Genomic DNA, 72089 nt, shown 5'->3' with positions numbered 1-72089 from the left:
TTGTACAGAGTAATCACGAAGTAAAAGTCTATAATGGTGTGGACAAATATTACAAATTGTAATAAAATGATAAGAATTAACCTCTTGGACATTATTATAGCCTTGCACTAGTATTATTTCATGGTACCTTGCAAACTAAAATGAAATAATTATAGTCAGTAACTTAAGACAACTCCCTTTTTTTGTTAGTAATTATAGATGGATGATGATGAAGAAGAGGACCCGCACACAGTGCAGCAGCTGGTCTAGCTGCTGCACCAGTGCAGTGTGCAGCCCAAGCTGCACTGGCAGCTAGTCCAAGCTGCAACATGGATGATTATAATTCTATTTTTTGCATTCTATTTTTTGCATTCCCGGCTGGAATTCTATTTTTTGCATTTCTTATGGTTGGTTAACTTTATAGATGGGTAAAAAGACTACTTCCAACTCTGAGGTAAAAAAGGCTAGAGCAGACTGGGATATTAATCCAACGTGGACAACTACCTTTTGTAACATTTGTGTGGAACAAATTCAAGCCGGGAATAGAACAAAAGGTGCTGGCTTCGTGATTCCATTGCTAATTCTATTTGGGAGGATAATAATTAGTTGTTGTTTTTTTTTTTTTTTAATATCATTTAGTACAATTTAAACTTGGGTTATTGGTATGTATTTTATCATATTTTTTTACATTTTTATGTAGTACAATTTAATCTTGGATTATTGGTGTATATTTTATCTTTTTACATTTTCATTTTGTGCTTCATGATGATGAAAATTATTTAGATTTAATAATATTGATAAGAAGTCAATAATGGTAATAACAAATAATTATGACACTAAAAAAGAAAAATTACCTAAACATTATTAAAATAATACCAATTATATATATTATTATTATTTTTTTTTTAGTAAGTATATGAAATAGTTGATTTAAGTATGAAATAAACTCCTTATATATACATTGTCCTTTTTGGTAATTTATCCCTCAAACTGCAACTTTTATAGTGCTAGCCAAACACTCAGCTTTTTCAAAAAGCACTTTTTAACAGTTTTTACCAAACACTTAGCTTTTTGAAAAAGCACTTTTTCATTATGCACTTTTTGAAAACTCAACTTTTTCAAAAAGTCCAACTTTTGAAAGTCGAACCAAACTCACCCTTAGACACTCACTAACAAATATGCATTGAAGATTTGGCTTGGTCATCTGCACTGTTGAACTTTGGAAACTAGTGCTGCTGGTGGGACAGAGAGACCGCATCCATGAACTCCTCATCAGACTCAAAAGCGCTCATTGTATCTGGCAGAAGGCACACCTCCAAATCAATGCTTCCTCCTCCTTCGTAACCCGGGTATGATGACACTATCCCGTCAAACTTGTTTGCATACCCACTGCGAAGTGCCACTGCTTTCCCCATTCCAAATTCATTCCCATACATATGAACCTGCGTGAACTCCCCATCACTACATTGCATGGGTTAGAAAACTGAGCCGGTTTGAAAACAAAAGGAGACTGCAGCCAGGTATGAAGGAAGTCAAGCACAACTTTGTCAGTGTGGTTGATCACAGCCTCGTGCAACTTCCATGCTGCCCACCCAAGATTATGTTCAAGCAATTCACCAACTGTCGTTACTCCTTTGATTGTGTGAAGCGAGTTCCCAAAGTAATCGTTAGACATGGATGGCTCCATTCTTGACCTGTTATTGGTGGCTAATCTGCAATTTGTTGTCTGGTCATGTGGTAGACAACGTGCACGCGATATACACCTCCAAACAAGTGCAGATAAGGACTGAAAGGAAGAGATTTTGTTGGTGTTGGATTCTGCATTGGCTTTTGCTTTGAGTTTTGCTATGGATTCAGATGAGAAGTGGAACATTCTTGCTTTAAGTTTTGGTGCTTCAATTCTGGAAATGAATTCATCTTCATGTGTGAAAGGGAGATTGATGATTGGATCAACGCCATCAGGAAACCATCGCTTGTGGATAGGTGGGCGTATTATAGATATGTTATTTCCATGTGCCTGAAAGATCTCAGACCAAGTGTTCAAGAAATGCCAATAAGAGGTTCCGTCGCCAATGCAATGGTTCATGGAACAGCCTATAAAAATACCATCTTTTAGTTCTGTCACTTGAATGGAAAGTAGAGACATGGTATGACCATCATAATTGACTGCCGTGTTATGATCAAAGAAGGAGTGAACGATTGATGGTACATCAATAGGAGAAAGGATATCAGATACTGTCATGTTTAGAGATGCATGGATGAATTTAGCTCCAGGGCCATTACCGCAATCAACAAAAATCAAGCTTGAAGGTGGGTTTTCATTTTTTTGTGTCACAAGCCGGCCTGCAAGTGGGTAGAAATGGACAAGGGTGACAGAGAGGGAATGCTTAAGCCTGTCCAAGAGAGTATTGATGAAGTCTTCTTCGGCATTTGCTGCTGGAGGTTTGGTAAAAAGAAGGCCCCTCTGGATATAGTTTGAGGATAGAATGAGAAGATCCCATGGTGTCAGGTGTAAGGGCCTGTTTGAGTCTTCTGTGGCATACTGTGGCTTGATAAAGCTCTCTGAGATGTATCTAATTTTGGGAGGATTGGTAGACATCAGAAATTGGTCACAGAATTGTTTCAAGGAGGCTAAAAGGCTAATTGATACTCTTCAATCTCCTGACTTTTGAATAGATACCCTGGTTATATACTTTAAGAATTGGCATATATTTGACCAGCTGTCTCATTTGTTTTCTAGTTAATCATTATTAAATTCTGATATTCTTTAGAAATTGTTAATCCAACAATTCTCTACATATTTGTTTGTGGAATTTCCTCATTTCCTACCTCTCCATTTCCATACCATTGAGAGATCAATAGCCCAAACACTTACCACACCTTTGAGAGTGTCCAGTGAGGTTTTGGTGCTGCTGGGAAACATTGGAAGAAGCCAAGGATGGTAGATGCAACATGGAGCTTGTTGCGGGATCCAGAGAGCTAGACAAGATACGGTTCCGAGAAGTCTTGTTAGAGTAGAAGCTCGGAGGGCTTAGGTACAGAGGGTAGATTAGGCTTGGAGGGTCTCTTGCTTACCCATGTATCCCAATTGATTGTCTAGTGGATCGATTATCGCTTGGAGGGCGGCGGAGAGGTTTTTCGCCGAGTTCTTCGGTTTCCTCTTCGATAACACGTCTTGTTGTTATTTGTGTTTGCATCTCTCTTCCCTACTCTTGTTCATTTCATTTTACTGTTGTGTTGCTTTAAATATGGATTAGAGTAGCTCTTGTGCTTATATGCTTGTGTTTACACTATTCCGCACTTAGTAATAAATTAGTGTAAAATCAACCAAGCCGTAATTTGAATTGGGGGTCTAAATAAGTTCTTGTGTTTTCACACATTTTGAGCTTTCAATTGGTATCAAAGCAAGTACACTCGTTGTGGTTTAAATACCTGAGTGTGTTCCTTGACCCTGTATTGAGATGGACCGGTATCAATCTTTGAATGCTCCACCATTCTTTGATGGTAGTAATTACGCTTTTTGGAAAGTCTGAATAAGGGCATTTCTGTGTTCAATAGATGATACTGTTTGGGATGCCGTAGAAGTAGGTTGTACTATGCCCGAGGCTGGTAAATCCACTTAGGATAAAGCAGCACTTACGGCAGCTAATGCTAACAGTAAAGCATTGAATGCTATATTTTGTGGTGTTTCTCCAGATGAATTTCACAGGATTTCTCACATAACAGTAGCCAAGGAAGCTTGGGAGATATTGGAGACCACCTATGAAGGAACAAAGAAAGTTAAGGACACAAAGCTTTAGATGTTAACCACCAAATTCGAAGAGCTTAAGATGGGAGATGATGAGTCCTTTGATTCATTCTATGGAAAGCTCAACGAAATTGTGATTGCGAAGCTCAATCTTGGTGAGAAGATTGAGGATGCTAAGGTGGTGAGAAAAATTTTGAGGTCCCTGTCGGAAAGCTTCCGAGCGAAAGTCACAACAATAGAGAAGAGTAAAGATTTGGATGAAATCAAGATCCAAGAGCTCATTAGGTCTCTTCAAATGTATGAGCTTAGACTGCCTTCTCATAAGACAAGTAAATCTCTTGCTCTTAAAACCATCACCGAAAGAATGAATGATTCCTCCGAAGAAGATGGAGTGGAAAAGGATGTAGTATTTCTAGCAAAGAACTTCCGGAAATTTCTGAAGATGAAGAATAGTGGGAAACCGTTCAGCGGAGGGAAGTTCTCATCCTCCAAAGGTGATAGGAAGGAGTTTAAGAAGAAAGAAGGAAAGGATTCCCAATCTCCTTAAGGCATTGTGTGTTATGAATGCAATGGCCTTGGACATCTCAAGAAGGAGTGTCCCAACTATCTAAGAGGAAAGGGCAAGGCGTATGCCACAACACTTAGTGATTCGGATTCTTCAAATTCTGATTCTAAACAGAGTTGTGATGGAGAAGGGAACTACTCCACGTTTATGACTATTACCCATAATAAGTTTTCGAAGGAGTTGAACTTGCTGGTACAAGAGCTTGGGGATTATAGTGATAAAGAATCAATGGGAGTTGTCGAAGAATCTGATGCTGAAGAAGATGAAAACGCAGCCGGTCTTCAAGAGAACTACAACTCACTCCTTGAGAAGTCAGGAGAGTATACAAGGATAGCCAAAGCAGCCGTAAAGAAGATGAAAAAGGCAGAGGAGGACTATAAAAGTCTTCTAACACGGTATAAGGAGGCCAAGTGTGAGATAGAAACGATGAATGATGAGCTAACTGAAGCTTATTCAAAAATCATATTTCTTGAGCTAGAGGTAGAGGTAGTGCAAGCAAATGCCAAGATAGAGAGGGTATCCACGAAGAAGTTAGATGATGTTATTTCATCTCAAAAACATTTCTCAAACAAGTCCTGGTTGGGATATACCGGAGGGAGTAGCTCATCGGCCAATGTCACCAAAGAAGTGAAGTTTGTGAAGGCCAGAGAGCCGGTTGTAGTTGCCTCTACTCCTGAGAAAGTAAAGGATGAAACGAAGAAGAATGTGGCTGACCAACGGGTGCTGAACAACTCTCGTAACCAATCAGTGGTTAAAATTGAAGCCAAAGGAAGATTACCTCCAAAATCACAAAGAGGTCTGAGAATGAACCATGTATGTCATTATTGTGGACTTCAAGGGCACACCAGACCTAATTGTCATAAGTTGAGAGCATTGAACAATCCTAGGGATCAAAGGTCAAGAGGACCAAGAGATAACAGGAGGAATTGGACTATTGGGCAACCACGAAGTCAAAATGAAGATTTTGGTGTGATGGATGTAATGAAGATGATTGAGGCATTCACCACATGTTTGGCAAACTTCAACAGCAGGTTTGAAGGTCACAATTCACTTAACCAATCCTATAGGGATATCACCCCGAACACACGTGACGTGTGGGTGAAGAGGGGTACTCATGCATGATTATTTCCTATGTCCATGCATCAATACTTCCAATGCTTAGGATCATAGGTTCATGCATCATATCATGCATTGTTTTCTGTTTATAGCATGTCTTCTTTTACAAATTCTATTTGTGTTCTTTCAATTCTTGCTCTATTTTTTAGTGTGTTCAAAATTCAAAAACCCATAAAAAATTGAAAAATCTTTAAAAAAAAAGTTTGATCGCTTGTCTTTGTGTATATCATATGTGAGTTTGGCCTAGTACCTTCGTACTAATGGCGTAGTGCATTTACGAGCTTAGCTTGTTTCTATATGCACATATATCTGAGTGGAAGAAATCTTGAAAACTATGTGTGATTGTTGTAAATAGATCTTCAAACTTATCATGAATGATTGGTCAATTGTCTTAATGGTCTTGATACTTGCATAGACTTGTGCCTATATCTCTTCCCACGTTATTTTTTATGTTTTTTGAAATTGAGCTCTCCAAATGTAAATCTCAAAGTGAAAAAGAGATATTGAGCTGTAAAAGCCTGTCGCACATACTAGTATTTGACTAGGAAAAAGGGAAAGCGACTTGTGTATTGATATGTATGGTGCTCAAAAAGCCAAAGACTAATCCTCAATGTTGAAATATCAAAAATTTCAAGCATCAATCTCAAAAAGGAGATGTATTTATCCAAAAAGGATCAAATGTCATGATTAATGCAGAAGCCAAATGAAACGCTTCTAAGTTGTGTAATCAATTTGTGGGAGGTCATATATGTTCATTTCTATAATTAAGATTGATTACTTGACTTAGTACTAGTTGTGTATGACTTGATTGAATTGATCATTGAAACTTCACTATGGTCTAAGGACTATTTCACACTTGATACTCACCCACAACACACAAGACTTTGATTCAATGAATGCTTATCTCATTTGTGTGATTGTACATGTTCAAATGTGATGTGTATGCTCAAGTACTTGATGATCAAACCCAAAAAGATTTTTGAGTGTTTTATTTGTTTTTGAAAGTGATTTTATACTTTCATGCTTTTAGTTTTTGTTCAAAATGCATTTTTGTGTTTTTCATCAAAAACTGGTTGAGAGGCTGTTTCGCGAGAAGCTCGCGACTTAGAGCTTCCCGCGAAATGCGCTTGAGGGAAATCAAAAGTCATATTTTTCATACAGAAAGTCTTGCTACTGCCTTGCGAGTATTTCGCGACTAACCTCTTCTCGCAAAATGGTCTTTAGGCAAAAACTGAATTTTTCTCAAAATCACACAGAAACTTTCGCGACTGTCTCGCACCTAATTCGCGACTAACAGCTTCTCGCGAAAGCATTTGTGCTTCAGTGGCTCTTCTCACGACTTCCTCACGACTGTTTCGCTACTGTCTATCTCGCGAAAAAAGTGTGTTTTCAATTTTTATGTAGCAGATGTGACAGTTTTTCAAATTGTTTCACTTCCCTTGCACAAGTCTCTCGAACCCCTTTCAACCCAAATCACTATTTCACTCAAACCCCATCAATTCCAAGCTTGTTTTCTGTGATTTTAACTTTAAGGTATGTTTTTGAAAATATTTTTCCTTTTGTTTATCATAGATTATGCAGAAAATTAGTTAGGGTTCTCAAAATTGGGGATTTTTCGAAAATGGGTTGGGGTTCTTGATTTTTGTGAAAATTTCTTCAATTTCTTGATTGGGCTTAGTCCCATTTGGTGTTTGTGCATCTGTGTTGGCCCCTTGTGGCAATTCAAACATGTATTGAGGCATATTTTCACTATGTTCATGCATTTGCCATCATTGTTATGCACTGTTGCATTCAAGGTGCTTGACAGAATGTCTCAGTGACATTTCTATGTTTGTTTTGAACTCAAGTGAGTTCCTAAGGTGTAGTTCTTATCATGTTTACTCTTGTCTACCTTTTTGGTCTGTACTCGTGTGTGTTGCATACTTTGTTTACTTCGTGCATCAATGCCACGCATTGCACTCACTAGGCACTCTCTAGGCACCCCTCATGCATCTCAAGATGCACACACATGCACAAGCACATGCATAGCCTATGCACACACAGACACACTCAATCTATTCATGCATTCTGATTATACTTACATGCTCTAACAATTTTAGCATGTTGGTTATGTCTGTTTGCTCTATTTTGAGTGTGATATGCTCTGTTTTGAGATGTCTTCATTTTTGTTTGATCTAACATGAATTTAATCATCTTTTGATCTGTTTTGTGGTGTTGTACTTGGTTCTTTTCTGTGATTGTGTGACTTTGTACAGATGGCTCCTACTAAGCATGCAGCCACCAAGAAATCATTTAAATGTGCACGCACTGATTCCGACAACTTCAAGTTAACAGAAGCAGATATGAAATACAATGATTGCTATAAGGGCGCAACCATTATCATGGAAAGGGTAGTGCAATTGGAATCACTTGAGGGCACTTTCATTCCTAAGGCGTTCAACGAAAGAACTTGGACCAAATTGTTGAACCCGGTTGAGGTTGTGTATTTAGAGATTATCAAGGAGTTTTTCTCCAATGCTGTTGTTGACGGGGATCATATTGAATGCTGGGTGAGGCACAAAGAATTTGTGATTACAAGGGAAATCATCCAAGATTTTTTAGAGGTTTGTCCTCATTCACAGCCAATTACAGTGCAATATGAAGATAGATTGGGGTCTACTGATGAGTTGATACGGACACTTGGTGGCACACCGAAAAAGTCATCCATGAACACAATACCATTCTCACCAGAGATGAGGGCTTTGGCATATGTGATGATTCACAACTTGTATCCGGTCACCAACCTTACTACACTGTCAGCTCTAAGGACAAGATTTCTGTATGATCTCTTTACCCATAAAGAGATAAATATTTGTGGGCATATCATCCATGTCTTGAAAAAGAGCATTGAGAAGCAGAATTCAAGGACTGTAATGTCTTTTCCCTCATTGATTATGGGATTGATTGTTAAGGTAAAACTGAAACTCCCGAGTGGTCTAACAGTAGTCCAGAGGGACTATTCTATTGGTGCACACACAGTCAATAGGAGTACCGCTCACATCAAGGGCTCCAAAACTAGTGTACACACGATACCACAGAATCGTGTTGAGGACGAGGGTGGAGATACAGAGGAGGAGATTGACAAATTCACTTCCGCTCCAGAATCATCAGCACATCCATCTTCCTCAGCACCAACACGGGGACCAGATAGACTTGATCACATTCTGGCCAGAGTTGAGCAGATGTACACAATGCTAGATTCCCATGTACAGCATACAGCAAACCAGTTCACTTATGTTCAAGGACAGATCACAGCATTATCTACTCAGATAGAGGAGTTATCCGTCAATCATGGTTATGACTCAGAGTCTGAGGCATTCTAGCCCTTTGGCCATTCCAGTCAAAAAGGGGGAGAAAATTTTGAGGGGGAGCTGAGGGAGAGCCTGCATAGTGAAAGGGGGAGTTTGAAAAGCTAACACATAAACATAGTTGTTTTGGTTCAAACTGTTTTTAGTTTTTATAACTAATAGTTCTTGTTTATGTTTTTACTGATTTATGTAAAGCTTTAGTACTCTATGGTTTAATATTCAGCATTTGTTTTTTTGTTTGTGACTATCTCAATGCTTTTGTAGCATTTTTTTCTTATACTTCTAGATATGGCTAAAATGTCTTGAGTACTTCACACTTGTGCCCTTAGTAGGATTGTTCCTAGATGCATATACTTCATGTATGTTGCATTGGTTGTGTGATTGGACATGCAAATAATCTTAAGTGATTGCTTCGTTGTACATGCCCAGATGAACATTTACTTGTTATATGTTCATTGGAGTCATTCTTTAATGACTGCCCTTATTTGATCAAGTGTTGGTTTGCATGATATCTATTGTTTTCATATTTGATCGCTCTATGCTTGCTCTTGTTCATACCTTGTGTTCAACTTGTCATAAGCTTAATAAAAGTTTTGTTTATGTGTGAGTGTTTCAGGTTACAGGTATAAACTGCAAGTGCTCCACAATTTCTAGATTAGATGTGAGTGAATTTTGCCTTTGTTCCCAAACTCACGTCTAAGTTTAGAGTCTGTTGTTAGGGGCTTTGCCACAGAATAGCCAAAGGGGGAGATTGTAAAGTTGTGATTTACAAATTTGTATTATGTTGGCTTTTATTCCGTGCCAAATCTTATTGTAATTTTATTCAATCTTTTGTACCGTGTATTTGTTGTGGGAATTTATTGTAAGGGTTGTGTGATAGTGAGAGAGAGTGTGAAGACTCAAGCTATTGAAGACTGAAGAGTTTTCACGGGTATATCGCGACTAAGCATCCCGCGAAAGGAAGCATGTGTCTTGCACATGACTGGAATGCGAAGAGTCAGGCCAGATGGAGACAGCTGTATCTCGCGAGTATCTCGCGAGTAAGGCCTTCCCGCGAGACACCCGTAAGACATTCTATTCTGCCAGCCTGTCTAGTCTGATACACACTTTCTGTGCCTGCACTATTTATACCCACATTACCCACAAATGTAATAGAGAGCTTCTGAGATAAAATCCTAGCAAAAACACTTGAGAGTTAGAAATTGTTAATCCAACAATTCTCTACACATTTGTTTGTAGAATTTCCTCATCTCCTACCTCTCCATTTCCATACCATTGAGAGGTCAATAGCCCAAACACTTACCACACCTTTGAGAGTATCCAGTGAGATTTTGGTGCTGCTGGGAAACATTGGAAGAAGCTAAGGATGGCAGATGCAACATGGAGTTTGTTGCGGGATCCGAAGAGTTAGACAAGACACGGTTCTGAGAAGCCTTGTTGGAGTAGGAGCTTGGAGGGCTTAGGTACAGAGGGTAGATTAGGCTTGGAGGGTCTCTTGCTTACCCATGTATCCCAATTGATTGTCTAGTGAATCGATTACCGCTTGGAGGGCGGCGGAGAGGTTTTTCGCCGAGTTCTTTGGTTTCCTCTTTGATAACACGTCTCGGTGTTATTTACGTTTGCATCTCTCTTCCCTACTCTTGTTCATTCATTTTACTGTTATGTTGCTTTAAATATGAATTAGAGTAGCTTTTGTGCTTATATGCTTGTGTTTACACTATTCCGCACTTAGTAATAAGTTAGTGTAAAATCAACCAAGCCGTAATTTGAATTGGGGGTCTAAATAAGCTCTTGTGTTTTCACACATTTCGAGCTTTCAGAGTCCTAAATTATTTATTCTTAAAGAGTTTTATTTCTTAATTTTAGAATCAAATGTGGGACCACATCGTAAATATTCATTCATGTGAGTTATTAAGTATAAAAACCAAAGAGTTTAGAATAAATGAATCGTAAAAAAAAATAATAATAAATAAATAAATAATTGCTTCACAATAATTTTTTTTTTTTAAATTACATGGACAATTTACATTTCATACCTAATAGTATCCTTACAAATTTGTTTAAAGAGTTAACAAAATATAAAAATCACTATCAATAGTATTTAAATTATATATAAGAATTATATTATGCATCTTATTATATATCTTTAAACGTGTTCATGCATATGCATGGGGTTATAAGCTAGTATCATATAATAAAGACATAACAATTTGCTGCTAATTTGTTAAACAAAATATTTACAAATAGTGAAAGGAAACTGCACAAATACCATTTTTTTTCAATTGCATTAATTTTTCTTCATTGTATTGTCCAAACTATCCTGATGTTTTCCAAATTAACTAAAACCTGATAAAAACACAAAATATGGACATATTATTGTTAGGGTATTTTTTTTTTTTTTTACACCTAATTTTATTTGAGTACCACCTATTTATTTTCAAATACCACTAATAGGTTATTGGGTTTTCCCAAATATTTTTTGCTCTACTATTATGTTAATAACAAATGTTTTATATCTTATCGCTTAAATTGGGTTATGATATAAATTATCACAAAAAGCCCAAAAACTCATATGTTATCCAAATTTATTATCATTATTTAACTAAGCCCAAAATCGGCCTTATGAACCCAATACACACATCATATTCTATTTAAAACTCAAGAATACTTATGCTTCGCAATATTTGAAAGACCCATGATTCAAATCCATGACAAAACAATTTTATCAATGGAATTCAAACCCATAATCAAAGCCCATGGTTTAAACTCATGGCAATTTATTTATCCAAAACCCAATTTACATTAACAATATCAAAACCCAATTCTCATTGGCAATATCAAAACTTAGTTCTCGCTGACAATATTTAAAACTCAATTCTCATTGGCAATATTTAAAGCCCAATTCTTATTGGCAATATCAAAGCCTAGTTCTCGCTGGCAATATTTAAAACTCAATTCTCATTGGCAACATCAAAACCCAATTCTCATTGGCAATATCAAAACCCAATTCTCGCTAGCAATATTTAAAACTCAATTCTCATTAGTAATATCAAAGCTCAATTCTCATTGGCAAAATCAAAAGCCCAACTTTCGTTGGCACTATTAAAAGCCCAAGCTAACTACTTGGCACTATTTTATCAAAAGTCCAAGGTTATCAATACTTGGCAAAATACTATATCATAATTATTTCACTTAAAAGTCCAATAATGAACAATACTTTAAATTCTTAAACCCATTATTATAATATTACAAGCACATGAAATTTATGAATTATCTACTCTCAAAACCCATGGCGATTATCTTATAAAAGCCCATGGAAAGTTATGATTATTAGACCCATGACATTTATTTATTTCATATTATAAACTCATGTTCACTATCTATTTTACACCACAACATTCATAATATTTATTACCAAAATTCATGGTAATTATTCATCCTACATGTCCATTACGATTATCTATAGAGAAACTCATGAGAATATCACATTATTCCATTATAGTGCTTGTTACCATATTTAAAACTCATGGTAGATATTATTCTCAAGAAAAAATATTGGAGGTCATTATCATTTACAAAGTAATCCATAGCAAAAATTATGAGAAACTATACAAGTTGTTATTTAAAGCCCATGGAAATTAATACCCAAAATCTATCATAAATATTTATTAAAATCATGGATTCATTTTATTTCCACTAACAACTAAAGCCCATGAGGAGTAAAAAGCCCATGGCAAAGCATGTCTTTAATACCCATTTTGTAGGCCCAAGAATCTCATGGAGTAGGGAACAAGCCCAAGCAAAGAAAGGGCCATGTGGCCCAACTAAAAGTGCTAAAATGGAGCAAAGTTCCAACCCAAAAAGGTCCCCAACAAGAGGCTTGAAAGGAAGCAACCAGCCCTTATTCATTCCTAACCAAAGTACAACTAGAGACCCCTACAAGAGAACCAAGCCTTTGAGAATGAATTAGGGGTTATCCCATCAGTTTTCTGCCACCCTCTACCTGACATGAACAGTGCCAGAGGGCTGTCATATTAGCTGAAGTCTGAAGGATGATGGTACTCCATCATCTTCCTCAAGATTGTACCTTCAGTGGAAGGAGAGCTGAAACCAAGTTATCCAAACCTCAACAAATTGATACTATAAATGTTAAAAATGTTCAAGATATGATTCATGTGCCAAGCCCATGAATCCTAAAAGGGAAAATTTGGGAACATGTGGTTTGGAAGGCATAAAGGGATCTCCAGCGAAACCCTCTGAAGTGGACTTAAACTTTGACACCTGGCTTGGGGTGTTGAATCCTACTTCCTAAGGTCTAAATTTCAGTTGCAGCACTAGGGTTCTTCCTTAATACTTGCCTTAATCCCATTGGCTGAACACAATCTCAGCAATCTTAGCATTTAATGCAAGATTACACCAAATATTACCCATGTGTGACATTGCCCAAAGAAGCAAAACATCCCCAAAAGCAAATCTCTCATTTTTAGGCCAAATCTAAGTTATTAATTCAGCTGACCTTCTCCCCTGAATTATACCTTTGTTTTATTGGATTCTTGTTAATTAATGCTTCTCTAAACTCCATTATAAAAGTATAAGCACCTCAGCCCACAAGAGGGGACAGCCACTCCCTCTGAAACGCTTGGTTTGTTTACTACTTTGCTCGTGGTTTAGCTTTCCTCAAGCTCACCACTCATCATCTTTAGCCCATACTCATCTAATCTCAGATACTCTTTTCCCCTTTCACACAATCACAGCCCATAAATGTCTCTCAACTAGTCACAAACAGTTCACTACTCACAAAAAGCCTTAACCTCAGTGCTAATCTCATTCCACTCACTCAAAATAGCCCACATTACCTCATTCATGCATTATGCACACATACTCACCAAAATCTTAGTTTAATACTTACTGCACTGAGCTAGGATCTCTCTCTCCCTTCGTTCCATCCTATTTTTCTTCTTTTATTTGTAACTATGAAGCCTTTAATCCTTGTTTATTATTATTATGATGAAGGCCATAATGTTTTGGATACTATGGAAGTTTTCCCTTATGTTGACTTAATAATAATAAGGAAAACATATGATTTTTACCATATAAACACACTTATTAACCTAAAATTACTCTACCGCTGGAGATAATACCGTATCGCTAGAAGACTGATTTGGACTATGATGCTGTAAAATGACTAATAATATAACAAACTAACAACAGTAACGTATTTATTGTTCTTTATTGTTGTCTTCTTGTTATGGTGCAGCCTTTATCTCTTGCTTGGATGGACTTACACAACACCAAAAGCCTTTGGGCTTTATTTTAAGGGCCTATCATCGAGTTTCGGCTTGGCTACCCTATATTCTATTTGAAAACATCAAAATTTTCCCCTCAACAATTATAATATTAGTTTTCCCTAAATTTGGTCGACTACATTAAAACTATTTTATGTTGTAAATAAAACAATAAAAAAAAATACTTGCATCAGGTAACACATATAAATTAGTTAATAATAAGACAATGGGAGTATAAACCTCATATAAAATCCAATAAAAAATGAAAAAAAAAAATGAGAGAGAGGGCGAGAAATAACCTTTTCGTGTGGGAAAAATATACATTAAATGGGAGAAAGTGACAAATTTATAATAAGAAGATGAGAATAAGAAAAGCCAAAATAAAGGAAGATTAAGGGATAAAATTATATGTAAAGTTAAAACATCCTAAGATGAATATGTATAGACAATACTTAGTTATAACATCAAAATTAAAGTAGGTGAATATGTAAAGTTAAAATCGCCTCAGATGAATTTGTAAAGTCAATGTATTTTATATATTTAATATTGTCAAAAAAATTAAAGGTAAAAAACAAATATGAAAAACAAAAATGATGTGGCAATAGCGTGGAGGATGAGATGGCTAATAGGAACATAGTAATTGCTACGTTTCAGCTTTTAGAGATATATATATATATATATATATATAAATGACTATATATATTAGGTAATACAAACGTATGACTTTATTAGTATGTTCTCTATTGTTTTAATTACTTTAAATTACAATGAATTGTCTTCTCCTCCATTCTATTACAAGTATGAGAGTAATATTCAACTGGGCAAAAATTTACACGAAGATTTGCCTTCTTTTCATTTTTCTACTTTTTTATATTATTATTCTTAGTATGTCAATTTAAATTCATTGTTTTATGTAAGACCAAGTTTACTCTACACTATTTAATTATGAAGTTTCTAGGGTATGTCTAATTTAAATGATTTCTTAACAAAATTTTGTTTGAATAATTTAATAAGTATCTTTGGTTTTTTTTTTTTTTTTTTAATAATGGTAGTTTGTTAACTTATTTGGTAAGAATTTTCTTTTAGTGATTCACAAAATGATCTTTAATGAATTATTATTATAAATTTTTTACTTTAAAATAAGTTTAACCATAAAATGATCATTAATAATATTTCCAGTTTTCCATGCATTGCGTGGGTTGCGGCCAGTAAAATTAATGTGTGAGCAGTGACACCAAGTATTTAAATCCAGAATGTATGAAGTTAAGTTAGATTCTCAAAGAATCATGCTGTTTTCAGCCTTTTATGCTGAGCTACGGCTGAATGTCACAAAATCTTTTTATTTAGGTATCTTTATAATAACATCATATTCTTTGCAAATTACTCTTTGATATTACCAATAAAAGATCATTACAGCCATCCATTTCTAGCACTATTTGATGTCATTTGAATCACAGCACAGGTTAACTGCAACGCTTAGACACTTACAAATATGTATTGCTTTCTTTCCTCACAAATGACAGATTTGGCTTGGTTTTCTGCAGCGTAGAGCTTTGGAAACTAGTGCAGCTGGTGGGACAAAGAGACAGCATCCATGAACTCCTCATCAGACTCAAGAGCGCTCATTGAATCCGGCGGAAGGCACATCTCCAAATCAATGCTTCCTCCTTCTTTACTTGGGTATGATGAAACTTTCCCATCAAACTTGTTTGCATACCCACTGCGAAGTGCCACTGCTTTCCCCATTCCAAATTCATTCCCGTACTTGTTGAATCTGGGTGAACTTCCCATCATTACACTGCATGTATCAAACATCCGATCAAGTTGGTAAACAAAGGGAGACTTCAGCCAGTTATCAAGCCAGCCACGCACAACCTTGTCAGAGTGGTTAGCCACAAGCTCATGCAACTTCCACGCCGCCCATCCAAGACTATGTTCAAGCAATTCACCAGCTGTGGTTACTGCTGCCCCAGCGGAAATTGAGTTCCCAAAGTAATCATTAGGCAAGTGTGGCTCCATCCTTGCCCTGTTATTTATGGCCAACCTGCAATGAGTTATCTGATCATGTGGTAGATGGCGTGCACGCGTTATGCACCTCCAGACAAGTGCAGACAAGGACTGAAAGGAAGAGATTTTGTTGGTATTGGATTCTGAATTGGCTTTTGCTTTGAGTTTTGCTATGGATTCCGAAGAGAAGTGGAACATTCTCTCTCTGAGTTTTGGTGCTTCAAATCTGGAAATGAACTCATCTTGGTGTTTAAAAGGAAGCTTGAGGATTGGACCACCATCAGGAAACCATCGCTTATGGATAGGCGGGCGTGTTAGAGAGATGTTATTTCCCTGTGCCTGAAAAATCTCAGACCAAGCATTAAAGAATTGCCAATAAGAGCTTCCATCAACAATAGAATGGTTCATGGAACATCCTATAAAGATGCCGTCTTTAAGTTCTGTTACTTGAACTGTAAGCAAAGGCCTGGTATGACCGTCATGGTTGACCGCCCTGTCGTGATCAAAAAAGGATTGAACGATTGATGGTACATCAATGGGAGAAAGGACATCAGATATAGTCATGTCTAGAGCTGCATAGATGAATTTGGCTCCAGGGCTGTTACTGCAGTCAACAAAAACCAAGCTTGAAGGTGGGTTTTCATTTATTTGTGTCACAAGGCGGCCTGAAAGTGGGTAGAAATGGACAAGGGCCACAGAGAGGGACTGCTTAAGCTTGTCCAATAGAGACTTGATGAAGTCTTCTTGGGCATCTGCTGAAAGAGGTTTGTTGTAAAGAAGACCCTTCTGGATATAGTGTACAGAGAGCATGGTAAGATCCCATGGTGACAGGTAGAAGGGCCTCTTTGATTCTTCTAAGGCATACTGTGGTTTGATAAAGCACTCTGAGATGTATCGGATTTTAGGAGGAGTAGACATCAGAAATTGGTTACAAAATTCTTTAAAGGTGGCTAATGGGCTAAGTGGCACTCTTCAATCTCCTGAGTTTTGATTAGCTATTCTGGTTTATATAGTCGAGGATTTGCAGATGTTTGACTGGGCTCTCCAATTTGTTTTCCAATTAAGCATTATTTTATATATTCTGTTATTCTTTATATTTTATAGACACACCAAATGCAATAAGATTTAAAAAGCCAATTTATATGGTATACTTTTTTATGGACAGTCTAGCTCTAGCCATTTTTTTAGTAAACAAAATCCAATTTTTAATTAACGTACCTTTCTTTTGCATTTCTACTACTTATAGTTATGAGGGTATAGCCTCTAAAGAGTCTACTTATTTTTATAATCGACCTTCTCTTGACCTGAAATCTGATAGGTGAACTTGTTTTGTTCAATTCTTAGGAAGAAGAGATGGTAATCATAAATTAATTGCAACAGGTAAAAGTGGACTTTTAGTTCTCGCATGCTTTCTATTTTATTCCTTCACAACCTGCCATCTATAATTCATATTCTTTAACTTCCTCTCACCACAGCCGCTAGTTGAATTGTCCGTAAGGATTCATTCATCCAAAAAAAAAAAACGAAAATTCGTTAGGTAGGATTCTATTTTGTAGGGTTAAATTTTAATAGAAGAAAGAGATAAAGGGCAGGTGAAAAACAAGGAAATCCAATAAATCGTCTCTTTCATCGGCTACATGCCATCTATGTGCCTCACTGGCGGACAATTTGGGATAGGAACTAATATCTTTTTGCTTTATCAAGGGCCAAGTCAAGCCTCTCAAATTCATTGGGGGTAGGTATGAATATTGAATATCTTTTTTGACCTAGTTCCCTCTCCCCATACGTTTGTTTCTCCACCAACCCAAAAAAAAAAAAAAAAAAAAAATCAAGCCTCTCAAATTATTTGGAAAAAGAGAAGTGTACATTTTTTTTTTGTCCAAGTTTCGAAGTAGTTTTTAACGTTTCAAATATTTCAATTTAGTTATTTTACTTTTAAAATTTGTATCAAAAAGTTCATGTCATTAACTATTGGATGGGTCATTTTCTTTTTTTAGTTTGTATCAAAAAATTTTGTTGTTAATTATTGGATGGAAAAATGTGACATGATAATAAAAGGAGATTCGCTCGAGCAGAGAGAAAGTTTGCTCAAGCGATAGAAATATATAAGCCTTTTTTTTGTTTGTTTTAAGTTGATTCAATAAAATCCTAGGGATTTGATAGCAACAAAAATGTGAAGAGATTAAAGCTGTGGACCATAAAATCTAACACAACTTAAATCATATGCCATATCAAAGGAAAAATGGTTAATTTTGTTAGAGGCAAATGAATAAAATGGAGAAAACGGACAAATGCCCATTTCAAAAAAAAATCCAGCATTTTGCTCCATTTCCCAAACTAATTAAGGAAATGTCCTTCTTTTGAAACTTGATTTTCTCAAAATTGAGTTATAAAAAACAAAAACAAAAATTGGAGCCCTATAGTGGCGTTTTAAGGAGCCTATACTGACATTTTAAGGACCTATAGTGGCATTTTGTAACTCGATCTCCATGAAGTCGAGTTACGTGCAATTTTTTTCTCTTTTTTGCCTATAACCCGATTTCAAGGAACTCGAGTTTCAAAATATCACTATATGTCCTTAAAACGTCACTATAGGCTCCTTAAAAACACCACTATAGGACTTAACTTGATTTTGAAAAAATCGAGTTTCAAAAAAGGGATATTTCCCTAATTAGTTTGGAAAATTGGGCAAAATGATGAATTGTTTTTTAAAAAAAGGGCAAAGGCCAATTTTTTTCTGAATAAAATCCTTCACAAGTTCACTACAAATAAGTAATATGAACAAAATAGGGATCGGGAGTTCGGGGGATTGAAGAGAAAATGTTAGTGAAGCTTGCATCAGCGAAGCTTCTTGTGGGTGTGAGTGTGTGACTGACTTCCCATTTGCAGATTCGCATGTGGCTCTTAAACTTTTTCAAGTAATTGTATCTTTTTTTTTTCTTTTTTTTTTAAACAATGTAAAATTCTCTTGCTTAATTATCTCTATCTCCAAACAAACAAATTATTTAAATAACCAATCTCTTCCCTCTTTTGCTGCCATCAAAATTCTTTGGATTTTGCTGAACAATCACAATTCAAAATAAACAAAAGGGGAAAAAAAACACTAATAAATATATCTCGCTAGAGCGAATCTCCTTCTGTAGACCACATTACTGTTTTCCATTAAATAATTAACAACATATACTCTCTTTTTTGGTACAAACATAAAAGTATAAGAACTAAACTGAAACATTTGAAAGGTTATGGACCATTAAACATGAGATAAAAGGTTAAGGATTAAAAGTCTAATTAAACCCAAAAAAAAGAAGTAACTCCTCTTAAACCAATTAATGAAAAAAAAAAAATCGCTTATTATTTTTTCAGAGAAAAAAATAGCTTGTGTTTTATTCCATTAAAGGCCAAAATGCAAAAAGATCTCTTGGGTTTGGGTCAGTTGCAAATTGCTGGTGTTTTATTCCATTAAAGCTTGACTTTCTGCCATGTGTGGTCAATTTTCGACTGACCCAAACCTATGAATTAAGCTTGAATAAAAGACCAGCTTTAATGGACCAACCTAATATTGAGCAGTTGCATTGTTAGGAATTTAGGTTGAAGGTGCTTCATCCACATTTGCAATGTGTCGGCTGCGCAATAAGATTAGATACACAATATTTAAAAAAAAAAATTATTGAGATAATAAGCTATGATTAGTGTATAATAAAAATAATATCAATGATAGTTTTATGTGAAAGTCATATTGCACAGATCATAATCTGTCACCTGAAATTGTGGAAATAGTTGTAAAATGTATTGTGTTTATAAAAAACACAACTATTTTTTATTTAAAATTTTTCTATCCTCTCATTTTTCATTTTTCTCACTAATAGAGTTACAAATACGTCGAGCACACCATATGAAGGAGTTGGTGTGTTGTCTTGCATGTCCCTTTCAAACTCAACCATGCATAAGATTAGGGAGTCTAATTTCCTTTTGCAATCAATTATGCCTTTTTTCCGCGCAATATCGTGTTGCTTATAATTGATCATACTTTTTTATTATTGAGGGTAAAAAAAATATTCTAGCTAAACGAGGAAAAATTCTTGGGATAAGAATTTTGACAAATAAATACTAATGCAGTAGCTATTTAGTCTTTGCCTGATTGCTTCGTGCCTATGGCTATATAAGTGGCATAGGACGGTAGGTGAAACAATTCATATAAATTTTAATTTTGCACAAAACCCGTTTGACTGAACATAGAGAAAAGGTAAGCAACTTAATCCAGTAGCCAAATCTATTAGCATATTGGAGAATTTCAATATTATAAAAATAACACAAGTAATGCTAGGAACACACTCATTCTAATATGGTCTGAACTGGTTGGTGGTAGTATGTTAGGTAAAAGATTACTTTTGGTCTTTTGGATGATATTTATATTTAATTTGAGCCATATTGGTTTAATTATATGACGACGTCTCTTAACTTCAACCACACAGGACTTATGTTTGTCACTTTGCCATCTTTCCGCGAAGGTTCTTCTTTTTAATGATTTGATAGTTAAAAGAGGAGAGCGATTTAAATGTCCCCTCCAAATCTGTCTGCAACATTATGAGCAAAAAAATTAGCATAACAAAAGAATAAAGCCACAATAGCATATGCTATATAGGAACGAAAATGCTAAATGCAGTATTATTATTTTTACTAAAGAATTTTATAAATTAATGTGACAATTTATGTGAATGGTATTTTATTAACTATATGATAAATTTTTATCATAATATAATATAATAAATAAAATTTTATATCATTTGTACTTAAAATTAAAATAAAAATTTATATAATAAAATGTATAGTATCCTTATTATCATGCTAATGATAGCGGACATCTTTATCCTTAAATTAAGTGAAATATTGTGGTTGGTTTCAATTAATTTAACTGAAATTCTTTTATTATTGAATAAAAAAATTAGATCTGAATCCACCTAAACCAAAAAGAAACTTATCAATGCTTAATGGTAAGTCTTGGTGCGACTTGGTCTGGAGAAAGTTTTGGATTATCTCCATTTTTATTCTTTTTCGTTTTTCAAACTATTTTGTTAGAATTTTAAAATATTTGTAGTGAGGGACTGAGGTGAATTTCTTAGAAGGTGTACATTTACAAATCTTGAAGGTGAAGCTGGTTCTTAATCTTAATTACTTAAAATTCTTCGGTCAAATATGGTAGGTCGAGGCAGTATCTGACTTTTCCTTTTCCTTTTTTGTTTGTTGAGATTGAGAATCATTATTTTTGCTGACTTTTGTTCTGGACAAAGGATTCAAGAACTTGGTTTGTGCTCCTATGCGAAGACTTGTTTTATATATATAATTTTTATTTTTATTTTTATTTTTTTAAAATAATTATAACATGATGCTAACCCTGCGGTCCGAACCTTTTTCCCCCTAGACCTCCAAACACTTTATACATGGGGAGGTGCCAATTCAGCTATAAAGCTTTTGGTAATTTTTATTTTAATTGATTTGGGGAAAATTTCCTTTCAACTATTGTCAGTATTATGTAGTAATCAAAATGATTATTCCGTATAATTTTAATCACATAATTTATTTAAAATTGGTGTATCTTATCTATATAATCTATATCTATAATGTTCGATATAATAAATAATAGCCGAAAACGTTTGAATATTAACTAACTTCTAATATTTTGACACATAAATTTTCACATAACCCATCTTTTTCTGTTTTTTTTTTAAAAATTTATTTATAAAAATGGCTATTAATTTGGTCATAATTTTCGATAATGTTGACTAAGTCCTATTAGGACTCAAGATCGTTGCCAACTTAACGTACCCAAGTTATTCTTGAATTTCCTTTGTGTGTAGACTGTAGACCACGGCAATTGTGGTGCAAGATATTGCTGAAAGTTGTTTTTTAGTTGTTTTTGTTGTTGTTGTTGTTGTGTTTTTTTTTTTTTTTTTTTTTTTTTTTTTTTTTTTTGGACATGGTTCTATTGTAGAAATTAGAATTCAAACACCTTTTTTTTTTTTGGTTGAGAAAGAGAATTCAAACACTTAAGTAACTACAAGTACAACGCATACAATGGCCACTTTTTACAAAACAAGAATTTCTTATGCATCAGGGACTCCTAAAAGTCATAACAACCTAAACCGCAACGATTGGCTTGAGAGAAACCTTTATATTGGGTATTGAGTATTTTTTTTTTTTTTTTTTTTTTTTGAGAAACGGGTATTGAGTATTTTGTCGTCTAATTTTTTCAGTCCAATTATGCTAGCTTGGAGGAAAATATGAATTTGTTTCGTCTTATAAAAAGTTCATTCTCAAATATTATATTTGAAATGATTGCTGTATATAAGATTAATCTTTTTATATTTATTTTCAAATTTTATTTTGAACTAGAGTTATTGAATTTGCATCGCACAAGTTAGAAATTAGTTTAAATAATTTAACAATTCATGAAATTAAAGTGCACTTATTTTTAAAGGTTTAAATTTTTTTAAAAGATTCTGTTATTTTATTTTATGTTATTTTTATTATCTATTGTAATTTTGGGTTATGAAAAAAAAAAAACTATATAATACTGGACGTTAATCCAGAAAGTTCAGCAAAAAATTATATAATAAATTAATAAGAAGTATTAATTAATAAAAAATCAAATCAAATCAAAGAATTAGTAAAATGTGTAAAAATATATTAGATATTGTTTTCCAAAACCAAATATAATTTAATTTAAATTTCTTTATTTTATTATAATGACGTGTTTAATTGGCTTCAACTTTTTTTTTTCTTTTTTGAAGAATCATGGCTTCAACTAATATATAACAATTTAACATCCTTCATAATTTTAAAATTAAAAACCAAGATAGAAAAATGTAAATTATAATTAGTTGCTAAATTGTGCAGTGCATGAAAATGTTTGCACAAAGTGCTGATATGAGCAAGATCAAGATTCTTCCTTAATTGCAACTAATCAATGATGCTTAAATCTTAATTTTAAGTAGCATAGTAATTTATTATATTTGTTATTATAATATTCTACTCAATCATTTATCATGCATAAACACATTTTACATGAGATAAGCTAGGAAAATTTAATGCTTAAATCTTAAATTTTATGTAGCGTATTAATTTATTATATTTGTCATTATAATACTCTACTCAATCATTTATCATGCATAAACACATTTACATGAGATAAACTAGGAAAATCAATGCTTAAATCGTAAATCTTATGTACCGTATTAATTTATTATATTTGTTATTATAATATTCTACTCAATCATTTATCATGCATAAACACATTTTACATGAGTTAAGCTAGGAAGTATGGACACTTCATTTGGGGTATCGTTCATGCATTATGCCTAGAACACTTCTAATCAATGGCAGAGCCACATTGAGACTGAAGGGGGCCTTGGCCCCCCTAAAAATTTTGGAAAAAAATAAGGAAATATATATATTTTTGGAATTATCCTAATTAATTTGAAAATTTTTAAAGAACCCTTATCATTTTGGCCTCCCATACCTAATAATATGCATGTATAGATTTAAGAAAGTCTAAAAATAAATATAAATATCATTTAAATAGAATACAATTTAATTAGTGATAAATATTGTGGGGCCTGGCCCAAAATAATGGGCTAGTTAAATACGGGCCCGTCCGAGAAGCATCGTGTCCGAGGAGAAGTCATAGCCAAAACATTATTCAAGCCTAACTGCGGTAAAGAAACCTGTCCGAGGAGTAACACCTCCTCGGACATCACGAAGTCCGGACCAAGAGCTCGCCTCAACCGTTGCAGTTCACCCTCCAAGCATATAAAAAAGAATAAAACCCAAAATATCTGTCCGAGGAGTAACACCTCCTCGGACATCACGAAGTCCGGACCAAGAGCTCGCCTCAACCGTTGCAGTTCACCTTCCAAGCATATAAAAAAGAATAAAACCCAAAATATCTGTCCGAGGAGTAACACCTCCTCGGACATCACGAAGTCCGGACCAAGAGCTCGCCTCAACCGTTGCAGTTCACCCTCCAAGCATATAAAAAAGAATAAAACCCAAAATATCTCGTGGAAAGCTGCCACCACCACATTAAATGTGTCACAACCACCCTCTTAGCCGCATTAATGAGGAAAAGACCCCTGAACAGTACTACCTTGGCCACTGCAACTCACAAGGGAGTGATAAGGGTGTCTGATAGGACAGGTGCTCAAGTGGGGGCTTAGATGATCAACAAGTGTAAGGTTCAGATAAGAATGAGAGAGCTATATAATGTAGTAGAGTCCCCCAAAGAGAGGGACGAAAAAAATGTATTCGGCACTCAAGAAATAGAATCTTATGTTAGATATCCATTCTTGTGTTTTTGTTCCTGCAATAATATTGTCCATGCATCAGAACGACTAAGCTCACTGAGGCTAAGTTCTTTGACCCATCCTCTACAAATATTTATTGTGTGTTGCGCCTTGGGCCAAGACCTGATCAATAGGATTTGGACCAAGAAAATCATGCAACTACAATTGGCTCCGTCTGTGGGAAGAACTCGTGCATCAGCTAGCACAACGGTCGAGCATGGCAGAACTAGGTCCACACCAGGAGAATCCTCACCAGGCTAACTCCTAACAGACACAACCCGCCGAATCCCGAAGGCAAAATAACCCCGCCAACCCAGGCGACAAGGGGAATCGTGAGGGGAGTGTGCATACTATCCGGACGAGCCAGAGTCACACTCAGATAGGTAGTCACGTGTCCCAGAGGCGAAATAGTCATCAGGCCATGCAGCGAGAGATAGATGACCTGAAAAGGAAGTTACGACGTGTGCAGCGAAAACGATCTCCCTCTGACTCAGACGAGTCTTCTAATGCGGAGGACGCGAGTTATCGACGGAGGTCAAGGACCCCCCCAAGTGAAACTTTTTCCTACGAAAGGGAACCACGCCCTGTACGGAAGTATGAAAGCCCATCCAGCAAGGGTTCGGGGAACGATGCTATGAAGAAGGCGCTAGACCAGGTTTCAAGGTCACCCTTTACGTATAGAATTGAAGGGGCTAAGCTGCCTCGACGCTTCAACCAACTAGCGTTCGCTATCTATAACGGCCGAGCAGACCCGGTAGAGCATGTAAGTCAGTTTAACCAGAAAATGGCAATCTACTCACAAAATGAAGCCCTAATGTGCAAAATCTTCCCATCCAGCTTGGGATCAATGGCGATGAAGTGGTTCAACAGCCTGAGGACAAACTCCATAGGCTCCTACAAGCAGCTCACTCAGGCTTTCTGCTCCCGTTTTATCACAAACACCAGAGTCCCTCAACCCCTCAGTTCGCTATTGTCCTTATCCATGCACGAAGGAGAAACCCTAAAAGCATACTCGGATAGATATTGGGAGGTGTATAACGACTTAGATGACAACCATGATGATGTTGCTATCAGCACGTTCAAAAGCGGTCTCCCCACCGAGCATGGCTTAAGGAAATCCCTCACTGGTAAACCAGTTACCGACGTTCATCAGTTGATGGATAGGATCGACAAGTACAAAAGGGTGGAGGAAGATCAGCTGTAAGGAAGGGGGAAGGAGAAGGTTATCCCCCCCAAAGCAAATGATTTTAGGTCGGAACGGTATAACCCTAGCCAGCCGAGGAGAGATTTTTCGCGACAGGCTGGACAGAGCAACCCGCAGACAGTGAACGCCGTATTCAGGAAGCCAGTACAACAGGTGCTGGAGAAAGTAAGGAACGAGCCCTATTTTAAATGGCCAGGAAAGATGGCTGGAGACCCTTCCAAGCGTAACCAGAACCTATACTGCCACTATCATCAGGACCATGGGCATACCACCGAGGATTGCAGGAATCTATGGAATCACCTAGATCAGTTGGTCTGAGAAGGGAAGTTACGTCACCTTCTGCACCCCTCGAGCAGCCATCCCGGTCAAACAATACAAGAGTCTCGAAAGGATGTGTCCTTAAGACCCCCCGCCGAAACGATACATGTCATCCTCGCCGCACCAGGAAGAACTGGGCCACCCATCCCCAGGGTACTGGCTGTTGATCGGCCCCCTTCCGAGGACAGGCAAAGGGAACCAAAAAGGTCAAAAAAGCGAAGCTCTTTGATACTGGGATTCTCGGACGAGGATAAGAGAGGAACTATTCAACCTCACGACGATGCCTTGGTGGTTACGTTAAGAATTGGAGGTTTCGATGTGAAGAGGGTGTTAGTAGACTCGGGAAATGCGGTAGAGATAATGTACCCCGATCTATACAAGAGGCTGAACCTGAAACCAGAAGATTTGACAGCCTATGACTCCCCCCTTCTCAGCTTCGAAAGGAGGATTGTTACGCCAAAAGGGCAGATCCGACTACCCATACAGACTGGGTCGAAGGTGGTGGAGGTAAATTTTATCGTGGTCGACGCTTACTCACCCTACACCGCAATAGTTGCCAGGCCATGGATCCACGCCCTAGAAGCCGTATTCTCCACACTTCACCAAAAAGTAAAATACCCATCTAGAGGACAAGTAGAAGAGATCCGAGGAAATCAGGCCATGGCCAGGCAGTGTATGGTGGCCGCTATCTTACATCGACCCCGCGCCGAGTCCTCGGCCCCTGAGAGCTTATAGCAACCAGCCACCTCGGCAAAGTAAGGCGATGGGCTAGCCGAGGAGATAAGGTGCAAAAGTTTAGATAAGATCGTTGTCAACAACGACCCGGAGAAGTTTTTTTAGGTCGGCTCTAAGTTGCCTTCTCAAGAAAAAGAGGAACTGGTCAGATTTCTCAGAGGGAATGTCGATGTATTTGCATGGGACGCCTACGACGCCCCGGGACTTGATCCTAGCTTTATTTGTCACCACCTGAACGTCAATCCCTCTTCCACTCCGAAGAAGCAGCCACCCCGACACCCTTCAAAGGAACATGCTAGTGCCGTAAGAGACGAAGTGGCAAAACTGAAAAAAGCGGAGGCTATTAAAGAGGTCTTTTACCCCGAATGGTTGGCAAACACGGTGGTGGTAAGGAAGAAGACAGGGAAGTGGAGAGTCTGCGTGAAATTCACGGACCTGAACAAGGCGTGCCCAAAGGACCTATTCCCCCTTCCCCGAATCGACAGATTGGTGGATGCAACCGTGGGTCACCCTCGAATGAGCTTCCTGAACGCCTTCCAGGGCTATCATCAGATCCCCCTTGTGCTAGAAGACCAAGAGAAGACGGCTTTCATGACGCCCATCGGATATTATCACTATAAGGTGATGCCGTTTGGGCTGAAGAACGCAGGCTCAACCTACCAAAGGATGATGACCCGGATGTTCGAGCCACAGCTGGGCAAGATCATTGAGGTTTACATAGACGATATGGTTGTGAAGAGTAAAAGGGTGTCCGAGCACGTGAAAGACCTTGAAAAAATCTTCGCTATCTTAAGGGAACACCGGTTGTGGCTGAATGCTTCCAAATGTTCATTCGGGGTCGGGTCTGGGAAATTTTTAGGGTACATGGTAACCCACAGGGGAATAGAAGTAAGCCCCGATCAAATCAAAGCAATTAACAGCCTACAGGCTCCTTGGAATCCAAAGGAAGTGCAGAAGCTCACTGGCATAATTGCAGCATTAAACCGGTTCATATCGCGATTAGCGGATCGATGTCGACCTTTTTACCTCCTGATAAACAAGTGGAAAGGGTTTGAATGGTCAGAGGATTGTGTTAGGGCTTTCCAGCAGCATAAGGAATACCTGTCTCGACCACCCATCATGTCCAGCCCTGAGGCAGACGAGGTACTGTTTGCGTACGTCGCTGTAGCTCCCCATGCTGTAAGCCTGGTACTGATACGGGATGATAATGGAGTGCAGCGACCGGTTTACTATGTGAGAAAATCGTTACATGAGGCCGAGGTGCGATACTTACCTTTGGAAAAGGCAATTCTGGCGATAGTACATGCCACCCGGAAGCTCTCTCATTACTTTCAGGCGCATACAGTCATCGTTCTAACTCAGCTCCCCCTTCGAGCAGTGCTTCGAAGCGCTAACTACACAGGAAGGATCGCCATGTGGAGTGCGCTTTTGGGGGCCTTCGATATTAAATATATGCCCAGATCCTCTATCAAAGGTCAGGTCCTCGCAGACTTGATAACGGAGTTTGCTGAATCCACCTTAGAAACAATAACCGAGCAAAAAGACATGGATGGAAAGTCGGTTGGCACAATTTTAGCAGGAGGAACCTTGCATTGGAAGGTCTATGTGGATGGCGCAGCCAACTAGAGAGGATCCGGAGTCGGAATAATTTTAGTATCGCCAGACGGTGCTGCCATTGAAAAATCACTGAGGCTCGGGTTCTCGGCTACGAACAATGAAGCCGAATACGAAGCCTTACTTCAAGGGATGATGATGGTTCAAAGATTGGGCGGAAGAGTAATAGAAGCATTCTCGGACTCCAGGTTGGTCGTCGGACAAGTGATGGGTGAGCTGGAAGCCAGAGATACTAGGATGCAAGAGTATCTAGGACAAGTCAAACGCCTACAGACGAGTTTTGAGTCCTTCAATCTGACGCACATTTCCAGGAGTGTAAACACCCATGCGGACTCACTGGCCACTCTCGCCACGTCCTCGGCGCATAATCTGCCGCGAATGATCCTTGTTGAAGATCTAGTCCAGGCAAGTCCCATTAGAAGAAACCCGGCCCAAGTCCATCAGATCAGAAAGAGTCCCAACTGGATGGACCCCATAAAGAACTTCCTCCAAAACGACATCTTACCGGAGGAAAAACTAGAGGCCAAGAAGATACGTAGAAATGCTCCTCGATTCTGGCTATCAGAGGACCACAAACTATATCGGCGCTCCTACTCTGGACCGTACCTACTCTGCGTACATCCAGAAGAATCCGAGTCTCTACTTGAAGAGTTACACGAGGGAATTTGTGGAAGTCACACCGGAGGAAGGTCGCTGGCGCACAGGGCACTCACCCAAGGATACTGGTGGCCGAACATGCAAAGAGAGGCCCAAGAATACGCTAAGAAGTGTGATCAGTGCCAAAGATTTACCCCAAATATCCACCAACCCGGAGGGGTTCTCAACCCCCTCTCTAGCCCATGGCCGTTCGCGCAATGGGGTCTTGATATTGTCGGACCTTTCCCCAAAGCTGCGGGGAACAAGCGATACATAATAGTCGGAACCGATTACTTCACTAAATGGGTGGAGGCTGAACCTTTGGCCAACATTAGGGACGTGGATGCCCAGAAATTCATCTGGAAGAACATTATCACCCGCTTCGGAACTCCACGTACACTCATTTCCGACAATGGTCTTCAGTTCGACAGTAAGAGCTTTAGGGAGTATTGCCGCGAGTTTGGGATCATTAACCGATATTCCACCCCCGCCTACCCCCAAGGAAATGGGCAAGTCGAGGCCGTGAACAAGGTCATAGTGAACGGACTGAAGAAAAGGCTGGATGAGGCAAAGGGAAGATGGGTAAAAGAGCTCCCGCACGTCTTATGGACCTATCGGACAACGCCGCGACGCTCAACCGGTGAGACCCCCTTTTCGATGACTTATGGGGCTGAGGCCGTGCTCCCAATCGAGAACAACTTTCCCACACTGAGATCTAACTCGTTTACCCCAAACGGTAACGACGAGTTATTGGGAAGAAGTCTAGACCTAGCCGAGGAAAGAAGGGAAAAAGCAACGATCCATATGGCCTATTATCACCAGAAGCTGAGACAAGGGTATGATGCCAATGTTAAACTGCGACCTCTAGGTCCAGGTGATCTCGTGATGAGGAAGATTCTCGGCAGCGCAAAAAACCCCTCTTGGGGCAAGCTGGGGCCCGGTTGGGAAGGACCATACCGTGTCACATCCGTGGCCGGGATAGGCGCCTACTATCTAGAAGATTTGGATGAAAAAACTGTACCTCGACCATGGAATGTAAATAACCTCAGAAGATATTATTATTAATGAAAATGGCTTAGCCCATGTTTTGTTTGGTGATTATCCTCTGCCTACTGGTCCATTTACGACTATTCATAGTTTTAAACAGAACCTAAGTCCTGAATGGCTTCTCGGACCACAGACTTAAGGGAAATTATTACTTATGGCAACTATTCATAGTTTTAAATAGAACCTAAGTCCAGCATGGCTCCTCGGACCGCAGACTTAAGGGAAATTATTACTCATGACAATTTATACAAGTTTTAAACAGAACCTAAGTCCTGCATAGATCCTCGGACCACAGACTTAGGGGAAATTATTACTTATGGTAACTATTCATAGTTTTAAACAGAATCTAAGTCCAGCATGGCTCCTCGGACCACAGACTTAGAGGAAATTATTACTCATGCCAATTTATACAAGTTTTAAATAGAACCTAAGTTCTGCATGGATCCTCGGACCACAGACTTAGGGGAAATTATTACTTATGACAACTATTCATAGTTTTAAACAGAACCTAAGTCCTGCATGGACCCTCGGACCACAGACTTAGGGGAAATTATTACTTATGGCAATTATTCATAGTTTTAAACAGAACCTAAGTCTTGCATGGCTCCTCGGACCACAGACTTAGGGGAAATTATTACTTATGACAAATTGGGAAATTATTACTTAAGGGAAATCATTTTAAGGCGTGCGCACAATCTGGCACCATTGCAACCCTCATTCAAATTCGCTGCCCAACATCCTTTTTATCTTGACCATTTACATTTATTTATGTCGTTGCAAATGTTTAAAAAAAAAAAGAGGAAGCGGTACTAGCATACATCCATAGAAAGTAAAGCAAACACTCTATATTAATATTCCGAGGACAATACAAAGAGAGGTCCTTACAAAAGAGCGCAAAAACAGGACGACTCTCATTCAAAAAAAAAAAAAGAAGAAGGGAATACAAAAATTAAAAGCCTAAAAGCTAAGCCTTAGCAGGAGGATCTTCTTTTTGCTCGGGCTGAGGAGGAGGAACCTCGATGGTAGGGTCCGTGGCAGGATCCTTCGCCTTATCAGGCACAGGGATGGCATCAGGCACCGCCAGATCCTACTCCGAAGCCGCTTGGGCGCCATCAGAATTCTCTCGGATCTCCTAAGGATAGAAGATGTTCTCGGGCAATCTTAGCGCCGAATCCGCAGGAACTCCTGCAACATCAAGGGCATGAGCCCATGAGATGCTGCAGTAGTCCCTGCACACCTCGGGGATCTCCTCGGATAGCCTGACCTCCGTTTCTTGGACCCCGAGCTGGCGAGAAGCGCTCTTTTCAGCCTCTGCAGCCTCTCGGATCAGCTGAGCCTCCTCTTTGACCCGCCGCAGCTCATCCTCGACTTTTTGCAAGGCAATCTTGAGATCCAGCACTGCCTGCTTCTCAGTGGCAAGGTTGATCTGGGTCGAGTACAGCTCTTTGCGCTGATCCTCTGCCTGGGTCTCAGCACTTTTCAAACCGGCTTCTGCACTCTTGCGCCGTTTCTCCGACTCCTTGAACTTCTCCGTGAGCTCAAGGTGATCGTGCTTGAAGGACCCTAAGGCTTTCTCCATCTCCGTCAGAGACTGGGTCTCAGCCTCAGCTCGACTGCGATTATCACGACAAAATTCCTCAGCCACAAATACCTGCTGAGTAATCTGCGAACGAAACAAGATTGGTTTAAAATTTAACAGGGTTAAATAAATTAATAAAATAGTAAAAGGATAACTTACCATCGCGAGATCCCTTTTGAGGGATAGGAAAATCTCGGGCTGAGAGAACCGCCTATAGGCCTCCATATCCCGAGGAAGGAGTAGGGGTTGCTCCAAGGCATCAGCCACGTACCCTGCTCGGCCCTGGTTATACTCTCGGATCGACGAATTATAGGGGATGGCAACCCTATCTAGCTCCAACTTGGAGCTCCATGTACGCGGGGTAGTGCGCACCTCAGTAAGGTTCTCCTCATCTCGGCTTTCTGCGGAGTTACCCCTTCTGCTCCTTGGCGCCAGGGTGGCTTTTTGCTGCTTGGTCGGCTGGACAACCACCTCACCCTCCTCAGGAGTGTCAACCGGCCTTTTCTTCTTCAAGTCCGGATTAACCTTGAGGCCTAGGTCCGAGGGAATCTGAGAGACCACAGGAGGAAGGGTCTGGGCTTGTGACTGGGTTGGTCCTTTTGATGATTGACCTTTCCCTCGGGAGGCCATCAACTCCCGTAAAGTTTTTCCCTTCCCGGCCATGGGTTCTATCTCTTCGTCCAAGGGGTCGTCCGAGCAGGTTATGATTATGGGAGCACCAACTGCGGAGTGTTGATCCTGCTCTCCTTCAAGATCAAAAAGCTCAACCAAGGGGGCTTGCTGAACCTCCTCCTCGAAATAAAACTCGTCTATCTCTTCCTCAAGGGAAAGACGAGATGATTTGGCTTCCCCTTCAACCGGAACAGCAACGCCAGGCTCGTCTGGCGGAGGTAGTTGCTCTGCTAGATAGGGATCTCGAACGCCGGGTAATACGACTGGTGGAAAATCACGTTGAGCTAGGAACCCGGTCTTAGACACGTCAATCCTAGCCAACCTCGGACTGCCAACCCTTATGGCGTGACTGATAGCTTGGAAAGAGCGGCTTAGAGGTTGATAGCCCAGAACCAGATGAGCCGCACGTAATTGTCCGTCCTCAGTAACGTAAATTTCCGACCTTAGAAGGTAGTTCAACGCCGGCACATTCACGAGGTTTAGCCGAGGAGCGACATGAACTTTATCTGCAAACGTCCAAGAAAAGTGGGATTAGTTCATGAAATTTTCCAATTGTAAAGAAAGCGAGAAAAATAACCCCCCAATGCTAAACCCTTTCCCGAAAAGGATTGGCCCTAAAGACGCCGCACCTGGGATTCCTGCCCGAGTTGGACAATGAATACCATCGAACCACTCCCCCGAAGCAATAAGGAAATCGTTCTTCACGGTCTTATTGCATATTGGGAGACAAGAGATCAACCTAACGACCTCGGATCGGGATTTAAGATAATACCCTCCGTTCTCGATGCAGTGACACTCGTACAGATAAACCACATCGTGTCAAGTAAGGCCTAGATTCATCCGCTCGTCTAGGACATCTACACAGCCTAGTATCTTGAACATATTTGGGGCACACTGATGCGGCGTCAACCTATGGTTGAACAGGTATTCCCTTGTAATCCTACGCATGGGAAGTGTCATCCCTCCCTCTATGAAAGCAATCATGGGGATAACAACTTCTCCCTCGCCTCTATCTGTCAATACTCCTTCAAGAGGACAGTACTGCAGCCCCACCCTCGGGGGAATGTAGTATTTTGCCCTAAAGGCCTCCATAGCGGCCGGAGTATTTACTAATTTTTCGAATCTACCCATCTGAGCTATACTGGAGGAATGAAAATAAAGACCGAGGAGAAAAATAAAATCCAAGGAAGAAATCGAAGCGACGAACGAACGGAACTTACAGATATCTTCTCAAATGACTGGTGAGGTAATCGGAAAGCTCTTCTAGGGAGGGCGCTTCGCAGAAACGATTATGAAGATCTGAAGGAAGGAGGTGCTCAAGGATTTCTGGGCGCTGGAGTTCTCTGGAGGTCTCTATTCTGATGTGAGGATAAAAAAAGAAAAAGGGAGCCTCTCTGACGTCTTATATATCCGGGAGGAGAGAGAAAAGATCGCTCTTGCCTAAAAATTCGAGAAATAATGATGGCCGTTCGATCCACGCCTCACCGTTGGATGAAGGGGACAGGAAGCCTCCGGAAGTAAATGGCCGCGCCTCGTAAATTGTAGCGCGCCTAAAGTAACTGCCCGCACGCGCGCCCTAAGCCTTCCTTACTTCCATCCTCTCACTGACATCAAAACCCCGCTTTTCTCCTCGGAAGGAGATAAAAACCGGAGTTTTGAGGGGCTATTGTGGGGCCCGGCCCAAAATAATAGGCTAGTTAAATACGAGCCCGTCCGAGAAGCATCGTGTCCGAGGAGAAGTCATAGCCAAAACATTATTCAAGCCCAACTGCGGTAAAAGAAACCTGTCCAAGGAGTAACACCTCCTCGGACATTACGAAGTCCGGACCAAGAGCTCGCCCCAACCGTTGCAGTTCACCCTCCAAGCATATAAAAAAGAATAAAACCCAAAATATCTCGTGGAAAGCTGCCACCACCACATTAAATGTGTCACAACCACCCTCTTGGCCGCATTAATGAGGAAAAGACCCCTGAACAGTACTACCTTGGCCACTGCAACTCACAAGGGAGTGATAAGGGTGTCTGATAGGACAGGTGCTCAAGTGGGGGTTTAGATGATCAACAAGAATGAGAGAGCTATATAATGTAGTAGAGTCCCCCAAAGAGAGGGACGAAAAAAATGTATTCGGCACTTAAGAAATAGAATCTTCTGTTAAATATCCATTCTTGTGTTTTTGTTCCTGCAATAATATTGTCCATGCATCAAACCGACTAAGCTCACTGAGGCTAAGTTCTTTGACCCATCCTCTACAAATATTTATTGTGTGTTGCGCTTGGGCCAAGGCCTGATCAATAGGGTTTGGACCAAGAAAATCATACAACTACAAATATATATGTCAAAAAAATTACAATAATTAGACATTTTAGCATCTTTAAAATGAACACATAAGTATTTAAATAATTACCTCAACAAATAAAAGGGAAATTTTTTTAAAATTTTCATCCCATTGCCTCAACACATTGCTTAACTTGCACCACAGTAGTATAAAATTGGAAGGTCAGAGGCTTTGTTGATCCGCCGCACCACCAAGTCCACCACACAATTGCAGAACATTTTGATCAGTGCTCTCTCTCTCTCTCTCTCTCTCTCTCTCTCTCTCTCTCTCTCTCTCTCTCTCTCTCTCTCTCTCTCCTTTAGGCTACATTGTTGCAATTCTGTGATTTACAATGTAAAAATTAACAAAGCTTCCATGTGAATGTATGAATAATAATGGCAAACTAGACTAGACAAGACAAACAAGGTTCTCCAAGCTTCTGTGTAGGCCCCTGTGTGACTGTGCTCCTGACCTGCTCTGTTACCCACTTTCCCAATTACCAGGTAATGCACTTTTCTTTTCATTTGTTTTCTTTTAATTTTCCTTATAATATATTATTTGATATTACAATAATAAATATTATATATATATATATATATATATCATATGGCATTATAAATGTACTTGATTAAAATATACTACTATATAACATTTAATTTATTGATAAAATAATATAATATGTATTAAGTTGTTGTTTATTAGATTTTTTTTATTATGGGTTAAAATTTTAATGATTGTTTGTCTTTTATTTAGCAATCTTTAAATTATTAGTATTTTTTTAAATCTCAATCATTTTATTTAATGGGTGATAATTTATTTTGATAAATCTAGGTTCATAGGTAAGTTTAGGATTATTGACACATTCTTGAAATGTATATTGATTATTAAATTATATCATAAATTACTATTCTAGATTTCATACACACAAAAAATTAGTTGTCTAATTTCATGTATGACCCCCAAAGATAAATTTCTGACTTTGCCACTGCTTCTAGTCATGTCCTTTTAAAATAAAATAAAAAAACCTAAATGCAGAACACAGTTGGAATACGAAAACAAGAGGAATTAAATACTCTTTTACAAAACTAAGAGAACATTCATGCCCTGAATAGCAATAGTGCATTTGAAAATTAATAAATATCTGTATTCTTGGTTTGTATTCTATAATATTACTCTTAAATAGTTATTGTAGGAACACGATTTTTGTGGACCCGATCCTTATATGTCAGATCTTGGCCCAAAAGGTCCCACACAATGAATTTTTTTGTAAAGTATGGGTTGGAGAACTTGGTTTCAGTTAGCTTAAACGGTTTATTGCATGGGCTCAGGGGATATGGATACAAGAACAAAAAGAGGTAGCAGTGAAGAGAGGTCCTTCTCGGAAGATCAGGTCGCAAACTTGATTAATGGACACAGATTCATGCAAATAAAATTTCTCTACAGTGTTTCCTACTTCCTTTTTCTCTTTTTCGTCCCCTTCTCTTGGGGTACCTTTAAATATTATATAGGCTCTCTCCTATTATCTGGGTTTTACACTTGTTGATCATCCAAACCCCTACTTGAGTACCTGTCCCATCAGACACCCTTATCAGTTCCTTGTGAGTTGCAGTGGCCAATGTAGCACTGTTCAGGGGTCTTCTCTTCATTAATGCCGCCAGGAGAGTAGTTGTGGTGCATTTAATGTGGTGGAGGCAGTTTTAGCTGAGATATTTTGGGTTTCCTTTCTTTTCACGTGCTTGGAGGGAGGACTATAGTAGCCAGGACGCACCCTTGATTTGGATTTTGGAATATCCGAGAAGGAATTACTCCTCGGACGTGTTCTCTTCGCCCCAGTGGGCCTAAATAAGGATTCTGGGTCACGACGTCTCCTCGGACGGGCTGTTTCTCGGACGGGCCCAGGGCCCAGCCAACCTATTATTCTGGGCCGATCCCCACAGTTATCAATTTGCTTTATTATCCATTATTACTCTTAATTTGATATATATTTTATTTTATATTATATGAAAAATAAATATTTAATAATATATAAATAAAAATATATTTAATAATTATTTAATAGACATTTCCTGTCTTACCCATGTCATATTCTTTTAGAAATTGTTGCGTACCCCGTACCCATGTCTATGCTTCTTAGGAGATAAGTTAGTAATATTTTTTCAAAGTAAAATTTTTTTCAACCTATATTTAGATTTTCTAAGCCCGGCATCTGATATAATAGCTATAGATTTTTTCTATATATATATATATATGCTACTCAATCACATCCTTTGACACCACAATATTTAAGCTCCAAAACACATTTAAACTGAAGAAAATAAGTAAAATGTTTTCTATGATCATGGTAAACCTACGTTACCTACCCATGTATATTAAACAGTTATAATTGTCATTTTACAACTGTTGTTGCAGCTATATCACTGTACTGCCTATTATCCTCACAAATCATATGCTGTTGCACTCTGTTACTTATGAATTGTAATATTAATTTTTTCCGTCTTTCCAAAAGTCTTGAAGATATATCTGACATAACAAACATTGAATTGTAAGAGGCTTTTTTTTTTTTCCTCTCTTTTAGATGTCAATAAAATTTTACCTCGACTAGTAAACTAAAACAACCATTTCATTTATATATGAATCAGATCTAAACATATATTTTAATTTAAAAAATGGCTTAATACGAAATTTCAATGGATTTCTTTTCTCAAATATGAATCTTTGTTTCAAGAGAAACAATTTTTCTAAGAGTGATCAGTGAATGTTTTAATTATAGGTGGTTTGATGCCTTATTTCAAGTTTCAAAGTGAAATAAGTTTCAAAGGGGTGGTTCAATGGATAATTTGACTTCGTAGATTAGGGATGGGGTTCAACTTAATTAACAGGACATATAGAAGAAATGCAAATAACAATGAAAAATAAAGCAAGTAAAGAAATTCTAAATTATCAAGTACCAAGATTGAATTCTAAATAGGGGTTTTTAAAAAATAAAAATAAAAATTTAAGCCAACCCCTTGAATTCTAAGTTTATTGAATTCCATTGGATCTTGGTCATATTAAAGCCTATTATTACACTAACAACCAATAGATTTGAAATAAACATATTTCAGATCAAATGAGACTGACAACTAAGAACTTGACTCAAATTTCAATAAACATGATTAAAGTAAATTACAAAGTCACAAAAGAGCACTTACAACTTACAAGTATAAATTATTCACAAAGCCCAATAAACTACGAGAATATCTCTACAATTATCTCTATTATGATTTCAGTATGACAATATCTTTCTCTAGACTTTTCAAGATCCTTGCTTGTGGCTGCAACATTACTTGCAGCTCGCAATGCAATTAATCTAAGAACTAAACAATGAAAATTATGAGTCCATCCAAAAGCATGTATTGATTAATGTTTGATTTAAAAAAGAAAAAAGAAATACACTCTGCTTAATAACAAATTTCAATGAATCTCTTAACTACTAAGAATCCTAGTGGTCAACACTATATATTGAGGGTCAATTCTATGTATTTTGGATCTAAGTGGACAATAGTCATTAACATAAGCATATCTTTCTCTAGACTTTTCAAGATCCTTGCCTGGCTGCAACAAAACATGCGACAACCAATGCTATCATATGTCCAGGATTATTCAATTCGTTTTTATTTCAAAGTTAGAACATAAAATCAACTCTTACTCATCACCAAACTAGATTACACATTCAAGTTGATGAGTTCATTTTCTTGTCAACAAACTCAAGTTTGTTCCTTCCTCCAACAACAACAACAACAAAAAAAAAAACCTCAAATTTGTTCAAAAATTATTTGATTAACTTGGCTTTTCCCTATATAATAAAATCATGACTATCATACCCATTCACAAATATATGTTATTAATTAATATTAAACCTTAATTTTAATTAGTCGCAATATGTGGGAAAATGTAATATAATTATTTTATAAGAATATAATATAAAATTTGTAGGGTAAATAATGCATGTGTTATTTAAAAGTATTTTCTATTCTTATAAGTTTTATGTAATGGAACATATATACTTTGCATTTAACAACAATGCATAGTGAGATATATATGTATATATATATATATATATGTATATATATATATATATATGTATATATATATATATATATATATTTAACGGTAATTTAATAAAAATATTTAAATTACATAATTATAATATTATTTTATATAAATGGAAAAGATGTTATTAAAAGGATTTTTTTTTCTTAAATATATCATAATTAATTGACTAATTTGAATATATCCAAGATTTTTTTTTTTTTTTTTGAGAAACATATCCAAGAATATCAATATATAAAAAAAAAAAATACACACCATCATTCTATGCACATGTAACATTAAGTTTAAATTATTATAGAAGTTTAGAATTGTAGTATTTTTTCTTTTCTTTTCAAATATAAGTATAATAATGCCTATGTTAAATGATGTTTGTTTATAAATTTTTTTTTTTTTTTTTTAAAAAAAATTTAGATTCATCGACTTATGTTATTAAAAATATATATAATTTTTGGTTTTACTAATACGAAGATAAGAGATTGCAAAAGTTTTTCTATTTTTATATATAAACTTATTCATTTTCATATCTTTCGAGATTTTCCAATTCGTGTCTCAAGAGTGTCTGCTATCAGACTATCACCAATACATGCAATAGGCCGCTAACAATAGGTGAATCCCATACACTTGTCACCTGTAACTCCTATGTTGTGAAAGAACTCATTGTACGTATCCATAACATAACAGGTGATCCTTATTCATCTTAAGAGACTGTAATGTAATGGTACCTACACATTTTGACGCTGACAGAACTTATTCCACCAGTTTTCATAGCTTGTTGAGGCGAGTTGTAGACAATTGCTATCAAATCAATCCACTAATAAGCTACTTTAATTTCTCACCACTCACAATTTGTCACTTCTGGAGTCATAAAAAATAAAATTTTAAAAAGGTGAAATAAGCTGTGTTACCCAACTCTGCGAAACTTGAATATGTATGTTTGGATTGGAGGGAGATAGAAGAGAGTTTGGGAGAAGGTTGTTGGAATTCTAAAATTTATCACATTCTAGTTATCTTTCATTCTCCTCCCCTTTCTCCCTCCATCCAAGCATAGGGAGTTTTCATGTGAAAATGAACTATTTTAAACCTTAAAAATTAAAGGGTGGCAATAAAAGGGCAACAATATCCAAAGTACAAATCCTTAAATATTGAGTTTCACCAAAACCAAACACAAATCAGAAATCCTACACATAAAAAGGATCATAGCTAAGTATCAAACTTCAAGACCTCAGTGGTCACAATGCCAGTATACAACCCAATTTAAAGCCCAAATAATGAAAGACTATTTCAAAGTGTTGAAACCACATCAAATAAACCCCCTTTCAAGCAACACACTCAAGTGATAAGATTGTCATTCAAAGACAATGCAGCTAGCTGATCAGCAGGGCCTTTTGCCTGTTGCTGTGCAACATTCCTCAGGACCTCCATAGCCTCTGCAACTTTCGCCTTCAAAGCATCCGGTGACTCAAGCAAATGCAGCACCTCAGTCTGGTCCATCTCCAGAAGCATACCAGTAACCTTAGCTGCTGATTCATGCTCCAGCTGATCCACTAGAGGGTATAAGGCTTCACCCAGCATCTGCCCATCCATGAAAAAGAGAGTCAACATCAGAATGCTAAATCCCGAACACAGAAATTTACAACCATGGCATCAGACACAGTGCAAACTAAAACAAATAAATAAATAAGGTCAGGACCCACCGTTCTCTGCTGCTCAGGTTTAGCATTTGCAAGAGCTGTAGCCAAAGCCTGAATGGGCATGGGCTGTCCCAGTGCAGCATCTCGCATTGGCACACCACTAATGTCGTAAGGAACTGATAGCATGCCTCCAGCCATACCTTGCATTGGAACATCTGGCATGTTGCGCCCTGGTGGATAACGATAGACACGTCCCCTAGGAATCATCTGCACAAAGAAGCAGATTCATTTTTAATCAGGCATTTGCAACCCCCCAAAAAAAGTAAATAGTGTGCAATAATACATACAGCCAGCTCCAAATTTTTGGCACTAGGGCTTGTTTGTTATTTTTGTCACTAATGTGCAAGAAATCAAACACAAGTAAAATAATAATAATAAATAAAATATCAACCAAAAAAAAAAAAAAGAGAGATAGCGGAAAAATATCCTTTCAACTAACCTGCTGTTGCATCAGTGCCATAGGCTGTTGGGTTTGTTGCACAGGACCAGCTCCACGTCGTCCACCTGGGCGCTGGCCCTGCTGACCCTGCTGAGGCATAGGAACAAAGAAATTTGGCATTGGAGCTCCTCCAGGCCTCATTCCAGGAACAAGTTGTTGCTGGTAACCAAACCCAGCCTATGAAAAAAATTGTTAGAAAACCATTATCAACACTCAGAAAAGCAGATGGAATACCAGTATAGAAATCACTAACCAATAAAACATTCATAAATAAATTATCACTTCTTCGAGCCTTCGGAATAAGAAATTCTGTTCCTGATACATGCTCAAATGATTTCAAATGAACACTTACCACAAACACCATGAGACAATTTTTAAACTGCTTTTGACTAATATACATGCATCACAAACAAAGATTCTTTTTTGAGTGCTTTGGTTTGGAAGAGAGAGAGAGAGAGAGAGAGGGGGGGGGGTCCAACTTTCATATGCAAATCTCATCTCCAAAGGCATTACAGTAATTCATCCATTTTGTCCGCAATTACTTTTCTTAATGAATTTTAATTACACTTAGAACTTATCAAAATTTCAATTACATTTGATATAAAAAGAATTTGCTGCTCAAGTTAAGTTTGAAAATGAAGAAACCAAAAAAAATCAAACTGAGAATGATTCATTTATACTCAAAATGAGTTAAAATCAAATCAACCTGGGGGTTCAAATTGATATTAAATCTTAGAGCATTAAAAACTAGGAAGCATGGGTGCAGATTAGGGTTCGGGTGCTGGTGCGGTGCAGCAACACGGTATTTTTTGAAAAAATAGGACATGGGTGCGGCAGGATACGTTTATTAATTAATTATTAAATATATTATTATTTATATTTTCTATATATTGCTAAGCACTTTTTTTTCATATAATGGTAAACATATTCCAATTTAAGAGCAATAGTCAATAACAAAGGGAATACTAAATACATAACAATTACACGATGTTCAGAAATTAGAATACAAGATCGAAAGTTTGAAACTAAAACTAAATAAAAGATAAGCGTTCAAGACAATCAAAGAAGAGATGGAGGGAGTGAGCCATGGGTCAATGAGGCAAAGGAGAGATGGAGGGAGTCTCAGGGAGAGCTGGAGCCTTGGGTTAGAGAGAAAGAGAGAAGATGGAGAGATAGAGAGAGAATTGAGATGATTTTAGGGATTTTCCTTTAAAGTCAGCTGACAAAACGGTGTGTTTTTATCTAATATTTTACGATTTTTTTTTAACAAGAATTTTGGCCCATATCGGACCAATTTGGGTCTTATGTCGAACCAAATAGGGCCGAATCTGAAAAAAAAAAAAAAAAAAAAAAAAAAAAAAAAAAAAAAACCTTCCTTGGCCGCATGGCACATCCGTGCGAATCCAACTCGGGTGCACGGCCAAATCGACACACCCATGCTTCCCACAATAAAAACTCCTATGAGCCAAAAGTAATGGCTAGCTTTAAAGAATTAATCAGTTTCAAATTAGGATTAAAAGCTTGGCTTGCTTATGAAACAAAATATAGAGAGTAAATCAATAATGAATGACTTCCATGCCCTCAAAAATTTTAATTGATAATAAGTAATATTTTTGGGGTAAAATGCCCTAACGCCCCCTCAACTTTAAAGTAATTGCTCTTGCACTCCTTAAACCTTGCTTTTGCCAATTTAGTAGATAAACTTTGATACAATAGCAATAAGACCTCCTTAATTTTTTTTTAGCCAATTTAGTATTTGAATTTTGGTATTGTAACAAATAAACCCCTAAACTTTGATATTGTTGCAGTTAGACCCCTTCATTTTCATTTTTAAAATTTCATTTGGTGCAAAAAGTGGTTAAATTGGCAAGAAAAGAAGAATTAAGGGGGTCTTATTGCACTTGTATCAAAGTTTATCTACTAAATTGGCAAAAGAAAAAGTTAAAGGAGTTTATTTGCTACAATACCAAAGTTTATGTACTAAATTGGCTAAAATAAAAGTTTAAGGGTGTAAGTACAACTACTCCAAAGTTCAAGTGGCGTCAAGGCATTTTTCCCAATATTTTTTTTAATGATTACAAAGAAATTATTTATTATATTATGTACTAAGGACATAAAAGTAAATTTATACAAACTACATTTTCTATCCTCTCACTTTTCTACTCAACCAAACAAAAGAGTTTTCCATCCCTCCACTTTTCAACTCCCTCAACCAAACACACTAAAGGAAAACTAAAATCTCTTCTACCCCCCCCCCCCCACTTTTCCACCCTCTCCCAAACACACTAAAGGAAAACTAAAATCTCTTCTACCCCCACCCCCCCACCCCAACTTTTCCACCCTCTCCCGATTTTCTATCCTCCCACTTGTCCATCCTCCCAACCAAACGGACCCTTATAATTATCCCAACCAAGAAGTCCTCAAATCGGTGGGAATTCAATTGAATTGAATAAGCAGGGTCAACTTAAGGCTCCTATTGTTCTGCATTTTCCTATATGTGGTGTAATTGAAATTCTTAATGGCAAACCAAAACAAGGACCCAAAGTGGCAGAAAATGACTCAACCAAATAGCACTGAACTTAGAATTTTCTAGGAGATCGTATCTTAAGTTTTATTCTTTGAATCCAAGTTGATCTTTTATTAGTTATCGTGTTTGGGGGCTATAAGAACAGTATCAATGAAAAGTAATACAAGAAAGGGAATAATGAAAAGGAGAAGAGAAAGGGAGAACGAACACACGATGCCTCAATGTACGCAAAGAATAGATGGAGTTATATTGAGTATTTTGAGCATAGAGGCATGTTGGCCTTTGTGCGCTCGTTTCTCCTTTCTGCTCTCTTTTTCATTATTCTCTTTCTTGAGCTACTGTTAACGGGTATTGTTCATATAACCCCCGAACATTATAAATTCATCTCTTGCCCTTCCTTACAAACCAAGCTCAGATCCTTGCACTTACCTATCAAAACCTAACACCTCATGTATTTGTCTATCAAACTTCCAGCCAATTTTGAGCCCCAACCCTTTCTACAACTCTAAGCCCTTGATCAAATTTTCTCTTCCCTACAAAACCCCTTTAGATAGTTCATCTCTTGCCCTTCCTTACAAACCAAGCTCAAATCCTTCCACTTACCTATCAAAACCTAACACCTCATGTACTTTGTCTATCAAATTTCCATCAAATTCCAGCTAATTTTGAGCCCCAACCCTTTCTTCTACAAACCTAAGCCCTTGATCAAATATTCTCTTCCCTACAAAAACCCTTTAGATAGTTCTAAACCTTGGATCCACAAGTCTTACTAAACCTTTCTTGAAGATATTCTAGCTCTTCCACTTTCCCAATATAGTGGTTGTTGGGTAAGAAAACTAAATTTTGAAGCCCTTTCACGCTCATGAAAAATATTTCCTTCAAAACAAATATAGCCTAAGATACCATAACTCGCAAAGACATTTAAAATTTTAGTCTAAACAAGCTATACAAACATTTAACAAATGAGGGAGGAGGGTAGATATGTAAGAAATAATTAAGTGTAATTACTTGTGGAGGAATTAGAGCCGGAGGTGCTTGCCCATACAAAAATTGTTGACCAAGACCCGGAGCACCAGGAGGGTAAATTGGCACACGTGGAGCCATAGAAGGTGCTATAGCAATTGGCCTCATTTGTGAAAATTGAGCCTGCATAAGTAAAACAAAATAAATAAATTTACAAAAGGAAGAAAAATTCATCTATAATCTGTTATTTAGAAGGCTTGGGTAAAAGGTACTCAGATGAAATATTTATTGGTATAATAAGATAGGGCCTTTCTTTTTTTAGGTACATCATGGTTAAAGGCAAAGATCATGCTTGAGTTCTCTGGTTGATAAAGGTGGGCATGGTTGATAAAGGTGGGCAGAAGGAGTAAGGGCCTAATCTTGTGGGCAACACCACCATCATGTAACATCCTTGTACACAGGATGTATACAAGAAAGAACACAAATTCAAGCAACATAAAGCATTATCTAAAAGAAAGGCCGAAGGTGGAGTATCAGGAATAAGCATGATATTAGAGGTTAAAGCCAATATACGTGCTTGTGCTATATGGTTGAAGAAGGTGGGCAGAAAGAGTACGAAGGGTAGCCTTGGGGGCACTACCACTATAGCACTATCCTAATAGTGGAGTATTGCTCTAAGCATGATATTAGGGCTTTTGAGGTGTAAATATTCCCATTCTCAAGATCAAGCTGCTTCTCCTTGGTGTTTCAAAATGGAGTTCACATGCAATTGAGTTTGTCTTTGTACATTCATAGTCTTTGTATGCTCCTCATATGCATTTGTTCCTTAATTGCTAAAATCCTTTTGAAAAAACAAAAGGTGAAGCAACAAAAATGTACACTGAGATATGAATCTGCTCCTCATTAATCATACCTGCAACCTCGCCCTTCTCTCTTCTTTCCGCTGTGCAAGTGCAACATAGAGAGGTTTGCTGACAACCATTTTACCATTCATGGCATCAAGCTGAAGATAAAGAATAACTAATCAGTGTTCGGCTGCATATTCAAGACTTCAAAGACCCACATATAGATATAGACTTACAGCTCGAGAAGCTTCTTCAGAAGTTGAGAAAGCAACAAATCCAGAACCTCTACTAATTCCATTGGGATCACGCATGACCTGCAAAGTCAGAACAAATTTGTTGCAATACAAAGTGAGTGGGAAATCAGGATTTCAGGTTTTCAGCAACAAACATATTTACAAACCTTGCATGAAGTGATTGTACCAAACTCTGCAAACAAATCCTGTAGTTTTTCATCATTGATACTATCATCCAAATTCTTAACATACAGATTCAACCCTTGATATTTGTCAACCGTTTCCTTCATACTCTGCTCAAATCTTCCTTTCAATTCAAGCTCTCTCTCAGATTTTTTTTGTGCCTTTCCAACATACCATTCCTTGTCATCATGTTTCCTACCATTCAGTGCCTCAACCGCATTAGCAGCGTCATCTGCACTTTCAAAGTTGACAAAACCAAAGCACTTTGATCTTCCATCAGCATCCCTCATCACTACAGCACTGGTAATTGCTCCAAATTCACCAAAAATATTCTTCAAATCTTCATCAGTTGTCGCTTCCGATAGATTTTTCACAAAAACATTATTAAATTTGGTTGTATTAAAAGCACCATCTCTTTCCTGCTTACGAAGAAAGTGTCCAACATACACTTGTTTGTCATTGATCAGCATGCCATTTAACTTGTCTATGGCATTCTGTGCAGACTCTTCACTTTCAAATTGAACAAAACCGTAGCCTTTGGACTGGCCATTGGCATCAGTAGCTACCTTGCAAGAGAGAATACTTCCAAAAGAAGAAAAAGTATCATGTAATGCTTTGTGGTCAATTGCCTTGTCCAGATTCTGCACATACCATGTTACATGAAAGAACAAATATTAAACAGAAACACAACAACTCAGTCAAAGCTTTATTACCAAAAATATAAATACAGACAAATCAGTGCATGCTATGATATTCTCTCCAGATAGGATGGGGTGGGTTCAGTTTACGCATAATACTAGAATACATTCTTGGACTCCTTGAGTGGAATGCAGCCAAAGTAACAAAGATCTAAGGATCAATTCCTACAGCTCCACTGTATAAAGCTATGACATTACCATATATACAAGAGAGAGAGAGAGAGAGAGAGAGAGAGAGGTTATAACAATCCAAACCAGAAATGCATTATGCCAAACAAATTAGAATGATGGACACCTAAAAACTAGTGCATCCTAGATATTATTTTCCAGACTGATGCACAAAATATCTAACTTCAGATGGAAAAAAAAATGTCCCAACCAGCCAAACAACCACAATTAGCTGTAAATGTATGCCTTTACAGAAATGGTATGAGAGAGCAGCCGATGTATAGATCAGCAAGAAATAAATACCTTGATAAATATATTTGCGGTACCACTCTTGCGTATGCTAGGATCCCGATGAGAATACATGATTCTGATGGGCTTGTTGTTCAGTGGAGTGAAATTCAGTAAGTTCAATGACCTCGCCGCTGTAGGCAAGAAGACATTGTTATGAAAAATAAAATGTTGAATTCAAATATACCAGAGGTATTCGCTGCATGTTACTTTCACCACAGAAAAACATTTAAAATAAAAATACGTCAAACTTGAGAAACAAAGTAGAAAAAGGCCAATATAACCATGGAGTGTATATATATATATATATATATATATAGCAGATGAAATTGTTGCACCAAACCGTTATTGAGAATATTTAAGCTGTGCAAGTAGAAACTGTACGCAATTACCATGATAGTGACATAGCCATGATTAATTTGTTACGACTTTGCAAGTTCGTCTATTCAAACTTATTTTAAGAGGTCTATGTGTTAAGTCCAATTGAAGGATAGATTTTAAAGGACTACTTAATAGTTATATGTGTCCTAGGGGTAAAACAATTTCCAATTTAGGTTTTTATCTAACAAGTTATTGTCAACATTCAATTAAAGGAAGTAACAAAGGCCATGACCTCGAACATAATAGAATGGGTGAAAAGAATACATGTGACCATCCTTGACTAATCTTGTTAAGGATCCATAGCCAAACCCAAAAAAAAATTTGAAACTAAGACTTTGTAATTGTTGTTGTATGGCCAATTTGAATTCATGGGCAGTACTGTAATTTTTCCAATCCTTGCTAATTAAGGCTAGTTGTGCTAAACACGCCAATTTGGGTAAAACAATTTCCAATTTGGGTTTTTATCTAACAAGTTATTGTCAACGTTCAATTAAAGGAAGAAACAAAGGCCATGACCTCGAACATAATAGAAAGGATGAAAATAATACATGTGACCAACTCTAACTAATCTTGTTAAGGATCCATAGCCTACCCCAAAAATAATTTGAAACTAAGACTTTGTTATTGTTGTTTTATGGTCAATTTGAATTCATGGGCAGTATTGTAATTTTTCCAATCCTTGCTAATTAAGGCTATTTGTGCTAAACACGCCAAGAGACTAGTAGCTCATCGGCATAGCTTGGTCTCTTTTATAAGGAGAACTAGGGTTTGAATTCTCTCTTCCCACTTAGGGCACGTTTAGTACACTAAACAAGGATTACAACAAGAATGGTAATCTTTATTACTAGGAATAAAATGTATTATAATGGAATAACTAAAACTATTAATAAGTTTGGTTGTGAGTGGTAACATTAGAATCAAACTTAAGATATATTTTAGGAAATATCTTAGACACAATTATATTTCTTTGGGAGAGAGATTAGTTTTTTTTTAATTTTTTTTTACTTTCATAATTGTCATTTACATATGGAAAGTTTGTTTATTTAGAAATATATTAATTTTAGAAATTATTACACCTATTAAAAAATAGCTATTACAACCCTTTTAGAGAAAAAATTCTTAAGTACTCCCGGAGTACGAAAAAATGGTGCTCCCTCTTCTCACATTTATGGTGAAACTCCATCATAAATTTAATTAATGGACCCCACCATGAATGCGAGAGAAAAGAGCACCATTCTCCGTGTTTCGGGAGTACCTAAGAGTTATTCCTTTTAGAGAGCTATTCATAAGGAATTACTATTCCCTGCAATAAAAACATAACCAAACAAATAGCTAAACCATTTAAATAATTATTACATTACTGAATCGAAAAAGGGTATTTCTACTAAATGTATTCAAACAATAGAAGTCAAACTAGAATTCCTAATGCTATTCGCACAAGAATGGGTCCTCCTTACATACATTTGTGCTAAATGTACTCAAAATAATAGACGGGATTGATTAGGGGTGGCAATTCCTGTTTGCATGTAGGATTCGTGTCGTGTCAACTCATGAGTATCCGACTATATGGATCAACACTCACCCAACATGTTTATTAAACAGATCAAAATTCTTCAACTCTAACACGACTTATTTATTAAACGGGTTAGTCATGTCAACCTGTTTATCAGATTTTATCAAAATGGAAAAAAAATTATGAAAAAAAAATCAAATAAATATATTTAATATAAAATTCAGAAGTAACGAATAACTGCATCACAAATAATCATTCAAAATTAAAGCATATCTCAATATCACAAATAACCAATCATAATATATTGGTGAAATGTCATTTAATTAAACGGGTCAAACAGGTTCCATTGGTTGAACACTAACCCAACCCATTTATTAAACAAGTTAGTCGTGTCAATCCGAATATGACAGGAACCCATTAAACCTCAACCCTCAACTCATAACCCTAGGATTGATTAATGAAAATAACTAGTGTTTTGAGCAAAGGGGGAATTTGAACAATGTCTCCATTAGAAACAACACTAGGCCGTTGCCGACCAATTGAGCTACATAGCTCTTGACTGAAGCCACGTTAGCCTTCGTGTGTTCTTTTCTCCCTGCCTCTTACACACTGAAACCACTAAAACCCCAATTACTTTCTCTATCAGACAGACTAAACAACAACAAAATGCAACATCAATTTAATACTATATATATCAAAATCACATAGCTTCAGTACTCAATTCACAGATTAACACTGATCCAAAAATAGAAATACTAATGAAACATTAAAAACCCTAAAGGCACTCAATTACTCTAATAGGACAACAAAATTTAGTCCAATTTAGCCCAACGAATCCATAAAAAGAAACCCTAACCCTAAGCAAGAGACTGACCGTCCTGAGGGTTGCTATAGTTAACGTAACCATAGCCAAGAGATCGCCGATTGCTCAAGTCCCTACAGACCCGAACCGAAACGACCTGACCGACCTGGCTAAACAGATCGTAGAGCTGCGAGTCCGAGACGTTCACGTCAAGATCTCCAACGTAAAGCGACGTCGTAACGAACTGGTTCGCTCCGGCTCCAGCACCAGAAACGACACCGTTCTGACCCGACACAGGAACCTGAATCTGCGCCATCTCACCAATCTAGATCCTTCTTTTTTTTTTTCTTTTTTTTTCCCTCTCCTCTTTGTGCTTAAACCTAGAGAGAAAAAAGAACAAAACTGAAATTTCCAATAAACCCTAAAGACCTGGAATTTTTTTTTGGTTTTTTGAAGGAGGATAGAAGAGGAGAGGAGGGGTAATATGGGGATAAACTGTTCGGAGAACCGAACGGCAGACGACGGAGGAAAAGGACTTGAGTTTTTTTTTTTTTTTGGGTTTTTTTTTTATTTTGTGTTTTTTTGGTGGGAGGGCAGAACAAAACTGCACCGCATTTGGATGTGGGTAACTGTGAGGGTTATATAGTGACTTACTAGTGAGAGTCGGTGGGTTTGGATGTAAACCCTACTTTGATTTGGACCGTCGGATTTGATTTTGTTTTGAGGTTTGATGCCTCCACCTGGCAGTTTGGGTCTTTGACGGCTACAGAGCCGTACCGGTTTGATGATGAAGGTCTGGAACGAGAGAGTGGGGGGATCAGGCGTGGCGTGACATTACTTGAGCACGTGTGGCGGGTAAATTAGATCGGAAATTTATTTGGCGCTCCCGCGACATGGTACTCTCACATTTATAATAGACTATATCATAAATTTAATTAATAAAATTTATCATAAATACAAAGAATGGGAAACATCATGTTACCGTGCTCCATGTGTAATTACTGATTAGTATTTGATTTTGTTTCTTTTTTTGGATTAATCGAGATCACATTTTTAGATTTTCTACCATGAGTGGATGATAATAAGATGTCTTATGAGATCTTTCTCAACGCTTGCGACTTACACATGTAGAATTCCTATATATTGCAAGAGATGTCTCATTAGACCATCTTGTAAGATAACTCTCAAGGCAAAAATTTGTTGAGTTGAATAGGTGAGAGGTTCTTGGTTACAAGCATGCAAACTTTTGTTGACCATGGGGAAATAGGTTGCATAGGTGACAACTAGGATTAAAAGATTGTGGAGGTGGTGACCATTGAAGGGGATTAAAGCCACTAAGGAAGGGGATGCAAATTAGAGGTAATGAAACGAATAAAGGAAATTTTGGGAGAGGGAAATTTTATAAAGAATTGTCAATCGATGTGGTTTTGAAATAATGGCTTCCGACAATTGCATAAAAGTCATCGGCTTTGGAAAAATGGCTTCCAATAACCACCGTCGATGTTCCCCAAAAATGCACCCTTATTGGTTAGCTTGGCATGACAAGGTCAGCACTAGTTGGAGGTTGAACAACCATAGTTGTGACCCTTAATGCTATGTCACTTATGTACCGTTTTGATTGAATCCTTTCTTGTACCCATAAATGCCAACTAAAAGCTAAAAATGGCATAGTTTAACGACATTAAAAACTATGCCTCATTGAACACTTTTTTTCTTCTTCTTTTTTTTTGGTTTTTCCTATTTTAGTCTCTCTTCCTACTGTTTAATCTCCTCCTCCACAGCCATCTACCTCAATCTTCCACATCTTTGCCCACCATATTCTCTTCATAACTACACCCAATTTGTCATTCAGCAAAAAAAAACCAAAAAAAAAACCAAAAAAAAAAAAAAAAAAAAACAACAACAACAACAAAACTACACCCAATTTTTCAGCACACCCAACACTTTCAAATGGGCCTAAATTACTTTTAATCCTCCTCATATTTGCCCATCATATTCTCTTCGTAACTAAACCCAATTTGTCAACACACCCAACACTTTCAAATGGACCTAAATTTCTTTTAAATGGACTTTAAATATTTTTAAATTGAAGAAAAAATAATCAAAATTAGAATAGATTTGAAATCTAACCTGGGACTTTTGACAAAAATTATAATAGATTATTCTAACCCTTTGTTGAATTTCCATGCTAATTTATTTAGTATATTAGTTGATGATTTAAAGAAAATCGACTGGCTGTAGTTGTGACCCTTAATGTTATGTCACTTATGTACCGTTTTGATTGAATCTTTTCATGTACCCATAAATGCCAATTAAAAGCTAAAAATGGCATAGTTTAACGACATTAAAAACTATGCCTCATTGAACACTTTCTTTTTTCTATTTTCTTTTGGTTTTTCCTATTTTAGTCTCTCTTCCTACTGTTTAATCTCCTCCTCCACAGCCGTCTTCAATGAGCTAGTGGTTGTTTGGAAGGCTTGAAAAGAAAGAAACACAAAATCAAAGGTAACCGAGGTGAACCAGCCAAGAACCCTTCGATGCTTAAGTTAGTTTTCTCTCTAGAACTCAAGAATTCCAACTTTAGGATTAGTGGAAACTTACCCTCATTTGGTGTGGATGAGTCCTTATATAGTGAGTTTTGGAGTGGTTACTTGTTTAGTAACTTCCTCAACGTGTGTGGAAGTTGGAAGGTTCAAACTTAACTTCCACAATTGCTATAAAAGTTAGAATGTTCAATCTTATATTCTACAACTACCATTGAAAGTTAAGTACTCAGTGGAAAGTTGTAGCGATGAACAAGGATTTGCTCATACTTCAAAATAGTAGAACGTGGTTCGAATTACAAGCTTTTGTACATAAATCCATTTCTGAAAATTTTCTAAGTGTTGAGGGGTCTTCCCGGTGTTTTCTTGATGGACGACCTTCATGCCCACGGATGACCTCCTGACGATGGACGACCTTCTTATGTTGGGCTAATCTTTCTGGCTCTGGATGACTCTTATGGACGAATTGGAGATGGTTCAATTTTTAGTTCACTATCATTAGTTATATACACAAGGTAGCAATGTATCATCTTTAAATCCAACTATTACGGCCATTTGTAATGTACCTCTCACAAATATTAGCTTACTTCATTTATCTATTTAATCATCTCTCTCCATCCAAGTATAATTCATAAACTCCCGATATTAAAATTATATAAAATAAAATAAAATTTTACTTATAATTATTAGAGCATCCACATCAGTGGATGCAAAATTTTGCATAATATAAAAAACATCACATTTTACACATTTTGACCCAAAAAAACACAAATACCAGTGGATGTAAAATTGTGCATTTATGCACAAGTGCTACAGTAACCGTGCATATATGCACCGTTACTATAGCTCTTGTATTGAAATTTTACATTTTTTTTTCTCTCTCCTTGACCTCACTCTCTGAACTTCTCACTCTCACCTCTCTCTCGTTCTATCTCGGTCCCTCAGTCCATCGATTAGTCCAACCACTCTCACTGATGGTTTGCTTCCCATACGTTTTGATTTTTTTTTTTTCATTTTTTGTGAAGCAAATGGGTATCGCATCTACAAACGTTCTCCCTCTCTTTTAGATCGGCAGTGTTGTGGATTTGGTGGTTTGCTCTCTTTCTCCCTCTCTATCAAATTGGTGGCTTGGTTTGTTCCATGGAGATTGGCAATGCTATGGTGGTGGGTTTGGTATGGGTTTTTTGCATGGTGGGTCTATGGTGGTGCTGGTTTACTGGGTCTATGATTTCATTTTTTTTGGTGGTGGGTTTATTGGTGGTAGTGGTGTGTAGTGCAACGATGGTGGAGTGGGGTTACTGGGGTTTCCTTTTTTGCTTTGATTTTTTGTTGTGGTTATTGTGGCTGATTTGTGGGTAACCAATGGTGGTTGCTTTTGATTTGTGGTTGATTTTTTTGTTGTGGGATGTGTGGGTTTGGTGGTGGTGGTGGGGATGGGTTCGCTGTGGTGGAGGTGGCTATGATTTTGGTCGAATTTGGCGTCTATGGGTTGGATTTGGGTGGTTTGGATCAGATTTGGTGGCGTTTGGGTAGCTGAGTGTGGCTAAGTTTAGAATATTTTATTGAATAAATGTGTAGCATAGACAAACTGATATGAATGTTTTGTAAAAATTGATGTATAAAATAGAAAAAACATGTTTTTTCTTACAAAATGGACAAATATTATGCATCAACTTATGCGGATGCTCTTACATTAGATATATACCATTTCCTAAAAAAAAAAACATTAGATATATACCTCAACTGACATGTAATCAACCCTATAGGCTATAGAGACCTCTCTAGAATAAGGCTAATTGTACTAACCAATGAGGTGGTGTTGATTTGTTGGGTAATACTTACAATCTTACGTTATTTTATCACTCTCAAAACCTGGGAATCTTTTCTCAAAAAAAAAAAAAACCTGTGAATCTTTTCTCTTAATTAATAATCTCACTTGTTTAGTCGTTGCATCAAAAAATCAAAAAAAATTGGTATGTAATAAATCGATTTTCATGAATATCATATGAAAAACCTTCTAGAGAGCTCATTACAGTGAAGTTATGTAAAAAAGAAAAACTATTATTTTTTAAATCAATATTTTCATTTAAATTCATAAGCAACATGTTGCACACATTTTTAGTATTATATAGAAGCATATGTTTAAATTCATAAGCAACATGTTGCACACATTTTTAGTATTATATAGAAGCATATGAATTCTAATTGTATATATATATATATATATGTGTGTGTGTGTGTTTAGATCCATGAATTTATATGTACAGACACTTGTCAACAAATTAGAGTACAGTTGAAAATATACTTTGGCACAAAATTAGAGTGCAATCTATAGATACAAAATTATAGTGAAGTTAGAATACAATTTAAATTATGGATTGAGTTTCCACTTTAATTATTTTATAGGCGAAATTACACTATTAGTCCCTGAAGTTTATTCTGTGTGCGCAATTGGTCCCTCAAGTTTGAAGCAAGCACAATTAGTCCCTTAAGTTTTAAAACTGAGTTGTATTGGTCCTTTTACTAACTGCTGTTAACGGTGTTACTTACATGGCTAACGGAACAATGATTTAGCATTTTTTTTAAATGATGTGGCATGTTTTTAATTAAAAATTAAAAAAAATAGTTTCCACATTAGATGAAATTGAAAAATCATATTGACTGGATTAAAAACAAATCTGATATTTGTTTAACAAAGACACAGCGGAGAGAGAGAAGGGGAAGTGAGAGATTGACAGCCACAAGAGAGCCGCCTGGAAGGGAGTGAAGGAAAACCAAAGCCTAGCCGCCGTCAATGGAGACCAAATCCCTAGCCGCGCAATAGCACTGCTTCTCTGGCACTGCTTCTTTCATATTCTATTGAAACCGTTTTTGGCAAATGGAACATTTGTACAGTAATGGACGCACATTCAAATCATTAGCTCTATCATTGCCCCATCTAGCAAGAGTGTTACCCCTTATTTGCTTAGCCACAGACCTCACGGTGTTTTCAGTCTCTGGTAAAGTTGAACCATTGCGGCGGCCATTGTTAAGCCCACGGTGGTGTTGTGTCCGATTGGCTGTGTTTTCCATGGAGTTCCCGTTTGATGGTTTGGAAATGGAAGAGAGAAAGTTAAGTGTATCGAGGAATGGAAGGCTCTGGGTATATTTATTGCCTAGGGGAAGCCCAAGTGTCAACTGTTAATGTAATGGCCGAATGGATTTTCTTTTGTTTGGACCCACATCCTATTTAGCTTTTCTTTCTGGAGAAGTCAGACTCAACACTCAATTTGAAGAATAAACTTTAGACTTTGTTAAACAAATATCAGATTTGTTTTTAATCAGTTAATATGATTTTTCAATTTCATCTAACGTATGGAAACTATTTTTTATTTTTTAATTAAAAACATGCCACATCATATAAAAAAATGTCAAGTTATTGTTTCGTTAGCCACGTAAGTAACACCATTAACCGCCGTTAGTAAAAGGACCAACACAACTCAGTTTTAAAACTTAAGAGACTAATTGTGCTCGCTTCAAACTTGAGGGACCAATTGCGCACACATGGTAAACTTTAGGGACCAATAGTGTAGTTTCGTCTATTTTATATATAGAAATAGACTATAACTACATTCAAACTCTTGAATTCAAAATCATATAAAAAAGATTCCAAATCCTCTGAACACTGAATGTGCATATGAGGACATTAAGGAGGTGACTTCAGTTATTAACATCGGTGTTGAATCAATTATAGACTTCATTAATGCATGCCAAGATTTTCCCCCCCCCTTACAACAAATGAGAGAAGGGAAATAGGTATAAATGCTTATGGGGTGTGGAGGGTAAGAGACAAGGTTCAAGTATTCAGGAGGGAGTTTCACACACATATACACTTAGATTAGACTAGAGTAGAAATTCTATCTTGTATAAAAAAAATAAAATAAAATACTATTGAAGCACAATTTTTTTTTTGTTTAGAAATGGATATAACATTAAACTAAAGAGCAAAAACAGGAACAGCCTGTTTGTTTTTTTTTTTTTTTTGGTAAAAATGGATATAACATTAAACTAAACTAAAGAAGCACAATTTTTTTAGCACAAAGACCAACTTTTTTTTTTAATCAGAAGACCAACTTCTCATACAGGCCATAAGCTCATATTAAAGATGACACATAAAATGCTACTATTCCAAGGTGTTTCCGATTCCATTGTCACCTTCATAACAACTCGTGGACCAAAATTTAAAAGGTCGAGCCCAAAAGCCCATATCCACTTATTGAGGCAACAGTTTTAAAGCCCAAATTGAGTGCATTGGGAGATATTAAAAAATATAATTTTTTGGGTTATTTTGATACTAAAATATTTTAAAATAAAAAGATTACATTGTGTAAATTTGATTTCCAAGGTATTAACAATGTTGATAAGGAAGTCACCATCATAAAAATAGTATAAAAGAATAGAAAAATGATGATTTGATTTTCAACTTTGAAGAGCTAAAAGCCCACCTCCCCACAAAAAATAAAAAAGTGGGCCTGAATATATGGTGTCCATATATATATATATATATATCACAATGCTCTACATTTGTAATGGACTATGGATTTGAGCATGCAATGCTATCTAACCCAATCCAAGCAGATCAGGACCTTTTGGCCTATTGGGCTCTGTTGATGTTCTTATGGGTCCAATGTCAACACATATTGTTCGGCTTTCATCTTATAATTTGTAATTTTGTACGCAATGCTCTACCTTTGTAATGGACTATGGATTTGAGCATGCAATGCTATCTAACCCAATCCAAGCAGATCAGGACCTTTCGGCCTATTGGGCTCTGTTGATGTTCTTATGGGTCCAATGTCAACACATATTGTTCGGCTTTCATCTTATAATTTGTAATTTTGTACGCAATGCTCTACCTTTGTAATGGACTATGGATTTGATCATGCAATGCTATCTAGCTCAATCCAAGCAGATCAGGACCGTTTGGCCTATTGGGCTATGTTCATGTTCTCATGGCTCCAATGTCAACACATTGTTTGGCTTGCATCTTATCATTTGTACATTATATTAAGTAAAACAACATGTTTTAGTTAACTCAATTAGTAAAGTATCTGATAGTTGAATAAGAGATCTAGAGTTCAATCCCCGTTTACACCAAAAACTAATTGATCTCTTAAATTGATAATAAAGAGTTATTATTAAGAGTTGACGTTATATATTTAAACTCTCTTTAAAAAAAAAAAAAGTAAAACTTGTTCATATTTTACTAAATGTAAAGTTAAAAAGTTTCAAAAATGTGAATTTCGTGTCATTTTACTTTTCCTACTCTCAATTTAAAGTTACAATCATTATCAAAAAAAAATTTAAAGTTACAAAGTTTCAAAAATGTGAATTTCGTTTCATTTACTTCATCCTACAGTAGGAGAGGAGTAAATTTAAAAAGTGTCATGTGAAAGTGAAACTTCTAAAAGGTCATATCATCCGAGAGGACAATTATTCCTATATTGTATCCATTATTTCACTCAGAAACTACTCCAGCAAATTCCTTCATCATTTTTCTGGGTCCCATTTTATGTTAGTCTGAATAGCCAGATGCAGAAAACAATCATTTGAGCCCTTTCTATGACTACCAGAATAAAGTGGGAAAAAAAAAAGTTCCACCCAAAAAAGAAAATAGTGCGTCCAATAGTTACTTTACCAGCCGCTATTGGCCAAATATGAAACAATATCCTCCCTTTCACTTTCATTTATTTTACTTTATTTTTAAATTTATAAATGCTAGTAATATTTTCCCTATAAATGTTGGGAAATTAAGTTTTGAATCCAGGACCAGTATTCCATGTTGTTTGTCTAGCTTATAACTTAAAATTAGGTAAAAGGTCTATTTATCTTAGTCTAATACCCCAACTTATTTTTACAGTAGTACAGCCTCATAAAACCTCATTTTATTTAGAAGAAGAAAAAAAAAAACATTTTATACCCCTCCTTAAACTTGGTAAGTGGCAACCAATCTGTGTCCTAGGTCTTGGTGAACAAATGGAATGTGTGTTAAAATATATGGTCTTCTTAATGAATGCCTTAAGAACACAAGTTAAACATTAATAAATATTCAATTATGAGTTATAATGCATATTTTTCAAAAAACAAAATACACATGTTAATAATTCATTGGCTTACACTGACTAATTTATTGTGGTTATGTGTGCTTTTTTAGATATATGTGTACATTTTAACTTTATTTTTTTTTTGAAAAATGTATAAAATTTTTTTTAATAAAATATTAAATGCATTTTACCCATTTCCTTAAGGCATTTATTAACAAAATCCTAAAATATATAGTTGTTTGTTCATATATAGGTTCAAATATTCCTAAAAAAAAAGGATGAAAATAAAAAAAGCCCACGAGTTTGGGTCAATTTCAAACATAACACACATACTCTCAAATTTATGTCATTAATCCGTGAGATTTTTTTTTTTTTTTTTTAAAAAATTTTAAAAGTGATACAATTTGCTTTGTTTCACTTTAGTCATTTGTGAATGATAGAAAGAAAGAAAAAAGTTAAATTTAATAAAAAATCATTTTAAAATTATAATTTGAAAAATATTTAGTAAAATTAATTTTTTAAAGTCGTTTTTGGCTAAAAACAAAATGAAGAAAACAAAGAATAAAGTAAAAAAAATAAATAAATTTCCACAAGCAGCCGCACCAAACTTCTACCAAAAAAAAAAAAAAGGAAACATTTCTTTTAAACTTTTCCGCATTTTTCCACCAAGCAATCATAGAACTCCTCTCTCCCCACAGAGACAGAAAAAAGCAAAATTAAATTTTCTTTCACGTTCTCACACTTTCTTACAAGTCAAACATATAAAACTTTTGTTCGTATCTAATGTTTTCAACAGTTAATGGAATTTTTATATAAAAAAAAAATGTTACACCAAAAGTGAAATATATAGACGAAAAGTACATTTTAGTCCCTACATTTTCAGGTTATTCTCATTTTAGTCCCTATATTTTATTTTTATCGCTTTTAGTCCCTATTCTGAAAAACGCTTACCTTTTTGGTCCCTGCCGTTACATCAGAAATGGAAAAAGCTGACGTGGCAAACGACAGAATAAATAATACTAAATTAATGTCCACGTGGCCTAAATTAATAATAAAAAAATGCCACGTCAGCATTTAAATTAAAAAAAATTAATTTATTAATTTTAACTAAATAAAAAAATTAAAATAAGAATTAAAAACTAAAAATCATAGGAATTGAGATCTAAGTGTGTATTGAACAAAACCAACAAGAACACAAATTCAGATCCAAAAACACAAACCCAGAAATTAAAAAAAAAAAAAACCAAAAACACAATTCCAGATACAAGAAAGAAAGAAAAAAACACCCACATACACACACTTTCTTTTCTTCGCTAAAACTCACTAAAAAAAACAACACCCAGATCTCAAATGTAACAACACCAACAACGCCTTTCTCTCTCTCTCTCTCTCTTCTCTCAAAAATGTCATCCCAACAACAACAACAGAAGCCACGAACCCAAATCCAATCCAAAAGCCACAAAGCAAAACACAAGATCTCCCTCCATATCAACCCACCTAGCAATGGTGGAGCTGAAGCAAAAAATCATGGGGATCACATTGTAAGGGGATTGAAGGGTTAAGGAATTGGGTAAAGAGCTGAAGGGGCTTGACGATTCCACCAAACACGAACCAGAAGAGGTTCAAGAACGAGTTGCAAGACTTGTCAGAGGAGGAGATAGCCGGGGTGGAAAGAGAAGAAGACGAAGAGGAGATAGCGTTTGGGTCCACCTTTGGAGTGGTGATTGGGTGGTGTTTGGGTTAGCGTTTGGGTGGAGATGGGGTTGGAATTGGGGTTGTGCTTGGGTGGTTAAATGAAGTCGGGGTGTGCTCACCGTGGGTCTGGGTTTGCCACTGTGGGTCTGGGATTTGCTCGCTGTGGGTTTGCTGCCATGGGTTTGGGTTTTGCTCGTTGTGGGTCTTTTTTTTGTTTTTGTTTTTTGGTAGTGGGTTTTGCTCACAGTCATGCTCTTCAGTGGTGGTGGTGTCCGTAATGGGTTGTGGTCGGGGTTTGTGTTCACAATGGTTGCTGGGTATGTGGTGTGGGTTGGTTTCAAGTTCAATGGTCATGGTGTGGGTCACGATGGGTCAGAGTGTGGTTCAAGTTCGATGGTTCATGGTTGATTGCAGTACCGGTGCAAGGGGTTGGGTTTGAATCAGTGGTGCTGGGGTTGGGTTTGACGGTGCTGTTAAATTTACACTAACGAATAGATTTGTGTACTTCGTTAGTTGTGGTGGTTGTTGTAGATCTTACCTCTAGATCTGGATTTCGTTTCTTGTTTTTAGGTTGTATTTCTATAATTTGGCACTCTCAAATTCAAGTAATGGAATTTGCTTTTTTTTTTTTTTTTTTTTTCTAATTTCTGGGTTTGTGTTCTTGTTATTCTTGTTCAAGACACACTTAGATCTCAATTCTTATTATTTTTAGTTTTTAATTTTTTTTATTTAGTTAAAATTAATAAATTAATTTTTTTAATTTAAATGCTGACGTGACATTTTTTATTTATTATTAATTTAGGCCATGTGGACATTAATTTAGTATTATTTATTCTGCCATTTGCCACGTCAGTTTTTTCTGTTTCTGATATAACGGCAGAGACCAAAACGAGAAGCATTTTTCAGAATAGGGACTAAAAGCGGTAAAAATAAAATGTAGGGACTAAAATGTGCTTTTCGCCAAATATATAATGTAATGCAAAGCCAAAATGCAATCTCGACCTTTACATTGATTTTTCTTTAAAAAAAAAGGGCTAAAGTTGAATTCCTTTAAAGCTGTAAGCGAGTCGAGTTTAGTCGAGTAGTGCATGTTCAAGCTTGGCTTGTTAGAAAAAGTCAAAAGCTTAAGCTTGGCTTGAGCTTGTGACAAGCCTAAGAATGGTATTTGAGCTTGAGCTCGTAGGAAAGCCAAAAACCTTGAGCTTGGCTTGGCTTGATTAATTAGTCAAGCCAAGCTCAAGTTTCATATCAAGCTCAAACTCAAATTCAAGTCAAGCTTTTGATCTTGAGATCTAAAAAAATTACATTATCAAATGCTTAAATCTCTAAAATTAAGAAGAAGAAAAAAAGTAAACTTTAATTATCATGCATCTAGTCTTACTTATGATTAGCCACTATTCAAATTAAAATTTTACATAATTAAATTCATTCATTCATCATTCCCTGTCTACAGTTTCAACAATTATTCAAATTAAAATTTTTACATTCATGTTAGAATGTGAAGAACCAGAAAAATACTTGTTTGTAACTATTATGAATAAAAAAATACTAATATGTTTCATAACTTTACTTTAGATGATTGATAGGGAAAGATCATATGTGGCTAGTCTAATTAATTTATTTATTTTTAAATGTAACTATAGTCTAAAGTGGTTCTTGGTCAGTTTAGAGGGAAGGAAAATATTAAGGTAATGGGTAGTTGTCCCATGTTAGTCATGTCATTATTAAGATATGTGTAATGAGTATATTTAGTTAACACATATAAGCTTATAAATGAGTCTATACTTGAATTGTGTTGTATCAAGCCTAATAGCTTACGAGCTTGTTCATGAACAAATTTTTTTGCTTGGGTTCAGTTTGTTTATTAAACAAGCTTAAAATTAAGGCTCAAACTTGGCTTATTTATAAACAAACAAATAAACATGAACAAGTTTTTCATCGAGCCAAACTCAAGATGTTCATGATCACCTTAGTTCATTTACAACCCTAAATTCCTTAAACCTTCATTAAATTCCACTTAAAGAATCCACCATATCTATGACAAAAAGAAGCCCTACAACAAAAAATGTTTATTGCAATGAAAAAAATCGTTGTAATAACATATGTGTTATTGAAATAGTTGATGTGAGTTGTTGCAATAAAATTTGAGGTAATAGATTTGTGTAACAAAAAATTTCATTCCAAAAAACTCTAAATATTTTAATGACAATTTTGATACAATAATATATATATTGTTGCAGTAAACATTAAACGCTTAATTTACTGCTTCAAATATCTTGTAGTAAGATGTTATTACTTCACAAATCCTATTTAGCAATAGATTGTAAATAATTGAAAAAAATAATTCAGATCAAATTATTGGTATAATTATCCTTATAGTGCATGTGACCATTTTCTATTAATCAAAATTGATAGAAAGTGTTTACCCAAAGATGAAGGTGGACTGGGGTTCAAGATCTGAAGGTGTTCAACACGGCTTTGTTGGCAAAACATGGATGACGACTACAAAATTATACAAACACCCTTGTTCATAAAGTTTTTAAGGCTTGATATTTTCCAAATGGTGATTTTCTCTCTGTTGAGTTGGGGCACTATCCTTCCTATGTTTGGCGAAGTATCTTATCAGCACAATTTACAGTACAAAGAGGGTGTCGTTGGCAAGTGGGTAATGAAGGCTTTGTTCAGGTTTGGCATGATAAATGGCTCCCTTAACCTTCCTCTTTCAAGTTAATGTCAGCTCCAATTGGAGTACCTTTGGATGCGAAGGTCAATTCGCTTATAGACCCCTTAATTGGTACTTGGCAAACATATTTGGTCTGACTTGCTTTCTCTCCTGATGATGCCAACTAGATCCTTAGTATCCCTTTGAGTTCCAGATTGCTAGAGGATCGTCTTATTTGGGCATACACAGCTAAAGGCAATTTCACGGTGAAAAGTGCGTACAAGGTAGCTTTATCTTCTTTAGGTCTAGTTGCTGGGTCATCGAATGGGCATGATAAAAGGAGCTTTTGGAAATCTTTGTGGAGCCTCAATATTCCTAATAAGATTAAGTATTTTGCTTGGTGGGCAAGTAAAAATATTCTCCCAACCAAGGTGAACTTGTGCCATTGAAAGATTCTGACTGACCCAACTTGTAAGGCTTGTGGTATAGAGGCAGAGAGTAGTGGGCACCTTTTCTGGAACTTTTCGAGAGCCCAGGAGGTCTGGTCATGTTTTGGTCTTCCAATTGACTTGAATGAACTACATTTTAAAGAGTATGTGGATTTCATTTGGCACTTGAAGTTTATACAATGTGTGGGGGATGAAATATTGGAGCTTGCCATTACCATTGCTTGGAGCATTTGGTTTAATCGCAATGCAACTTGGCTTGGCAAGACTAGCCAAAATGCTAGCATGATTATCCAAAAAGCACGAGTTTTAATTGATGAGTTTTAGGTAGTGAATTTTCAGCCTTCTCGTCTCATCATAGAGAACAATCCCTTGTGGATTAGTCCAAAACCTCCTTGGTATACAAGATCAACATCGACACCGTAGTCTTCACACAACAACAGGCTTTAGATTTCGCTTGGGATGTTGGTGTAAGGGATGCTCATTTTGAAAGTGATTCTCTCATGGTATGTGATGCTCTGAGAGGTTTGAGTACTCCTCCAGTTGGTATTAGCAACATTGTTTCAAGCATGTGTCTTAGGCTACAAGATTTTCGCTCTGTGCAAGTGTTGCATGTAAAGCGATTAGGAAATAAACCAGCGCATATTTTAGCTCAATATGCTAGGGATCTAGATTCTTATGTAACTTAGGTAGAGAAAAATCTGGTATTCCTTGAGTCTGCTTTGACTCATGATGTATTGAATTTATCTTTATCTGAATAAAGTTACTCATCTTTTCATCCAAAAAAAAAAAAAATGATAGAAATGAGTGTTAAGGACCATTTTTTCGGCTCACATGGCATTACTTCATTGGCAACCCATGCCACATCAACATATTATTGATTTTTTGGATAAATCTATTTAAAACCCAAAATAAGCTCATATCTCATTTAACTACATAGATTGGGCTTACATGACCCACAAGATCCTTACTTCAAGAGGCGGATTCATGGTCCACATTTCCTCTTCATCAATTGGGATCATAACCCCACGACATTATCAACATCAACATATAGATTGAGCTTAAGCAATAAATCAAAGCTTACGGCCCATATTATCTCCCTTACACTCATGGCAAGCGGCTTCTTCGACAAGAGCCCATATTTACACAAAATAATAACAAAACCCAAGGTACGTCATCTCATTTTCGGCTTATGACCCAAGCTCATAAGTCTCTTTGGGAAAACTTTGGGAGTCGTAGTTTGGAGGGCCAAGAGGTATGTTCAGTAAAGTTCCAGCGGTTTAAAGTTGATAAAAGAAACATGTTGTTTGGTGTGTCTTCTCCAACTCTCTAAACTCTAACGAGTTCGTGTGTAGCGGATAACATATGGTAAGCATCTCTTATCACATAGCACTTCAGATGATAAAAATTCCCTATTGCTCTTTTCCTAAAACTTAACATTTATTATGTGACAAATACTTAATATCTCCAGCCATCTAACTACTGGGTAACTGTTCATTCAATCCCTAGTTGTTACTATGCAAATTTAGAAACTTCATTATATTATTTTACATAAATCTCATTACTTCTTTCAGCTAAAATCCAACTCAAACACATGACCTAATTTGATTGACTATCTTTTATCTCCAAATATATACAAAATATTCATGATATCTCTCATACCCAGCTGCTGTTAGCCACAATCAGACCATATATTTCTCTACCAACTACCAGAGCAAAGCATTAAATACTCTTCTTGCTTACCAGGATTATGTCACAACACATTGAGGCCTTTACTAAATTTCCAAAGTTTCATTAACTTTCAACTAACCTTTCTATTACTTACTAGAAATGTGTTGTAATGAAACCTTGCACCAAAAACACAAACACCTGAAAAGGAAACATTTCCAACTGAACCCGAGCAGTGTATTCAGCACTTGACACCTGACTGGAAGTAATATCATCAGCCATTTAATACTGAAATCCCAGCAACCAGCTGCTATACCCTGTAGGGGCCTTTTATGTGTATGGTGTATTGGGCTGGGCTGCCTCCTGCGGTAATGGACCCGAATATTTCTGAGTAAGGGAGTTGGGGCCGGTCTAATTGTAACTTAACTTGGGCCGGTTTGTGCACAAACTTATACCTTGTCTGCCAGGAGTAAACTTACGGCAAGTAAAACTGTTGCAGACGAGTTACGGCAGACAGATATAATAATAATAACCAAAACAGAGTATTCTGATTATTTAAATAAATGGCTATGTAATCCCTACTTATAAAGCATGATTACAGTCATGATAATGTCAATCACAGAGAAAGTAAAAAAAATAATACGAGCTAATCAAATGGGCATAAATCAAGTTTTAAGCTTAGTCTGTCGAAGCAAAACCAAAGAGGGGAGAACGCCTCTTCTTAATGTAAATAATCTCCCAGGAAAAAGATCCTGCCGTGGGGATTAATGGCTTTGAGGGAGTCGGACCTGAATGGTTATTGCCCAAAAAGAAAGAGTCCTTGTTTATGTTTTGGAAGAAAGCAAGATTTGAAGGGGGAGATAAGGAAACCGATCTACCGGTGCATGCCTACTATATTACCTCTCATTCTTCCTTAATTTTCTCTCTTTTCTTCTCTGTTTTCTTTCTTATCTTTTTTCTCTGTTTTTCTTTCTACTCCATAAAAATGCTCTGTTTTTCGATCCCTCTTTCAGGACATGGCAAGGGCCCTTTTATAGTGCCTGTCGTGACCAATCTTTTACCATTTTGCCCCTTAACCGCCTCTGTCTGATCTGAACGTACTTGCTGACCACAGTCTGTGCGACATTCACCCTTGCCAGACAGGGGCAAGTTTGTTTTGTTCCTCAGTCTACCGTAACACTTCTTTTCTGCCACGGCATAAATGCTTTCTCTCTCTACTCTCAAGGCATGCACCCAACGGTTCCCCCTCAAACTTGTCTCTTTTGGGTGGTTTGTCATCCCAACAGGATGTACCTCCCAAAAGGGCTTGGGCAGGAGCCGCAAAATAGATCTTTTCCCCTCTCCCCACCACCAAACCATACCCCCTTTACCTCTTATCTCTGGCCCATGGCCCCACCACGTCCTATATTGGCTGGGTACAGGTTGGTGGTGCCTGGGTCTTGCGCGTGCTTTCCTTTCAGATATGTCCAAGAGTTTGCCTGCTGCTCATGCGTTTGTCGTAATCTGGAGACTCTCCATCTATGTTTTCTGACCTTTCATGTGGGCGTTTCTTTGGTTTCCTGCTCCATTCAGGAGCTGGGCTTTGTATGATGATGGACCTTACATTTCTTTGGCCCATTCTTGATTTTCTTTATTTCCTGCAACGTTGAACTGTTATTCCTGCCATAATAACTTAATCTTGCTGTACCACTTTTTGGGTCAGCCGTTTATCCCTTTTCTCAGTGGCCTGTCATGGGCACTGTTTTGCTTTTATTCATGGGCTCCTATGTCCCTTTAGGCATCCACGGCCCGATTGCTTTCTTTGGGTTTCCTCGGCCCGTTTGCTAATTCCACACTCCCATGAGTTTTTTACTAACTTCATTGGGCTTCCCCGGCCCAATAACCTTATTCTTATTTTTGGGGATCATGGGCCTACCATAAACCCCTTACTCTCTTAGATTGCATTGTCTTGGGCTTGCGGTGGCCCTTTCTCACTTTTCTACCTCATACACTGCTCATGGGATGCTATTCCTTTCTTTTCTGGCTTCTTTGAGCCCGCTTGCTTCTTCAAGACCCATTTATTTATTTGTTGGGCCTGTGATCCATTATTCCTGCCGCTTGGGCCTAATGAGTTTTTTGCTATCTATTTTGTTAATTATTTGTAGCCTTCATTATTGGGCTTTTCTGTCTGCCTAGGCCTCTACAAATGGCCCTCAACATACCCAAAATAGCAAGATACCCTTCAAAGAGATCTTACCATTTTTTAGCCAAATCCATGAATTGACATCTCTAGCAATTTGAAATTACCCATTTGACCTCATTAGCTTCTGCCCAAAGCAAACAGCTGTCTCATGATAGCTGTTACAGCTTTTTCATGATAGCTGTCACAGCTTTTCCTGACAGCTAGGACAACCTTTTCAAAACAGTTGTGACAGCTGACCTAGCAGCTTGAGTATTACTGATTTTTTCACATTTAGCTAAAACCAAAACCAACTATTGAAATTACCTTTCTTTTGCTAAAATACTTTCCTTTTCTACTACTTTTTCCCCAGCAGCTCTTACCCGAAATAGCAAGAATACCTTAAAGCTAAACATACCATTTTTGGCCAAATCTTAAGATAGATTTTCTGAAAATTCATTGCTAGTTGGGACAAATTTTGACTGATATTATTTGCTAAAATACCCCTTTAAACTTAGCTCTAAAAGGAACCCTTCATCAACACCTCAAAGGGGACACCAATAGAGGAGAACTTTCTCATAAACTTCTCTCTCCTTCTAATTATCTTCTAAAGCTCTTAATAAAGTATTGAGCTTTTGAGTTTTTAGTTTCCAAATTAGAAACTAAACTCTTCAGCCCTTAGCTCATAAATGCCTTCATAAGCTCTCATACATCTTACAACAGAAAATCCCAATAGCTTTGCTAAACACACTACAACACCATTACTCTCTTATACTCATTCTCTCACTCTCCATATCTAGAAAATACGTTTATCTTACTGCTCCTATCTCCAAATATCTAAACATATCTCTATACTCTTCTCTTACAAAATCTCTCATCTTGGGAAGCAATCTCTACAACTTCTCCAGCAATTATAATCTCATATTTTTATTATTTTTAACCTCCATATCTCTCATACTTCCATATATCATACATATTACAAATACTACATCCCACAAAACATCTATGTCTTTTACCATCTCCACACTTCTCAAGAGATATCAAACACTCATATTAAAAGCCCTTCTCATGGAAGGCATGAACTTCTATTACTAAAGTCCTTCTCCTAGAAGGCACCAAGATTTCATATCAAAACCCTTCTCTTAGAAGGTACAACAAATTCTTACAAAAGCCATTTTCTTAGAAAGCACAATTACTTCTTACATAAAGCCCTTCTCTTAGAAGGCACAAACACTCCATGCAAAAGCCCTTCTCATGAAAGGCAACACTATTCATAACTTCACAACAACTAAAAGAGTATTGTTAAGGGGAAAACTCATTTAAGTGCATGATAAGAGGGGCAAGCTTAACCAGTCCCTACACACAGCTGGGCATACTCTCTCTCTCCCTCTAGTTGAACCCATTTTTCCCCTTCAATCTTGAAGTTATCATGACAAACTGCTTTCTACCGCTGGGGTCACTCTGCTAGGATATTATCAACTCACAAAAGCTGTACAACTGGAGTTGCAAACCATCAAAGATAAGTGACTCTGCTTTCATATCTTTAAATTTACATCATTGAATACATGATTACTTCACATCTAAATACACATTACTTTATTCTAACTACTATTACAACTATTAATCAAGGCTTAAACTCATTTAAATGCATGATAAGAGGGGCAAGCTTGACTAACCTCTACTGCTGGCCTTCTGCTGGAATCCTATTAGCTCATTGATGCTACATAGCTGGAGTTATAAATCATACAAAGATAAATGACTTTCCTTCCAAATCTTTAAGCTTACATCATTAAGTACATGATTACTTTAAATAAATACTACTTTATTTCAATTGTTATTGCAACTACTAATCAAAACTATTATATCAAACGCATATGACATATTTATTTGACCATTATCGCGATTCTTAGACTTTGGCTTTAATGATTTTATAGGCTTAAAAAATACGCTGGTAGCCGTTGGACCACATGGCCCAATGTTGAGTTCCGGATGCAACTCCCTAAAAGAACCCGGGTCTAGTAAGGTCATCCCTCCAACGGACCACATGTGGTTGGGCATTTGAAAAAGGCCCCCGAACAACAAGACAGAGGATCAAATTATTTTATTTTATACCTTAGGGGTCAATACAACGAAATTGAGAATACACAAGGGCTATTTAAAATTGATGCAAACGACATAAGTTTTTTTGTATATGTATTTTAAAAAAAAAAAAATTATGAAAGTGTTAAAGAAACTTACAAATAAGCCAAGCTCCTGTGTTGAAGGTCCATTATTGCTTGATTTTGAGTTGGAGAGAGAGTGTTGAATTGGATTTTGTCATGCAGACTAAGATTTTTTTTTTTTTTTTTTTTAAATTTTTTTTTATCACACCTTGATTATGATATCTTTAGAAATTATTTGGTTACTATCCTTTATGGTTGCATATGATGCATGCTTTCCAAACCAGTTGTCCTTATGATTTTTTTTTTTTTTTAGTTGTGATTTATGATCTTCTTGCCACTTGATCGACAATATGTCCAAGTTGAATCACAATCGGAAGGGCATTCACACGCCATGGATGGTTTCATCTATAGTTTTTTTTTTTTTTTTTTAAATTGTGGGCACAACCGCACAAGCAATAGATTGGAGGGCATTCACACAATATATAGTCGTCTATATTGACATGAAGTTGTCTGTACGTTTTTATTTTTACTTTTTTGAGAATCGAAAGTTGTCTGTACTACGTGACAAAGATGATGCCTTTCAAGTTTCAACATGAATAATTGAAATTACATAAATTTGAATTTTCCATATTCCAAATGTATCAACTATCAAGGCCACATAAAATTGTCAGAACATAGGAAATAAGAATAAAAAGCACTACATAATATATTGATATTGTAGTTTCCAAATAATAATAAGTAATCCATGTTAATTTTTTGCATTTCATGAAATATTGAGACAAAAATTAAGAAAGACATATTCCATGCACCAATTTCCCAATATGCATCAAAATCGAATATGAGCTAGTTATTATAGGCTCATCTCATTACCTCAGTAGTCAGTACCTCTAGTTTTGTCTTTTATTTTTGTATTTTTAAGAGATATATATATATATATATATTTTAAAAAGTGGCTCCCTCATAGGCATGGTTTTCATGGAGTCGTATACGTGTTGGTGTGCTTGTGTCGGATATGCTTGCTTTTCAAAGTTCCTCCATCAATTTCGGAGTACCTGCATGGTAACAATGTATATAGAGTACTCTTAAGTCGTATCTAACCATGTTATGTTCCTACGTTAATGTCATTTGAAAGGTCTACCAACACTGCTCATTGTTGACGAAAGAAACCCTCAAGCTATTTCAAATTTTTGTTACCTTGCTTTCCCTCCCTCCCAATCAAATCTCATAGTTATAATTATCGAGTGTCCCCACCAAACACTAGCTGTTATAAAAACTTGCATGCCAATGATGGAAAATGTTTTTTTTTTTAAAAGAAAAAAAATGCATGAATCTTCATAGTTGATATCCCACTTTATGAAAGTCTTACAAGCGGGTGAAATATATCATTTATTTTTTTTTGGGCATTAACGCTAGAGAACAATGTCTCTTTCAAACTTGGAACTGAAGCGATAGGCTTAAGAAGTAGGTGTGTGGACTTCAGTGTCCATCGGTTGCTCCTTTTAACCTAAAAGCTTCAATTCAACAAGTTCCTGTAGTCAAAAGGAAAGGCTCATCACAGTCACACCCACAACTACAAGGGCAGAGTACTCATCGAATAAAGAGTGACATAAGGCGCTTTGGTTACAAGTCAGGAATAAAATAAGCAGTAGGGTACAATGGGACAACTTTGTCTTTCTTCTTTCCCGAAACAAAGAAAGAAGAAAAAGAAAGCAAAGCACATCAAAGCAGATTACAATGGAACAAAAGCTTAAAGAAAAAAAAAAAGAAAAAAAGAAAAAAAATTTCAAACCCCTTCATCTGCTTTCCGGATGTAATGGGAACAGCTCTAGAGTTCTATCTCCCTCCTCTTTACATGATCTTCTTTCTTCTTCTTCTTCTTCTAAGGTTTCAAATCCCCAGCTCCTGCACTTTCTTTTGTATGGACTATCTTCCTCTCTTTCCAATTCCCCCTACAATATTTGAATTAACATATGAATTCCTTGCTCACTTCGAAAGAAAATACTAGAGGTACTGTCAATTTTACTATAAAATGTTTACAAATCAAAGCACGTGATAATGAATGTGCTCAGTGTCACTCCATTAACTTAATAACTAGATATTTAAATTACTTTTTTTTTGTGTGTTTGTAAGACTTATGTATGAAAATGTATAATATCACTCTTATAAGTAACTGGAGTTGAAAGATCTTGGCATTGAACTTATGGGCATACCCTGGAGTCCAAAGTAATGGTGGTAATGGCAGTCGGGGTTCTTGGACAATGACTAAGACCAAGACTGTTGCGCTTCTGCTTCTGCCTCTCGCGCGCTTTGTGATTTTGGAACCAATAAAACACATTCTTCCCTTCGATTTTGCCGTACTTCCCAAGCTGTGCAGTGATTTGTTCTATCTGCTGTGCATTAGGAGTTCGCATTCCTCCCCTATACAGCATCTCCAATATCCCTATTTGTTCTTGTGTTGGATTCCATCGTGTCCCTCCTGGGTGTGTTTCCACCTGCATTAATTTTTAGGCAAACATTTTAACAATCATTAGGTCATAAACAAGTTTTAAAAAGGGGCAACAAATTATACGCAGGCTCAGACAGTTTGAAATTTGGACTATATCTAAAATTGCACTACTCAAAGGGCCATGGTATTCATTTTTAGTTGAAAAAACAACATGCATGAAGCAATGATATTGTATGATTGCATGAAGTATGGGAAGTGGATAAGTTAGTATAGCATTAATAAGCACCTGAGGTGGATCTCTCTTGTCTTTGTCTTCAGAGGAACCGAGTTTTCTGGGTCCACTTTCAGGTCTGATGAAGCTCTTGAGGTCGAAAGCAGTGACACCAGAAGTGTCTGTGTTGGCCAGCTTGGGAGCAAGAGGGCGTAAGCGCTTGCAGCCAAGCGTGAGGGATGGTTCGTGCTCCCAGAATCCACGTGCGAACTGATGCACCTTCATGCTTCCCATGGTGGAGAATTGGATGATAGGAATGCAGTAATTATATAGAAGGGATATGATATGAGAGAGTTAATTAAAGTGAAGAAAGTGGGAAATGAGGTGGTGCTCGTAAAGAAGCAAGACCAAATGATGAGGTGAGGTTGACTTGGGATTTTCCATGTATAAACAAAGGAAAAAGGACACGCACATAGAAAGAGAGAAAAGAGATCGAAATGGGGGGAAAAAAGAGTAAAAGACACACGCACATATAGACAGCAATAAGTCTTAGTGTGATACAATCAAAGTGATAGTAGGTACTATAAATTTCTGTATATAGACTTTTAAAAATGGCTAATGCTTGTCTGTAAACACACATTGCCTGTAACTTAAAACGTGGCTTTTAAGTCAAGAATTTAAACTTG

General features: G+C 36.8%; 3 protein-coding genes and 1 pseudogene across 3 annotated transcripts; all 4 read right to left on the bottom strand.

The window, feature by feature from the left end:
- Positions 1 to 1205: 1205 nt before the first annotated feature.
- On the bottom strand, positions 1206 to 2578 carry LOC115971220 (annotated as a pseudogene).
- Positions 2579 to 15503: 12925 nt separating this feature from the next.
- LOC115977773 (uncharacterized acetyltransferase At3g50280-like) lies at positions 15504 to 17077 on the bottom strand. Its single transcript, XM_031099792.1, has one exon. It carries the CDS (start codon positions 16963 to 16965, stop codon positions 15601 to 15603), a length of 1365 nt encoding a protein of 454 aa, XP_030955652.1. The 5' UTR covers positions 16966 to 17077; the 3' UTR covers positions 15504 to 15600.
- Positions 17078 to 39701: 22624 nt separating this feature from the next.
- LOC115974153 (polyadenylate-binding protein 2-like) lies at positions 39702 to 49943 on the bottom strand. Its single transcript, XM_031094373.1, has 9 exons — positions 49402 to 49943; positions 46649 to 46767; positions 45464 to 46120; positions 45300 to 45377; positions 45132 to 45221; positions 44264 to 44401; positions 40729 to 40905; positions 40293 to 40496; positions 39702 to 40170 (listed from the first exon to the last, which is right to left on the bottom strand). The coding sequence occupies exons 1-9, from the start codon at positions 49643 to 49645 to the stop codon at positions 39928 to 39930; spliced, it is 1950 nt and encodes a 649-aa protein (XP_030950233.1). The 5' UTR covers positions 49646 to 49943; the 3' UTR covers positions 39702 to 39927.
- Positions 49944 to 70168: 20225 nt separating this feature from the next.
- Positions 70169 to 71863, bottom strand: LOC115977880 (WUSCHEL-related homeobox 4). The gene is made up of 3 exons (XM_031099908.1): positions 71479 to 71863; positions 70957 to 71238; positions 70169 to 70695 (listed from the first exon to the last, which is right to left on the bottom strand). Exons 1-3 carry the CDS (start codon positions 71695 to 71697, stop codon positions 70540 to 70542), a joined length of 657 nt encoding a protein of 218 aa, XP_030955768.1. The 5' UTR covers positions 71698 to 71863; the 3' UTR covers positions 70169 to 70539.
- Between the last annotated feature and the right edge of the window lie 226 nt (positions 71864 to 72089).

The sequence above is a fragment of the Quercus lobata genome, chromosome 2 (assembly GCF_001633185.2).
Source record: "Quercus lobata isolate SW786 chromosome 2, ValleyOak3.0 Primary Assembly, whole genome shotgun sequence".
NCBI lineage: Eukaryota > Viridiplantae > Streptophyta > Magnoliopsida > Fagales > Fagaceae > Quercus > Quercus lobata.
Note: the sequence above shows the minus strand (reverse complement) of the source record. Positions and strands in the feature narration are given on the sequence as shown.

Bases quoted from the DNA above. Each gene is read 5' to 3' on its own strand.
- LOC115977773 (XM_031099792.1), bottom strand. From the start codon at position 16,965: ATGTCTACTCCTCCTAAAATCCGATACATCTCAGAGTGCTTTATCAAA.
- LOC115974153 (XM_031094373.1), bottom strand. From the start codon at position 49,645: ATGGCGCAGATTCAGGTTCCTGTGTCGGGTCAGAACGGTGTCGTTTCT. The intron at 46,768-49,401 runs GTCAGTCTCTTG...TCTTGCCTACAG, and splicing joins CTATAGCAACCCTCAGGACG to CGGCGAGGTCATTGAACTTA. The intron at 40,497-40,728 runs GTTAGTTGAAAG...TTCTTTGTGCAG, and splicing joins TGGCACTGATGCAACAGCAG to ATGATTCCTAGGGGACGTGT.
- LOC115977880 (XM_031099908.1), bottom strand. From the start codon at position 71,697: ATGGGAAGCATGAAGGTGCATCAGTTCGCACGTGGATTCTGGGAGCAC. The intron at 71,239-71,478 runs GTGCTTATTAAT...AAATTAATGCAG, and splicing joins ACAAGAGAGATCCACCTCAG to GTGGAAACACACCCAGGAGG. The intron at 70,696-70,956 runs GTATGCCCATAA...CAAATATTGTAG, and splicing joins CCATTACTTTGGACTCCAGG to GGGGAATTGGAAAGAGAGGA.